General features: G+C 46.0%; 1 protein-coding gene across 4 annotated transcripts; it reads right to left on the bottom strand.

Annotated features, from left to right (window-relative positions):
* Positions 1 to 6,446: 6,446 nt before the first annotated feature.
* LOC125626461 (endogenous retrovirus group K member 9 Gag polyprotein-like) lies at positions 6,447 to 31,500 on the bottom strand. Of its 4 annotated transcripts, none has more exons than XR_012665887.1 (2): positions 31,407 to 31,500; positions 6,447 to 12,162 (listed from the first exon to the last, which is right to left on the bottom strand). XR_012665887.1 is itself a non-coding variant. In XM_048829534.2 (2 exons), exon 2 carries the CDS (start codon positions 11,333 to 11,335, stop codon positions 10,337 to 10,339), a length of 999 nt encoding a protein of 332 aa, XP_048685491.2. In that variant the 5' UTR covers positions 11,336 to 12,162; positions 15,786 to 16,956; the 3' UTR covers positions 6,447 to 10,336. The 4 variants fall into 4 exon arrangements, 1 of the variants encoding a protein (XP_048685491.2); XR_012665885.1 differs by lacking the exon at positions 31,407 to 31,500 and adding an exon at positions 15,786 to 16,968 and having other exon boundaries at positions 6,447 to 14,730; XR_012665886.1 differs by lacking the exon at positions 31,407 to 31,500 and adding an exon at positions 15,711 to 16,968.
* Positions 31,501 to 72,089: the final 40,589 nt, after the last annotated feature.

Below are 72,089 nucleotides of genomic sequence, written 5' to 3' on the forward strand. Positions count from 1 at the left end.
AGGCTTACCAGCCTTTAATTGACAGGATTGCCTTTTAAAAAAATTGGTGTCACCTTAGCTATCCTCCAGTTATCTGATACAGAAGCTGATTTAAATGATTGGTTACATACCACGGTTAGTAGTTCTGCAATTTCACATAAGAGTTCTGAAGGAACTCAAATTTGTCACCTAAAAGGAATGGCTCAGATTTGAGAAGCTCCCTCACATCCTCAACCATGAAGACCAATGAAAATAATTCATTTAGTCTCTCCACAATGGCCTTATCATCCAAGAATGCTCCTTTAGCATCTCAACCATCCAGTGGCCCCACTGGTTGTTTAGCTGGCTTCTTGCTTCTGATGTACTCTTTTTTTGCTGTTTCTTTTTGAGTCTTTGGCTAACTATTCTTCAAATTCTTTTTTGGCCTTCCTAATTATATTTTTACACTTCACTTACCAGAGTTTATGCTCCTTTCTATTTTCCTCACTAGGATTTAACTTACACTTTTTAAAGGATGCCTCTTTGCCTTTAACTGCTTCTTTTACTTTGTTGCTTAGCAACAGTGTATAAAGGAAAAATTGGGTAGGCCTAATCTTTGGTCAAGCTAACTGAGTATGTGGAAAGAGGGCATGAGAAGAGAGTGAGGAAAATTCCATTGTAAGGCAATTGCAACAGCCCAGCTTAAGAAATGTAACCATAACAGCTAGGATTAGGAAAACCATTAACTGTAAAAGAATAACCTGTCAACAACAGGAAAAGCTTGTTTTTGCTATATTCCTAATAAGGTATTAGACTGCTAAGGTTTGAAAAAATACTAATGAGGAAGTATGAGTAATTGAATATTGCCTGTAACATATATAAATTTCTGTGTGTTCCTGTTTGGGAGAGCAGGTAGGCTTTCTGACTCTCCCTGCATGCACATGCTTGAATAAAGTAGCCTCAGGCTGTTGTGATCCAAACACAACGCGTGGTTAATTTTCCACAACAAGTGGCACTTTTTTGGTTCTCTTACTTTTTTAACTTGGGGTATACATTATTATGGTGTCTTTAAAAAGTTTCCATGAAGTTTGCAGGGATTTCAGTTTTGGCATTGTACCTTTTAATTTCTGTTTAACTAATTTCCTCATTTTTGTGTAGCTCCCCTTTGTGAAATTAAATGCTTCCATGGTGGGCTGCTTTGGTGTTCCCCCCATTCTCCCAAGTATGTTAAATTTTATTATGTTATGATCACTATTACCAAGTGGTCCAACTATATTCACCTCTTGGACCAGATCCTGTGCTACACTTCGGACTAAATCAAGAATTGCCTCTCCTCTTGTGGGTTCCAGGACTAGCTGTGCCAAGAAGCGGTCATTTAAGGTGTCAAGAAACTTTATCTCTGAATCCTGTTCTGCGGTGACATGTACCCAGTCAATATGGGGATAGTTGAAATCCCCCGTTATTATTGAGTTTTTTTTTATTTTTATAGCCTCTCTAATCTCCCTGAGCATTTCACAGTCACTGTCACCATCCTGGTCAGATGGTCGGTAGTATATCCCTACTGCTATATTCTTATTATTCAAGCATGGAATTACTAACCATAGAGATTCTCTGGATCTATCCATAAAGATTCTATGGACCCTAAGTGCTTACTATTAAATTTCATGCCATTTCTGTCACTCCTTCCTTCAAGGTCACCTAGATCTTCCTCTATAATATTCCAGTCCTCCTTTATATTGACTATACCTCCCAACTTCATATCATCAAGAAACTTCATTGGCACACTCCAACTTTTTGTTCCAAGGTCATTAATAAAAAATATGGAATGATTGGTCCCAAGACCTATCCTTGAGGAACTCCACCAGTAACCTCCATCTAGTGTGATAGTTCCCCTTTAGCCCATTCCTTGTCCACCTTACAATTCTTGTACTAATCCCCATCTTCTTTAATTTAACTAATAATTTCCCATGTGGCACCATGTTGAAAGCTTTACTGATATTCAAGTATATTAGCTCTACCACATTTCCCTTATCTAAAAAATCAGTTATTTTTTCAAAGAAGGAAATCAAAGAAGGATAATCTGCCATGATCTACCTTTGTTCATTACAAGCCCCTTTGTATTTATCTCATGAAATAATTATTATTATCTTCACAATTTGTTCCAAAGTCTTGCATGGTACTGAGGTTCAACTAATAAATATGTAATTGCCCGGATCACTTTTTCTTCCCTTTCTTAAATATATGTAAGACATTAGCTATGCTTGAGTCATGTGGTTCTACCCCCAAATAGATTTATTAAAAGTCCTTCCTACTGGACTAGCAATCTCATGTACCAGTTCTTTCAGTATTCTGGGATGGAAATTATCCTGTCTCTCTTCCCTCTTGCCTGTCCCCCACCCCCGAAGTCTGAGCTCATTAAGTTTTTCTTCCACCTCAGATGTGATATTTCCATTTCTGTATACTAATTTCCATTATCCACCCTGCCTTCATGCCTATGTTCCATATTATCATTCTTATTGAAAACTGAGGGAAAGTATTCATTTAATTTTTGTGCCATACCTAGATTATCTTTAATTTCCTCCCCATCAACATCGCACAGTGGCCCAACCTCATCCTTCCTTATTCTCTTTTTTCATATAACTAAAAACCATCTTATTTATTTTAATTTCCTTGGCAAGAGTTAATTCAGCTTAACTTTTAGCTATTTTCACTTTATTTCTATGTTTTCTAACCTCCAAGATGTAGCTTTCTTTGTAGGTCCTTTTCCTTTTCCCCATTACCTGTAGGCTCTCTGCTTACTCCTAATAACCTGTCTGAGATAGTTATTTGTCCTGCTGGGTCTGGAGACTTTCCCTTCAAGTATTTTCCTTTTGCTTGGACTGCAACATGCAGTTAGTTTTTATATATTTGATTTAAAGAATTTCCTCTACATTTATAGACTTGAGCTCTTCAGTCCAGCTGAATTCTTTAACGAATTTCCTTCATTTCCCAAGGTTTGCCCATTGGAATAAAAAACCATAGCTGGCAACCTGTTTTTGACTATCCTTCCATTTAATTTAAATGTAAATAACTTGTGATCACTTGATCCCAGATTATTTCCTATGACCAACTCTTCTGTGATAGAATCATAGACATGTAGGGCTGGATGGGCTCTTGAGAAGTCATTAAGTCCAGACCCCTGTGCTGTGGCAGGACACCTAGACCATAGTTGACAGGTGTTTGTCCATCCTGTTTTTAAACACTTCCAATGATGGGGACTCCAGTGATGTCCTTGCTACTTATCAAATCCAAGTCCAAAATTACATCAGCTCTTGTTGGTTCAGTGACAATTTGAGGAAGAAAACTGTCATCTATCACATCCAGAGATAACTTGGCCCTACCAGTATTAGTAGCATTTATTCTCCGATCTGTGTCTGGGAAGGTAAAGTCTCTCATTATGATACAATTCTGAGTAGTATTTATGTCTCTAATAATATTAAACAGATCTTTATCCATATCTGAGTCTGTCCCTAGGGGTCTGTAGCCGGCCTCTAACACTATCCCAGTAGAACCTCTCTTACAATCCTTCCCCAAACTGATTTTGACCCAAACAGATTCTGTTTTGTTCATGCTAGAACTTCTTGTTTCTTTACAGTTTACGGCACCTTTACCTTTATTTCTGTCTCTCCTAAACAGCACATACCCTTCAATATATGTGTTTGGGGTTTCAATTTAATTCAGTAACTAGAAATGTAAAATAGCTAAGCTTAATCAACTTTATTAATCAGTGATTAACACAGCATAACACAGAAAGGAAAAACTGATACACTACCAACCCATCTGGAAGACAGCAGCTGTAGCAGTCAAACTGTCAAAATTGTGTGCTTACTCCTTCTGTATTTATACCTAACTGGGAGGCATTTCACAATTTTCCCTATATCCCTTTACCTAATACATCTTTCTTACCTATTTTCTTTGACATGTTTCTCACAGACAGTAAGGCACCACTAGTTGCTACCCTGGTATGTGGGGCATATATTGTAAGTTTCAACATAGCTTATATTTTACATTTTGACAGTTACACAGACCCCACACATTACACAAAAATAGAGATGCACATACACAAGACAAGATTCTTTTTTCTGAATGTTCCAGGCATAGTATTTCAGAAATCAGCAAAGATTAATGGTATCTTACCTTTTGCTAAGCTTGCATTCTCCAGCACAGATAGAAAGCAGGAGTTCATACAAAGGTCACAGTATTTACCTATTATACAGTTTAGAGAATTTAACATGTATAATAGGACTTCACACATAATATGCTTTACTTATTCACTATTGACTGCTTCCTTATTTTGGCTACACAGCACCCTTTCCATTTATTCTTACCCTTGCTATAATTCCCATATTTTAATCAATACCTTTCAACCTTTTACTTATAAGAACTGATTTCCCAATACATTCTATCCACATAAATTAATATTCCATAGGAAAGCAATTTACATTCCTTGTTAATAGTTCTGATTGTAAGAGTTCAGGCTTGCAGACTTCAGATAGCTCTGTTTGTGAGAGCTCTGTTTTAGTAAAATTCCATTTTCTTGTATATACTCGCTGTCAGTGCAACACCAGTGCTGTGGTTTCACTGGCTGTATTTGTTCACTTTGTCTTTGGCTTAGCTGCAAAGTATATTGATTCAGTTTAATCAATAGCTCAATTGCAAAGCACTCTCGTTCAGTCTGGTCAACCAGTACCATGAAGCATTATGGGTTCTAATTTAATTTGGTCAACGCTTGTATTTCAGTCATGAGTGCTATTCCACCATTTTCCTGCAAGCGCTCGAATATCTGCTTTGACTTCATGCACCAGTAGTTCCAGTTCCTCTCTTTTATTGCCCAGACTCCTTGTATTTGCATACAAACATTTCAGTTGTTTCCCTTGCACCTCATACAGTTTTCTAGCCTGATTAGCTCTAGCCCTTTCACTGATCGTAATACCTACCTGACTACTATTTGAATCAATATTTATACTTTCTTCTTGCTGTCCATACTGTTATCTTCTGGTGTTTCTTTATACATTTCTATTTCTGAATTTAGCTGACTTTCCACCTCCTATGTATTGAAGTTGTTACCCCATGAACAGACTCAGGGACGACAAAGTAGCCCTCCTATTGCTTACTTCTGGGTTCCCATGATGTTGACCTATTAATCTGTTCCTGCAAGGTGAAAGGAGGGGGCCCGCCCTAGTAGAATTGCCAGGGTTTACCAAGGATCTCCCTATGCCCTTCAGGAAATTCCCCAAAACAGACTAGCTCTGTTCACCATTGGGAGGACATGGCTACAGACTTCCGCTCAGAGGATTGACACACAGGCAGTACTTTTTCAAAACAGTAACATTTTTATTATTACTGACAAGAACTGGTTCAGCAATAATTCAACTATTAAATGTAAATCCCAGTTTTGAACACTGAATATAAGTTGCATACGTTATACAAATTATCAGTACTGTACATAATGCAGCACAGGAATACAAGTTGAAGCACCCAATACTGTAATGTCATGCAGTTGGAAAGGCTAAAGTGATTATTGTTAGGAAATAGATATTCAGGCCTGTCTGTAAAGGCCTATACTCGAAGAATTTAGGTGTATTCTTATCACTTGGCTAGTTATAGAGGTATAAAAGAAAGAATCAAAATCACCGTCTGCCGGTGTAAGGGCCTTCTCTTACTGTGACAGTCTGAGGCCCTGTTCTTAGGCTAAGGCCTTTGGCTAAGCAGCAGAGGCAGCCATAAGCTGGGAAGCAACCAGTCACATCCTCACATTCCAACCTAGTCACATTGAAATAAGGTGCTATTGGGCTGTTAGGAATACAATCCTGTCCTGATAATGCCTATCACCTCCAGAGAAAGGGAAGTGCCTAGAAGATGTCAAAGGAAACTTAGTTTGATAGCATACTGTCTGGCAAGAACTCACTTATCAATAGCTGGGATGTAAAATCCTCACTTCTGTATTGTTTTGTCATTATAGTTGCCACTTCGCTATTGTTTGTCTGTGTAATCTTTGTCTGGTTCTGTGATTGTTTCTGTCTGCTGTATAATTAATTTTGCTGGGTGTAAACTAATTAAGGGGGTGGGATATAACTGGTTAAATAATCATAGGTTTCAGAGTAGCAGCCGTGTTAGTCTGTATTTGCAAAAAGAAAAGGAGTACTTGTGGCACATTAGAGACTAACCAATTTATTTGAGCATAAGCTTTTGTGAGCTACAGCTCACTTCATCGGATGCATTCAGTGGAAAATACAGTGAGGGATTTATATACACACAGAACATGAAAAAATGGGTGTTATCATACACATTGTAAGGAGAGTGATCACTTAAGATGAGCTATTACCAGCAGGAGAGCCGGGGGTGGGGGGAAGAAAACCTTTTGTAGTGATAATCGAGGTGGGCCATTTCCAGCAGTTAACAGGAATGTCTGAGGAACTGTGGTGGTTCAATACAAGACAGGACACGGCTTTAGGCAAGCAAGCAGGCTGGTCTGCTGACGGGATTCCTCCTGTCAGCTTTTCCACCTCTCTTTTATTTCTCTCCCCCCTGCGCATTACATACTCCGACCGCAAAAGGCATCAACAAAGGAAATAATATGACTTTGATTAATATTCTTATTTACCACCCTCTATCTACTACAATCTTTGTTCTCAGGCCTTGAGCCCAGGCCAAGGAAGCTTCCCACGGTTGATGTCCTTTAATTGACTTCCCAATGGTCCATGTTCCCATGGTCCATGTCCTTGGACAGAGCAATGTGTGCATCGCTCCTACACAACAGTCAGGGTGTGCCCTGACTGTTTCCAGGTGCATGAATGCTACATGAACTCTTCATCCCCCCTTTTTTTGTTATTTGTGCTCAGCCATCTCATGGTAGCCATCAATTTGCTTTTGCAAGCGATTTAACTCCCGGACAGACAAGGACATAACTTGGGGAGCCTGCCAGGGTGGGTCTCTACAAAGCCTTAGCAAAGAGGGAATACATTGTATACAGCAGCAGCAAAATATAAGCCCAACAATCACAAACACAGCATAACCGAAAAGTTGTCGCAGCCATCCTAGAGAGGGCAGCCAACCTGTAAGCCAATTCCAAAAGCCCTCAAACCCCAGATCTTGGCGTATGTGTGCTGTAAGATTGGCTAATTCGGCCAGTCTAGTTTCTATGGAGCGACTATTATCAGTTAAATTAAAGCAACACATATGCCGAAACGTGGAACAGCCTAGATGGTGTTTCAAGAGCAGAAAATCAATGGCTGCTCTGTTATCTAAAATTGCATCCCTTAATTCGTGTTGCTCTGTGTTAAGTAGGGCAGTCGCCTGGGATGTTGTATTAATTGCCTTTGCCGCAAAACACGCCAGGTTATTCAAAGTTCTGGCTGTATAAGTGGCAAGCCCGGGGACTCCAACAACAGAGGCCGCTAAGGCGGTATACTCAGCGCGGCTAAAAAGATCAACATCTGCAACACAGTCTTCTGAAAGGGGTACACCTCTTTTACTGCGCTTTTGGCCGGCAAAAGGCAGAATGAGTGTCATTCTGCTGAGGCAGCAAAGGGTGTCATCGCTTAAATTTGTGGGAATATAACTAAAGGTGCATGAGCCGCAGGTAAAAAACCACGCTGATGGTAGGATGATATGGCCATAATTGTATGAAACATTCACGGCGTGGGAACAATTTAAAAAGGGTTGAGAAATTTGCCGACAGCCTAAGGGCACCTTTGTACTAGTGCAGTTGACCACACGCGCACAGGTGACATTGTTGGCCCCGGCCGGGTACGGTGTGTGGAGGGATATGGCCATGTGAGGCAAAGTATAATTGGCCGGGCCCCAATTAGCCATGCCAGAGTACTGGGAAGAGAGATTCGCGTAAGCAGCGAGCATTGTCTCATTCCCTATTTCCTCAGGGTGATGACATACTGGAATAAGGCATGTACCTAACAATTCTCCAGCTGCTACAGAATCAGATAAACAAAAGTAGGTAACATTTGCTATTGAAGCCAATCTTTCCCATAGGTTATATGTCATTCGGGCCCGTAACGGAGAAAGCGCTCCCGAGCCAACCCCTACAGGAAATAGCAGGCACAAAAGGCATACAATCAATACAGAATTAGCAGTAATTTGGGCGAGAATTGCCACAAACAAAGTCTCAGGAGTCTCTGGCTGTTGGTTTGCTGCCAGTCTTCGTTGAGCCGCGGCGACCAATGCTTTTACTGCTCCCCATGTCACGGGCTGGCTTGGGACGCTATGTCTCCTCCGTCTCCGTCCCGCTGTTGTCGACCCGGGAGGCACCGCGTTCTCCTCCAAGGTCAGCTGAAACTCCGGTATGGGGTTCGATAGCCCCTGGTGCCATGCCATGCTGCTTCAGTGCCGGTCGCACACACCGGGCCGGAACCCACAACAGTCCTGCAGGGAGAGACACAGCAGCATATCCCCGACCCCAAGTGATTAGAGGTACTGGACCCAGCCATTGCGGATCGGGCAGCTGACGGTAATAGACACGCGGTCTTTCCAGTACCTCGGATTTATGAAAATGCCGATCCGCAGGGGTCTGCTGATCTGCGTTCAGCGTTAAGTTATTTAAAGTGAACAAAAGGATATGCAATTGCTGCTGAATGTCTCCTAAGGTTCGGAGACGCAGCTCCCCTTGTTTTAACTGTTTGTCAAGCAAGGTTTTTAGCGTGCAATTTGCACGTTCAACAATGGCTTGGCCCGTGGAATTGTAAGGGATCCCGTGTGTGAGACGGACGTCCCATTGGGCACAAAAGGTGGAAAGGGCTGTGGAGCAATAGGCTGGGGCATTATCTGTTTTTATCTGGCCCAGGCGACCCATAACAGCAAAACAGGCTAGCAAATGGTGAATAACTTTGGGAGTGGCTTCTCCACGCTGTGGGGTCGCCCAGAGGAATCCCGAATAGGTATCAATGGAAACATGTAAAAACGAATAGGGGCGGAATTGTGGCACGTGAGTGACATCCATTTGCCACAGCTGATTCGCTGCGGTACCTCTGGGGTTAACGGCATAAGAAAAGGTAGGGGCAGCAGCGGCACAGTGGGGGCAGGAACGAACAATAGAACGTGCATGATCAGCAGGAATGTGAAACTGCCGGGGCAAAACAGAGGCAGACTGATGAAAAAAGGCATGGCTTTCAATGGGGTCAGAAAAAAGGGAATTTACCTCACCACGTAACGCGCGATCGGCGCGCGCATTGCCCTCAGTAAGTAGCCCAGGCAGAGGGGTATGACTGCGAATATGAGCAACAAAATAAGGGAAATTACGAGTGATGATGAGATACTGTAAAGACAAAAACAGGCGAAGAAGGTCCGCATCGATGTGAGGGGTGATGAGGGCAAGGGGTAAATGATCAATTACCTGATAAACATAATGCGTGTCCACGATCAGATTAAAGGGACAATCAGCAAAAAGTTGAAAGGCCAAAATAACAGCAGCTAGTTCCAAGGACTAGTGAAGCTCTCCAAGTGCTGTGCATGCAAATATTGTTCTACAAGTGAATGAAGCGCTTTCAGCTTTTCTAGGGGGAGGGGCCACGGGTCAATCCATACGGGCTCTAAGGATTGCCATACCAATGGTAATGCGGATGGCAAGATGGGTGAGGGAGGATTTCGGGCCATTATATATTAATATCGAGGGTGGTGTCCAGCTTTACAAGTAAGTCACGGCCCCAAATATTGAGGTGGACAGGGAGTACAAAAGGGCGGATTGTAGCAAGGGCACGGCCTCCTGGTTTAGAGACCATGACCCAAGACAAACTTTGGCGCTCGGGTTTGCTACCCCCGATCCCCCATAACTCTTTAGAAGGAACTGTTGGCCAACTGACCGGCCACTCTGGATCACAAATCACCGTAACGTCAGCTCCAGTGTCCACCAGTCCTGTAAAAGGAACATTATTTAAGAGAAGTGTTAACTGAGGTTTTGAGGGGCGGACCGACATTGTTAGAGCAACAAGTGGAGAGGACGTGTTGTGAGATGGCGACTGAGCCAGCGTCGATCCAAAGCCGCCTCCGCCCCGGGCTCGATCCTCTGCAGCTGGCACCTGATAGGGGACTAAAATCAATTGCGCAATTGACCGTCCACGCGGGAGCGACTGTGGAAGATGGGTCCATACCTGAACCTTAATAACACCGGTGTAGTCAGCGTCAATGACCCCTGGGATGACAAAAAAACCCTGTTTCCCAGCGTGTGAGCGAGGGAGAACCAGACCCACAAATCCGGCAGGGAGAGGTCCCGTCATCTGGGTAGGTATGGCGCAAACCTGCCCCGGCAACCGAAAGTCAGCGTCCTCCTGCATAATCAAATCAAGCCCTGCACTTCCGGCAGTCGCCGCCTTCATGGAGTCTATGGGTTTTAAAGCAGAGGAACAGTTGTCTGAGTGGGAAACACCCCCGTTTGGCCCTGGGTTCGGGGGGGACCCGTCGCGCGGTTTCCCGACCCGCTACGACACTGATTAGCCCAGTGATAGCCCTTCCGACACTTGGGGCACTTCTTTGAGGGGCAAGCGGGCGCCGTTGATGAGTGGCACTCCCGCTGAAAATGACCCTCCTTACCACAGCGGTAACAACGCTTCCCTTCCTTCCCGCTTTTCCGCAGGGCAGCAGCCAGAACTCCAGCCTTATGGGCTTGGGTTCCGATGTTTTGGCACGCCCGCAGCATGTCCAACAGCTCTAGAATCCCAGGGCTTGTCGCCTGGAGGGCACGGCGGCAATCCTCATTCGCATTTTCAACTGCCATTTTTAACAGGATCTCCTGAGCTGCTGCAGGGCTATCCACCTGTCGGAGGATAGCCTCCTGCAATCTGTTGGTAAAATCCATAAAGGACTCTGACGCACCCTGACGGATACTGGCAAAGCTTTTGGTAGGCTTGCCCGAATCCGGGACCTTCCGGAAAGCATGCTGGGCGCAGGTGGAAATAATGGGGAAGACAGCCTGAGGGAGTTGAGACTGCATCTGAACGGTAGCAAACTGGCCCTCCCCTACCAAGTGCTCATAAATGATACCTTGCTCTCTATATACCTGGGCTTGGCGTTCCGCCATCTGCCGATACTCACTAAGCCAAATAACATACTGACTGGGCATCAGCATCATGCGCAACAGCGCCTTCCAATCTTCAGGGATCAGGGTGTACCCAGTACCTAGCCCTTCAATGAGACCACTTACATATGTGCTAGTGAGGCCGAACTCGCGAATCGCTTTCTTTACGTCTCTGATCACCGAGTAGGGCAAACTGACCCAGTTTGCAACCTGGTTGCCCTGGCCATCATCCTGCCAGGTCACTGGACAGACTGAGACCAGATCAGCCAGCTCCTCTGCTGTAATATCTGAGCGAGTCTTCGCTGCGTGAACCATTTGTTGCACCAGCGAAAGCCCCTGAGCAGACGCGGACGACCCTCTGGGGGGCCCCGGAGCATGGGGCCCCACGAGGGGAGAGCGATCACACACCGGCTCCGGTGGGGAAGGCCAGGGAGGCGGTGGTAATAGAGACACTGGGGGCGAAGCAAGGGGAGGGATGGCTGCAGGAGCGGACGGGGGTGGCGGGATCGGCAGCCCCTCTGTTGGCGCGGGAGAGGGCCTTTCCGAGGCGACACGCTGTGTCGCATCGCCAGGAGGGGGGATGGCTGCAGGAGCGGACGGGAGTGGCGAGAGCACCAGCCTCGCGAGGGAGGGCCTGTCCGAGGCGACACGCTGTATCGCGTTGCGGCAGATGCGCCAGGCATGTAGAGCCTGCACGGGCGCCCGAGGCTCTTTATGCAATGTCTGGCCCAACCACTCCCAGTCCGCTAACTTAAGGGTTCCAGCTTCAGGGTATCACGGGCACTGGGCACTCACCTCCTGTAGCAGGAGAGTGAGTTCTCGAGTGGGGCAGTCATGCTGAGCCTTACACAGCAAATACTGTAGCTCACAGTGGTGTTGCACTTGCAAAGCAGAGAGGGAGCTTCCCATACTTACCACAATGAAAAATACTCACTGGGATCCGCGAAGCGGATGAGTGACGCGTCTGAAACCCTTGCCGGGCGAGGTGAGTGCTGAGGGTCCCACATTTGGGCGCAAGTTGTGGCGGTTCAATACAAGACAGGACACGGCTTTAGGCAAGCAAGCAGGCTGGTCTGCTGACGGGATTCCTCCTGTTGGCTTTTCCACCTCTCTTTTATTTCTCTCCCCCTGCGCATTACATACTTCCACCACAAAAGGCATCAACAAAGGAAATAATATGACTTTGATTAATATTCTTATTTACCACCCTCTATCTACTACAATCTTTGTTCTCAGGCCTTGAGCCCAGGCCAAGGAAGCTTCCCACGGTTGATGTCCTTTAATTGACTTCCCAATGGTCCATGTTCCCATGGTCCATGTCCTTGGACAGAGCAATGTGTGCATCGCTCCTACACAACAGTCAGGGTGTGCCCTGACTGTTTCCAGGTGCATGAACGCTACATGAACCCTTCAAGGAACAGTGGGGGGTAGGGAGGGGAATAAACATGGGGAAATAGTTTTACTTTGTGTAATGACCCATCCACTCCCAGTCTCTATTCAAGCCTAAGTTAATTGTAGCCAGTTTGCAAATTAATTCCAATTCAGCAGTCTCTCCTTGGAGTCTGTTTTTTGAAGTCTTTTTGTTGTAATATTGCGACTTTTAGGTCTGTAATCGAGTGACCAGAGAGATTGAAGTGTTCTCCGACTGGTTTATGAATGTTATAATTCTTGATGTCTGATTTGTGTCTATTTATTCTTTTACGTAGAGACTGTCCAGTTTGACCAATGTACATGGCAGAGGGGCATTGCTGGCACATGATGGCATATATCACATTGGTAGATGTGCAGGTGAACGAGCCTCTGATAGTGTGGCTGATGTGATTAGGCCCTATGATGGTATCCACTGAATAGATATGTGGACACAGTAGGTGACTTCTGGGTACTCTTCTGGCTCTGTCAATTTGTTTCTTCTCTTCAGCAGGTGGGTATTGTAGTTGTAAGAATGCTTGATAGAGATCTTGTAGGTGTTTGTCTCTGTCTGAGGGGTTGGAGCAAATGCGGTTGTATCATAGAGCTTGGCTGTAGACGATGGATCATGTGGTGTGGTCTGGGTGAAAGCTGGAGGCATGTAGGTAGGAATAGTGGTCAGTAGGTTTCCGGTATAGGGTGGTGTTTATGTGACCATTGCTTATTAGCACCGTAGTGTCCAGGAAGTGGATGTCTTGTGTGGACTGGTCCAGGCTGAGGTTGATGGTGGGATGGAAATTGTTGAAATCATGGTGGAATTCCTCAAAGGCTTCTTTTCCATGGGTCCAGATGATGAAGATGTCATCAATGTAGCACAAGTAGAGTAGGGGCATTTGGGGACGAGAGCTGAGGAAGTGTTGTTCTAAGTCAGCCATAAAAATATTGGCATACTGTGGGGCAATGCGGGTACCCATAGCAGTGCCGCTGATTGAAGGTATACATTGTCCCCAAATGTGAAATAGTTATGGGTAAGGACAAAGTCACCGTGACATTATCAGGGATACTGTTCCTGACGGCTTGTAGTCCATCTTTGTGTGGAATATTGGTGTAGAGGGCTTCTACATCCATAGTGGCCAGGATGGTGTTTTCAGGAAGATCACCGATGGATTGTAGTTTCCTCAGGACGTCAGTGGTGTCTCAAAGATAGCTGGGAGTGCTGGTAGCGTAGGGCCTGAGGAGGGAGTCTACATAGCTAGACAATCCTGCTGTCAGGGTGCCAATGCCTGAGATGATGGGGGCCCCCCAGGATTTCCAGGTTTATGGATCTTGGGTAGCAGATAGAATACCGCAGGTTGGGGTTCCAGGGGTGTGTCTGTGCAGATTTGTTCTTGTGCTTTTTCAGGGAGTTTCTTGAGCAAATGCTGTAGTTTCATTTGGTAACCCTCAGTGGGATCAAAGGATAATGGCTTGTAGAAAGTGGTGTTGGAGAGCTGCCGAGTAGCCTCTTGTTCATATTCTGACCTATTCATGATGATGATAGCACCTCCTTTGTCGGCCTTTTTGATTATGATGTCAGAGTTGTTCCTGAGGCTGTGGATGGCATTGTGTTCTGCATGGCTGAGGTTATGGGGAAAGTGATGCTGCTTTTCCACAATTTTAGCACGTGCACGTAGGTGGAAGCACTCTATGTAGAAGTCCAGTCTGTTGTTTCGACCTTCAGGAGGAGTCCACCTAGAATCCTTTTTGTAGTGTTGGTAGGAAGGTCTCTGTGGATTAGTATGTTGTTCAGAGGTGTGTTGGAAATATTCCTTGAGTCGGAGACATCGAAAATAGGATTCTAGGTCACCACAGAACTGTACCATGTTCGTGGGGGTGGAGGGGCAGAAGGAGAGGCCCCGAGATAGGACAGATTCTTCTGCTGGGCTAAGAGTATAGTTGGATAGATTGACAATATTGCTGGGTGGGTTAAGGGAACCATTGTTGTGGCCTCTTGTGGCATGTAGTAGTTTAGATAGTTTAGTGTCCTTTTTCTTTTGTAGAGAAGCAAAGTGTGTGTTGTAAATGGCTTGTCTAGTTTTTGTAAAGTCCAGCCATGAGGAAGTTTGTGTGGAAGATTGTTTTTTTATGAGAGTATCCAGTTTTGAGAGCTCATTCTTAATCTTTCCCTGTTTGCTGTAGAGGATGTTGATCAGGTGGTTCCTCAGTTTCTTTGAGAGTGTGTGGCACAAGCTGTCAGCATAGTCTGTGTGGTATGTAGATTGTAATGGATTTTTTATCTTCAGTCCTTTTGGTATGATGTCCATCTGTTTGCATTTGGAAAGGAAGACGATGTCTGTTTGTATCTGTACGAGTTTTTTCATGAAGTCGATAGATTTCCACTCACATCAGCCACACTATCAGAGGCTTATTCACCAATGTGATATATGCCATCATGGGTCATTTCACAAAGTAAAACTATTGCCCCATGTTTATTCCCCCCCACCACCCCCCACTATTCCTCAGACATTCCTGTTAACTGCTGGAAATGGCCCACCTTGATTATCACTACAAAAGGTTTTCTTCCCTCCCACCCCCTGCTCTCCTGCTGGTAATAGCTCATCTTAAGTGATCACTCTCCTTACAGTGTGTATGATAACACCCATTTTTTCATGTTCTGTGTGTATATAAATCTCCTCACTGTATTTTCCACTGAATGCATATAATGAAGTGAGCTGTAGCTCACGAAAGCTTATGCTCAAATAAATTGGTTAGTCTCTAAGATGCCACAAGTACTTCTTTTCTTAAATAATAATGTTACAATATGTTAGGATTGGTTAGTTAAATTTCAGGAAAATGATTGGTTAAGGTATAGCTAAGCAGAACTCAAGTTTTACTATACAGTCAATACAGGAAGTGGGTGGGTGTGTGGGTGGGGGAAATGGGAACAGGGAATGGGGGTGGGGAAATTGGAATCATGTTTTGCTAAAGGGGGTAATGGGAACAGGGACACAGGTAAGCCTCTGTGGTGTCAGAGCTGGGAAGGGGGACACTAAGGAAGGAAACTGGAATCATGCTTGCTTTGGAAGTTTACCCCAATAAACATTGAATTGTTTGCACCTTTGGACTTCGGGTATTGTTGCTCTCTGTTCATGTGAGAAGGACCAGGGAAGTAAGTGGGTGAAGGAATAAGAACCCTAACAATTATGTTCTGCGCATGGTGATCAGTCATATGCAGGACATTAACAGCAATCTTAAACTCTAAACTTTATACATAGTAACAGACATACACAGCACTGACACCCACCTTAATTATCCCAAATATACACACTCATTAATCCTATTTCTATTCTATATCCTGCCCTATAACTAGCATGCTTACTCTCCATAGGCTTCTCTCCCTCGCTCTGTCGAAGGCTTTTCTGTTCTGTCACTGGTACTGCAGCTGCTGTGGCTACTGCTTCTTCTTTCAGGTCTTCTTCTTTGGTGTTCTTTGCTCTTTTAGGTTTCTTTCTTTCTTCTGATCTGATCTTCTCCTGGCTCCCTATCTTGACTGAGTTTTGCCTGCTGAATGCCTGTCTTTCATTCAGTTTTACCAGCCACTAGATCCTTTCTGATTGGCTTCTTTCCCAATCCTGACATTAGCATCCTCTATCCTCCAATCATCTTTAAACCCTCTCTAATTGGTCCATACTTATAGTCCAATCGCAACTGCTAAATCTGGCTGTCAATCAAAGCTGTTTTACATAATGTCGAGGACTCGAACCCCAGACGGCACGGTTCGTTGTCTGACCGCAGAGAGACAGGCAACACCAGCAAGGTCCAAACACAAGCTCTTTATTGAGGAGTGCACACAACAATAGAGAGCGGCCCGTCTCCAAGGAGAACCAGCTGCCTCTTAGGTAAAACTAGTAGGTTTTTATAGACAGTTCTGTGGCATCACAGATTATTCATTAAGCAGCCCACCCTGCCCCCCATGTTAGTTAAAGTTCTCTTTCTCTATTATGCATGCATACCTATTCCCCTATTGTATATAGCTTTTAGCAAGTCATAATGCCTCACCAAACTTTCTTATCAGTATGGTTGTCAAACAGGAGATTAGGAGTTAAGAACAGACATTGAAAAGAAACAGGGAGTGGAGACAGTGTGTCTCCTTATCTAAACAAACCGTTCTCAGAACATCTGGCACAGGGAATGTAGGTCTCCCCTTATCTCACTCTCTGCAACTTGAACAAGTATTCTTTCATTCTACTTATCTCGTTCAGGGACTTTCCCAGCAACCTTTATTGGCCTGACTTTGGTTCGGTTGGCGTAACTGCTTCATGTTTAATTATTCTCACCTAACAATAACAAGTCTTAGTATTATGGTCTGTTTACTATTATGGTCTGGTGACCTTCCCCTAGCTTTGGACTGAGCATGCCTAACTGACCCCTCCTTGCAGTGTTGGAGTGATCCCTGCTGCTGCTGAGGGGGAGTGTTGGCGGGGCTGGCAGGCTCCCTGCCCGGCTCTATGCAGCTCCCCCGAAGCGGTGACATGTCCCTCATCTCCTAGGTGGAGGCGCGACCAGGGGACTCCACATACTGCTCCCGCCCCAAGTGCCAGCTCCCCAGCTCCCATTGGCCAGGAACTGTGGCCAATGGGAGCTGCAGGAGCAGTGCCTGCAGGCTGAGGCAGTGCACAGAGCCACCTGACTGCACCTCTACCTAGGAGATGAGGGAGGGAAATGTCGCTGCATCTGGGGAGCCCCCCAGAGGTAAGCACTACCCAGAGCCCTCACCCCCTCCTGTGCCCCAATCCTGAGCCCCCTCCCACACTCAAACTCCTGCTGATGCTGAGTGGGGGGTGTGGTGGCCCAAGACTGCCCCTGCAGTGGTCGGTGTAGCTGGCCCAGGGGTCAGCCACACCGGCCGCTGCAGAAGTCACAGAGGTTCTGGAATGTCACAGAATCCATGACCTCTGTGACAGACCTCTGTGCCTTCGGTATGAATAATCAGTTAAGTAGTTTTCTTTAACTTTCTTTAACTTCTTTAAGGTTTGTTTTATACCCTATTTCTTTTACACCATTATCCCTCAAACAACATTGCCCTTGCAGAAGCTACTGCCTTTAGCTGCCAAACCACTTATCTAGCTGTCCAAGTTGCCAGTCCTTTTGTCTCTCTTCACCACCTCTCAGGAATTCTGAAACCCATTACCAATTTGCATAGACCTGATTCTAGATAGGAATTGACCTTCTGGATGATACCAGTGCTCCATCTAATCCAGTATCCTGTCTCTGACAGTGACCAGTGCTAGAGGCTTGTAGTGGGACAGCTGCCCCACTCCTGAAGAACAGGGGTTAAAAGCAGCCCTGGAGAGGGCTGCGGCTGTGAAAGGCTAGGCTGATTGGGGAAGCAGCCACAGCTGTGGCCAGCTCAATCTGGGCCCAGTTGGCCCTTATAAGAGGGCTCTGGTCCAGGAGCTGAAGGAGTCTCTCTCCAGCCCTGGAGGGCGAGGGCTTGGGCAGGGCAGGGCAGGGCAAGGCAAGGCAAGGCAAGGCAAGGCAAGGCAAGGCAAGGCGAGGCGAGGCGAGGCGAGGCGAGCTGGGGAGCTCCAGCCTGGTAAACCCCCAGGCTGCAGGCCTTGTTAAGGGCCCAAAAGGTACTGGGGCTGCAGAGGGACAGCCCAAGGATAGGCAAAGCAGCAGGTCCTAACTCCTTGCCAATGATGAGTGGCCATTAGAGACTGCAGTCTGCCCCAGTGACTGGGGGCAAGATGATGACTGGCAGTAGCCACTGAGGCAAGGTGGGGCTAGAGGGTTGGGGGTTCCCATGGGAGGGAAGACCCAGACAGTGGGTTACTGCTGGGGGCAGAACCCTGAGGTAAAGGACACCGGGGACTAGGGGGGACATGTGGGCCTGATGCAAGCAAGACATCAGCCAGCAGAGGGTGCTCTGGAGCTGGACAGAACTAATTCCCAGGACAACCAGCAGCAGGTGCCACACCGGTGAGTCGTCGCTCCGCTACATGGCTACAGAAGAAGGTGCAAGAAACTTCATCACCACTATGAAATAACCTGTCCATAAGGGAAGTTTTTTCCTTGCCCTGGTCAATTAGTGGTTGATCTACATGACCTGTAGTACAAAGGCTTATTATCTGTTATAAATGTTTATCCTAATATAAATCTGAATTTTTTTTTATCCAGAAAATGTCCAACCTTAGCTAGGTGCGTATGCGTAAAATTATTACGTATTTGAAGAAGGTATAGGTGTACCTCTATATGTAATATAGGTGTGTGCATCTCTATATATGTAATATCTTTTCTGTTTTCAAAAGTTAGCCTGCATAATGAAGTACATATTCAGACTTCCAGAGTAACATGCTTTCTTACCATTTCTCCTTTTAGACCTGTTTAGCCTCAGACCAAATGTGATTTATTTTGATAAAAGCATGAGAAATTCTTTGTTTGAATTAGCTGAGAAAGAAAAACATGCCTTTTCTCATCTTAATCAAGTCATATATCACTTTTAAAAAATATGTTTTGGGCTCTCTACTAACCCCAAAACAGCTGAATAAGTCTTCCATTGGAACAGTCTCCTAGCTCAGGTCCCAGTCCTGTAAACTGCTCTATCAGGTAGACCCTTGCACTCAATGCAGAGCCCCACTGATGTCAGTGAGGAAATGTGTGTGTATAGGGACCTGCCTGCATGGAGTAGCTTGCAGGATTGGGGCATATTACTGGATAATAAAAGTTTAAAAGAGATGTGTTTGTTTTTTTTTTAATTTAAAAATTGTCACTGGACCTCAGGGAGCTCTGTGCATCATGGAAAACCACATCCTTTAAGCTCCAGAGCCATCCCCTAATATCCATTTCCATCCAGGGCCTCTGACCAACCCTCCCTCAATAAAGGAACAGGTACCCCAAAATCTCTGGAATGTCAGAAGGCAAAAATTTGTCTACAGGGAGCGCTACATGTAGCCGAAAAACAAGGAGAACAGAGGCCCCACACCATCTGAACAAGATGGTTGCTGCTCAGGGAACTGTGTCTATGATGGCTGTGCTGCAGAAAGTTGCTGCAGATACAGTAAATATTAATGCCACAATACCTGAAGAAGAGCTCTGTGTAAAGTTTGAAAACCTGTTTCTCTCACCAACAGAGGTTGGTGCAATAGAAGAAACTACTACCTCTCCCACTTTGTCTCCACAATACAATTGACTGTTACCCCAATTAACTCCTCTCTGCTAGTGCTAACAGGACAGGTGAATGATGCAGAAGAGAATATCATTGGTGGAAAATCAGGTACTTGGTCTTTCTGCCCAGGTGCAAAGAAGCCTTACAGACTTACCTACTCTTAAAGCTAAGGTGGCAGACCTGTAGGGAAGGTCTCACCGCAATAATTTGAGACTTATTGTTGTACGTGAAGGAGCACAGAGAAAGGCAACTCCTTAGAATTTGTTCTCCAGCTCCTTTCAGAAGTTCTCTGCCTGCTAGATGATTTTAAATTTGGTTTAGAGAGAGCACATCAATCCCTGGCACCTAAGTGAGCCTCAAATGCCAAACCATGTGCACTGATTGTCAAATTTAGTGTAAAAGAAAAAATAATGCAGCTAGCTTGTGAAAAAAGAAAAGAAAACAAGATGATGTTTTGAGAGTTTGCAAAAGATGTGGTTAAAGAGATCAGCTTTTAGAAGAGCAAGCGAATTTGCCAAGCAGCAGAAACTGAAATATTGTATGTTTCCAGCTGAGTCTCATGTCAGTGTTGGTGAAGAAATGCATCCGTTTGAAAAGCCACAAGAATCACATCATTTTTTAAATAGCCAGCAGTGAATTAAGTTCCTGTTCTGTTTTATATCAAGTTTACTTCCCAGTTATGTCTGCCCTACTTGCATTTATGGACTTATCCAATTACTGTGACGAAGGGCAGGTCCACACTTAGCAGTGTTGATGCCACGCTTTGCTGCTGTAGTGCTTAAATGAAGATGCTCCTATGCTGATGGGAGGGCTTCTCCCATTGGCATAGTTAATTCACTTCTGCAAGAGGCTGTCCCACCAACATAGCGCTGTCTACACTGGGGGTTAGGTCGTTATAACTATGTCGCTCAGGGTTGTGGATTTTTCACATTCCTGAGTGATGTAGTTCTACCACTAAGTCTGTAGTGTAGACCTGGCCTAATTAATTACTTATCTGTGTTATCTCTTCTGCTCCAAGCTTATGCTTTATTGACTTTTGGGACACGTATATCAATTCTCATCAAACAGCTGGATGTGAAGCACCCTAGCAGGGAAGCTAAGGAAACTCCTCATCCCAAATGCCAGTGAACTGACTATGGAAAGGATTTATTTAAATTGTGTATTAGCACTATTAAGTGCTATTGTGCATGTATGTGTTGGGGAAATTAATGAAACATTTGACAACATCCCTAAATCAGCATGAACTGTTTGTTTGTGATTATACAAGGCCTGTGTGTTAGCTCTGCAAAGGAATAGACCGGGGCAAGGACAGCTCCCTGTTTCTCTGTAGAAATGTGAGATCTTTAATACCACTCTTTAAAATTGGTGCCGGGGGAGACCCTGCTGTGTCACTGTACCTTATTGCTGGGGATTTTCAAAGCCCGGCAGCCTGACCTTCCATGTGCTAGAAATGCAAGAGAAGGTTCTTCTCCCTTCAAGGCATCATGGAAAGCTGCACGGGAGCTGAGCAATGTAGTTTTACACCCTATAGTCCAACAGAGCAGAGGAGGTGACCAAGGGTTGCTGATTTACATGCAGTGACTTCTGGCCTCCCTATCACCTTCTACTTTGCCCCTGTTTGCCCCTTTTTTCCATGTCCCCTACCTTGCTCTCCCTGCATGCCCTCCTTTTGTCTCTCTACTTCCCCAGTCTCATTCCACATCCCCACTTGCTCTGAAACCCCCCTCAGCTACTTCAGCCCCTTCCCCCCAACCCCTTCTATAAGCTGAAACACTAAGTGCATGACCATGAAGTATGAAGTTAATATAGAAGTGTCACTTGTTCAATTGGATTGTTTTTTGGTGCAGTAATTTACAGTGTGTGGGAGCAGTTAAATTTCTCCCCCTTGTTAGCTGTATGGTTATTTAGTACAGGGAAGGGAAACTAAATGTGTGGTTGTACACTAAAAGAGGGAGGGGGCATGAGACTCTGGGCAAATAATCCCCACAACATACAATGTCTCACTTAGTGCACCAAGCAGTATTCCCAGTACTCTGGTGTTTGGTTTGGCAAACTGAAAAGATTGCAAATTAGGGGATAATACACAGGCATATCCTTGAGATAACGGGTTAAGAAATATTACATTTGTGGAATGTGTGCTCCCTTTCTATCTCCTTAAAATGTAGCTACTACTTTGTGGTATGGGAAAAGTAGGATGCCTGTTAAAATACAGGAAATAGTAATAATAATTTAAACAATGGATTTTGGCAGAGCTCCCTGCCTGGTTGGTATGTCTGCACGGCCCAGGACCTCAAGAACTTATGCATTGGTTTAGTTTTGTCTACAGTGTTAAGTGTTTGATAATTGCTGCATTTTCATCGTGGTCTATTATGCTTGGTATTAAGTTGTTACATATTTGGTTGTTATGTGTTTTTATGTTTTTGTTTTAACTTGTCTTTTTTGTGCTCTTCCCTCCCCCTTTCCAGAGCCCTCTTCTCCCTGTTCCCTGGAATTCGAAGACTTTCCCTTCCCAAGCAATAGTCTTCCTTGGCAGGTTCCTTCTGTTACCTGCCTGGTTCAAGATATTCAATTCCGGAGTCTTTAAGTATTTAAACAATAGCTTTTTATTTTAGAAATGAAATAATAAACACTGGTCAGGCAGAGTCACGATGGGGCAACCTTGCTAGCACATAACTCACAGCCAGATGATGCCAAAGAAGAACTGGTAACAGTTTACAGAATATATATTAACAATTGACCAATCAATACAGAGCATGAGGGAGTTATTGATAGGTAATCAGATTAACAAATCAGGAACTGTTGCTGGGTAAGCCAGTAACTGTTGCTGGGCAGAGTAAGAACTCTTAGAATATAAGAAGGGCTGTACTGGGTCAGACTAAAGGTCCATCTAGCCCAGTATCCTGTCTTCTGACAGTGACCAATGTCAGGTGCCCCAGAGGGAATGAACAGAACAGGTAACCATCAAGTGATCCATCCCCTGTTGCCCATTCCCAGCTTCTGGCAGACAGATTCTAGGGACGCAATCCCTTCCCATCCTGGCTAATAGCCACTGATGGACCTATCCTCCATGAACTTATCTAGTTCTTTTTTGAACCCAGTTGTAGTCTTGGCCTTCACATCATCCTCCAGCAATGAGTTCCACAGGTTGACTGTGCATTTTGTGAAGAAATACTTCCTTTTGCTTGTTTTAAACCTGCTACCTATTAATTTCATTTGGTGACTCCTAGTTCTTGTGTTACAAGGTGTAAATAACACTATCTTATTTACTTTCTCCACACCGATCATGATTTTATAGACCTGTCATATCCCCCCCTTAGTTGTCTCTTTTCCAAGCTGAAAAATCCCAGTCTTATTAATCTGTCCTCATATGAAAGCGATTCCATACCCCTCATCATTTTTGTTGCCCTGTTGTGAGCCTTAGTATTCAAGATGTGGGCATACCATGGATTTATATAAAGGCAATATATTTTCTGTCTTATCTATCCCTTTCCTAATGATTCCCAATATTCTGTTTGCTTCTTTGACTGCCACTGCACATTGAGTAGATGTTTTCAGAGAACTGTCCACAATGACTCCAAGATCTCTTTCTTGAGTGGTAACAGCTAATTTAGACCCCGTCATTTTATTTGTATAGTTGGGATTGTTTCCCAATGTGCATTATTTTGCATTTATCAACATTGAATTTCATCTGCCGTTTACTTGCCAATCGCCCAGTTTTGTGAGATCCCTTTGTAACTCTTCACAGTCTGGTTTGGACTTAACCATCGTGAGTAATTTTGTACCATCGGCAAATTTTGCCACCTCACTGTTTACCCCTTTTTCCAGGAATATAGCCTCTGTCTCATCTTTCCCTGAGACCAACCCAGGGAAGAGGGGGTATCAGTTACCTAACTGTAGTGGGGACCCAGGGAGAAGAACCTTTCTTCCTTGTTTACCTGCCTTCTTAATGCTGCCATTTGAGCTGGTAATGCCCCTTGTGTCTCCCAGAGGTTTTTTTGAGCAAATCAGGAGATCACAGGTTTTTTACCCCAACTATATCCTCGAATCCTGGTTGAGTGTGGTTAGCCCTAACCTTTGGTTGCCTTTTGCACCTCTTGCCCTAAAAAATACCTGTCCTGAAACCTCAAGACTTCCCTTCACAAACAGACTAGAGCAGATACTAGGAACAGTCATAAAGGTCATGTCTAATGATGAGTTTGGACAGACCAAAATTATATTTATGCTGACTGGGCTGGCTTTTGACCTAGCTTTTGTCTGGCATGTTGCTTTTGTGACTTGTTTTTATGAGATCTTAAGTAATGTTTATAAGTTGCTGTTTGAGACCAGGGTGATATGTTCTGACCACAGAATGCGGGCAAGAAGACAGGAAATAATGCAAAAAGCTCGTTCAGGAAAGATATATCGAGTCCCTATATCAAGTAAATGGTAAAATGACTTGATCAAATATATGCATCATATGAGCAGTGCACAACAACATGAAAAAGTGTGGACCGCAAAAGCTATGCAAACTGAAGCTTGTGCATGCATATTGTATGAATTGCATAAGACATATAATACTTAGGACCCTACCAAATGCACGGTTCATTTTGGTCAATTTCATGGTCATAGGATTTAAAAAATCATAAATTTCATGATTTCAGCTATTTAAATCTGAAATTTCAGGTGTTGTAATTGTCCTGACCCGAAAAGGAGTTGTGGGGGGGTCGCAAGGTTATTGTGGGTGGCGGGGTTGCAGTACTGCTACCCTTACTTCTGCACTGCGACTGGCAGTGGTGCTGCCTTCAGAGCTGGGCAGCTGGAGAGCGGTGGCTGCTGGCTGGGATCCCAATTCTGAAGGCAGAGCTGCTGCCAACAGCAGCGCAGAAGTAAGGATGGCCTGGTGTGGTATTGCCACTCTCACTTCTGAGCTGCTGCCTGCAGAGCTGGGCCCTCAGTCAGCAGCTGACACTCTCCGCCACCCAGCTCTGAAGCCAGCAGTGCAGAAGTAAGGGTGGCATGGCATGGTATTGCCACCCTTACTTCTGTGCTGCTGCTGCTGGTGGGGCGCTGCCTTCAGAGCTGGGTGCCGGCCAACACCCACCACTCTCCAGCCTCACAGCTCTGAAGGCAGCACAGAAGTAAGGGTGGCAATACCACAATCCCTCCTAAAATAACCTTGCGACCCGCCCCCCCGCAACTCCCTTTTGGGTCAGGACCCACAATTTGTGAAATCTGTATAGTATAGGGTAAAAGCACACAAAAGACCAGATTTTACAGGCAGAGACCAGATTTCATGGTCTGACACATTTTTCATGGCCATGAATTTGGTAGGGCCCTAATAATACTTAACGTTAATTGGCAGGTAACAAATGAATATGTAGTTTGGATGTCTATGCTTTTGTTAAAATGTAAGGGTGTAGCTGGAGTACTATAGGAGAAATTCATCATGACTCCCCTACCTCCCAAGAGAAGGTAACTGATCCCTATATTTTTCTATGTCTTTCATTTCTTTCTTCAGTATTTTCATGGGAAGGTATGCCCCTGGTTCAAATAAAATGTTTGAATTAATCAACTCAAGTGTCTCAAACCAAGTGTGGGGGATTCTCACTCCACCCTGAGGAGCAACCTGAGATGGCTACTTACCTAGGTTAACTGTCGGTGGGTCACAGATGGCTTCTCAGGCCGTTAAGGCCTAGCCACTTCCATGGACATGACTGATAACAACGTTGTCTCTTACTGATGCGCACACTCCCTTAATGTTACTTAGGCATTGCAAAGCTCAGCCTCCCTTACAACTTTTAGCCCAGCAATTGGGGCACTCACCTGGGACATGGCGCTGTCTGATGAAGGGAAGGGATTTAAATAAGGAGTCACCACTTCTCAGGTGAATGCCCTGATCACGGGGCTATGGGATATGCTGTTGGGAGTTTCTCTCTTGTTGATGCTGTTCCACTTTAAATAATTGACACATTAAATAATAATTAGGTCGGAGCCTGAGAATCACACTCTAGTTCTTGAAGCCCAGACTTTTTGCCATGAAAGGAGATAGGCTTAGGACATACCCCTCTCAGTGGCATCTTCCATTGGCCTCCTTAGGTGGCTCCCCACCTAGCTTGCTGGTTTTTATGGATCTCATTCTAAGGCACCACTGTCTCCCCATGCATTAAATATCAGGATGGCCCCTGGACCAGAGAAGTGGAGTCACTGCCCACTTAAAAGATGTGAACCATACAGAGTAGGGTTAGAGAATAGAGGACGACTCAGGAACAAGATGGGTCAAGTGCCGTCATACCATTGATGAAATAATTTCTCCAACGTGGACAGGCCGTTCGGCAGCAAAAGAAGTACAAATCTCTGCCACTTCAGGCTTGGCTTAACCAGATGGATAAACAGTTGAGCACTTCCAAATGACTATCTCCCACAGTAAAAAAGCTGCAAGTTCCATCCTATGATGGATAAAGATACCAGTAAATATCACCTGAATTCTAAAACTAAGACCAATCCTATGATTTACAGAGTTTAAGGAGAAGGTATGAAAATCCTTCTGCCTAGTGATTCAGGGACTCTCAAATCACTCCAATGCCCCACTAATGTGAGTGGCTGTCCATATGTGTCCGTTTGTCACAAACCATTCCCCAAAGTAGACCTCTAAGTCCCTATTATGTAACTAGTAAGAGATCTCCGTGTTAAACCAGTGCGATTTTGAAGCAGCTATAAGTGTGACTAAGTCATTCTGTATTTGTGCAAGACTGCCAGAAAAGTACAGGTATTACGTCGAAGTGGGGATGTATGGGACTGGTTTCACTCTCAAAACTTTAATGTAGATAAAGAAACCTACATAGAAGTAAAAGGTGAAACCATTTAAATTGTTCCTGAGTGCATTTTAATGTTTTAATTACCTAAAACAACTCCTTATTTTTGCTACAGCTTTGCTGAATCAGGACATAAATAGCTAGATTACATAGCTATACAGATGAACAGGAAATATAAATCCTAAAGATGAACAATAGGAGTGACAAAATAATTGAGCAATAGGAACCAATAAAATACTGGTCTGTGCTATAGTTCAGATTGTACATAAATTAAATTAGATTTAGGGAATCCGCCTGTATAGTATAGTTCTTCAAAGGAAAAATAAAAAGGGTTTGTGCCCTTTTTTTGCTTCAGTATGATATATAAAGGAGGTCTAATTTTTTTTTAAATATTTGAGTTTTTTGCATTAGATTAGAATTTAAGGTCCTGTCTAGCTGGAAGACTACATGATGACTGGAGAAAAAGTGCAATAACTCCACCAGAAATGTGCTGAAACTAGAATTTAGGAAATTACACAATATCTTCGTCAGGAGACATAAGTACATTGTTGAAGAAGCAGTTAAAAATGTCATTGTAGTCAGGATGTGGTTATAGCAATACACCAGTACAGGATATTTCTTAGGGATTTCCAATAGAAAGGTTTCCACTGAATGTCATGTACTTTGGATCAGACTATTTGGACTATTGCTAGATACCTCAGGTTAAAACAACAAGAAGTACTTGTGGCACCTTAGACTAACAAATTTATTTGGGCATAAGCTTTCGTGGGCTTAAACCCACTTCATCAGATGCATGGAGTGGAAAATACAGTAGGAAGATATATCTAACAGTACATGAAAAGATGACAGTTGCCTTACCAAGTGGGGGGTCGAGACAATTCAATTAAGGTGGGCTATTATCAACAGGACAAAAAATCACTTTTGTAGTGGTAATCAGGGTAGCTCATTTCAAACCGTTGACAAGAAGGTGTGAGTAACAGTAGGGGGAAATTAGCATGGCGAAATTAGTTTTTAGTTCTTGTTGTGACTTAAGAACTAAAAACTAATTTCCCCATTAGATAGAACTGGTGGTCTGAGTTAAGTTAAATGAAGTTAATGGAGCGGAGTGATATTGGGCAATGGCTGGTGGCCTGATTCCAGCATTTTGGGATCTTACTGTTGAATGTATGGCAACAGATGGGTCTGCCAACCATGCTTGTCCCTTTGGCCCCCGATTCTTAAAGTACTGCGTGGAGACCTGTTTTCATAGACCCGCAATCCCTCAAGCTGACCTGGTATAACAGTTAATTGAAAGTCATGGTGTAGCGGCAAGGTTGTGGAAGATTGGCGAGGAGCTAAGTGGTGGACTGAGTACTTGACTGGATGTAAGTGGAGGATGCAGGCAGTTGCAATGAACTTTGTCTGACAGACCCTGCCAAAAGATATTGTAGCATAGCTCAGCATATTTTTGCCTATAAACAAGATAATGTAATAAGCATAAATCATACATATAAGAATGTAACCAGCTGTTGACCCTATGTAACCCTGAGATAAGTGCAGAGAATATAGCGCGGAAGAGGACTCCCCCACGGCAGAGTCCTGCCTGGTCAGCTGTCCCGAATGGCCAGAGTCCTCTACAGCCCCTCCACGCGTCCTCTGGGCTCCCTGCGCAGATTGGAGCATAAGTTCTTCCTTCCTCCCTTCAGTAAAGCGTAGTTTACTATTCTTAGGCCTGAGTGTCCTCCTTTCGCTGATATCCCCCATCTTCCCCCCGTCCTTGCGGGCACAGATGGCCAGTGCTGTTGCCTCACACCTTCTCTGTAATTTGAAGACCAAAACTGGCCAGCTGACTAAACAGAAGGTTCAGAAAAAGCTCTTTCCAAACATCCAACAAGAGTCCTGCTACTTCACTGCTATCATCTCCATATACTGCAGAAGAAATAAACATGGCCCTCATGGCCACTAAAAGCAGGAAAGCTGCTGGCAAGGACAGCATTTATCCCAAATTCTTTAAGAATCTGGGCACAAAGGGACAAGCATGGTTGGCAGACCCATCTGTCGCCATACATTCAACAGTAAGATACCCAAAATGCTGGAATCAGGCCACCAGCTATTGCCCAATATCACTCCACTCCATTAACTTGCAAGTTGTGGAGAGGAGTCTTACCCCTATCTTTGAGGCCAAAGGAACAGGTCAGTTTCAGACCGGGAGGAAGTTCCTGCGACCATGTTCTCGCCATTACTAATCATGTTGAAGTTGGCTTCCAACAGAATTAAAAAAACTGGAGACGCATTGATAGGTTTATCTGCGGTCTATGACACCATATGGAGATATGGGCTATTGCTGAAGGCATTAAAGGTCATCAAATGCCATAGCACTATACAACTCCTGACCACAATGTTGAGCAACCATAGATACCACATCCTTTGACTGGACAGATCAGCAAAGCACACATGCTCGATGGTCTACTTCTAGGATCTGTGCTGGCTCCTTCACCGTTCAACATTCACATGAGTGATTTGTCTGATACAATTTTGCATAAATTCATTTATGCTGATGACATTGCTTTTGTGGTACAAGACAAAGACCTCACTACTGTTGGAGACACCCTTTCCACCAATCTCAGGATAAAGATGGAATGGTTTCAGGACTGGAAGCTGCTCCCAGATGCCTCCAAAACTTTGGTAATAGCCTTTCATCTAAACAACAAAGATGCCAACGAACCATTCAATGTCACCTTCCGTGATCAACAGGTCTGAAAAGAGCCCTATCCTAAATAGTTGGGAACAGAAGCTTGACTTTTAAAGTTCATCTGGAAAAGACACGAGAAAAGGTAAAAGCAAGGATTAGTCTCATCTAAAGACTTGCAGGCACAACATGGGGTGGTGATGCACACAGCTTTGAACTATGATTCTAACATTGATACACTTGAGTACATAATATTGTGCTCCAGTCTAGGCAGGCAGCTCACGTACCAAACTCTGGATGCACAGCTTAATGCCATTATGGTAATCATAACTGGAATATTAAAATCAACAAGTATTCAATGGCACATGCATCCCCACCCAAGTTCTGGAGGGACACACATAGCCTGTGAGTACAATTGAACCATGGACAACTTGAACTTACCAATTCATAAGGACCTCCAGAAACTTCTATCATGGAGTTACAAGGTCTGGCTTATGCCCCAACCTGTAATGAGTGTCTTGAAAGTGACCCCTCAGTGTGCCAAAAACCAGGGTTCCACCAAGTTCCATAAGGGCAGGCCCATGGCCTTCAGGACTCCAAGGTTGGGCCTTCAGGCACCAGCAATCCTTGTCTCTCTCTCCATGACTCCCTGCCAGGTATCCAGGCGAGCCAGATTCCTACAGGAGATTTATACTGTACACCTTCAGGGCCCAGTGCTCTCAGTGATTATTTATAGTGACAACAGGCAGTTGTTTTAGAACAAGGTAGCAATTTATTAGTCTCCTGGCACACAAAATATGAAAGTCCTTAGGTCAATAAAGAGAGGCAGAAGATATGCCATAGTCTACCCTGGCCACGCCAGTGCATTCAGCATTCTGGACTCCATTTCTGGCTCTGATTCCTTCCCTTTGACCTTATTCCTGGGTGGGAACCCTGTGTCTCATCAAAGGACATCCCTTATTCCAGCCACTTGACAACTTTCTCCTCTATCTAAGTTCACATGTTCTAACTGCTGAGGTTTCTTGCTGTTAGGTGTTGATTGTTCAGCAATTAGAGGTCTCATGGTCTGTGCAGATCCTCTGTTGATCTGGGTTGTTTCAACAAGTTCTTTAATGACCCATTCTTTCCACCCGAGACAACTAGCCAATACACACACACACACACACACCCCTCATGTCTCCTGCTGGGCTCAAAGAGCCGCATTAGTCCTTTTGCATGGACTAGGTAGCAATGCTAAGGACATAGGGAAACTGAAGCACACATAGGCTTCATGAAACTATTACAGCAAATTCCTACTTCATCACACCTTCCGAATGCATTCCTGAAATTTTGCAAGCCTTTTTGGATCAGGCTAAAACTTTGAAAGCATCCTCGTTCAATCCTGAGGCACACTGAAAAGAATTCTGGGATAATGCTAATGTTCCAAATAAACACTGGATTGCCAACCCCACAAAGGAACTTCTGCACTGAACCTTTTCAGAATATTGCATGGCAGATGCAGTCACCCCATACATCTCTAGAAGATGGGAGAGAATGCACAAATGTCTGTGGACACCACTTGCTAACTTTCAATGCAATCCATAGTTTGCATCTGTTTCAATAATTTGCCAGTGGCATCTCAGGCTATGTCTATACTACTGCTGGATCGACGCTGCAGCAATCGATGTACCGGTGGTCGATTTTAGCAGTTGTAGTGAAGACCTGCTAAATTGATGGCAGAGTGCTCTCCAGTTGACCCCCATACTCCACCAAGAGTGAGAGGAGTAAAGTAAGTCACTCTCCCGTCAACCCAGCGCCATGTAGACACCACAGTAAATCGACTTAAGCATAGGCGTGGGAAGTATGGGTGCGGGGTTGCTGCAGAACCCCCAGGTTTTGCGCCTAGCATGCTGGCCCCATGCCTCTGCTGCCCACGATCCTGGCTGTGGGGCCCACTGCAGTCCTGGCTGCCTGCCCTGCATGCTGCCGGTCCCAGCTTTAGGGAGCAGTGAGGGGCATGGACAAGGGAAAAGGGGGTGTTTCCAAAAACTGTTCCAGTGCCACTGGACCTAAGCTATATTGACTCCAGCTACATTATTCACATACATTATACACAGGGAGTTGTGTAACTTAGGTCGATTTACCGCAGTAGTGTAGACGTAGCCTCTGTTACCCGGGGTTCTTTCAACCCAAAGATCTTGGTAACTCTTACTCTGTGCGAGGTGGTGTCAGGAAATAAATCAAGGGAGACACGGCCATCTGACTGATAGATGGCTGGCACAAACAGGACAACACAAGAGTGCTTTCACTTTAAAGATAAACTTTACTTACTCTCAAGCACTTAGACATGTCCGCAACAGGCTAGTAAAACACACCCAAACCCTCAATAATTACCAAAGCCGGGTGTGGCTCTAGAGTGGCACAGCGGCAGCCTTCTGGTGGCCAATCTTCCGTCTATCAGCGGGGACCACAGGATGCGTCCAGAGGGAGAGTACCTCCTGAAGAGTCCAACTACCTCAGACTTTTCCCCCTTATTTATACATTAGTAATACAATGACATGTCACTTAAATAAAACTTGTTAAGCAAGCAGTTAAAGGTCAAGCAAGAGGTTTTCTTCTGATCATCAATTAACCAGATGTTTGTTTTTTTCCAGAGTTTGCATGCCTTAAGGTCCTGACAGACACATTCCTGAGGGCACATACAGGCAATCTTCATGTTTTTCTAAAATGCATATATCAGCAATTTCAACACAATTCTTATCAGGAAGGACGTGGGGTCAAGCTGCCCTTTCTGTGGCACCCAAAACCCCCTACACTCCTGCCTTGGTTATGCTAAGGCTGCTGTATGGGCAGTTTACGGCCTGCTGACTTGGGAACTTTTAGCAATAAGCAGTAGTAGTCCAGGCATTTTACTGGTTTGTCAAAATCTCCTCGCACACCTCAGACAATCACCAAGCCATTCCCAAAGCTACTTACTGGCTCACTAATCTGAACTTGTTTGTCTAAATGTTGCTAATCACTTCTCTTGTCATATGAAAGATTATGATAATCTAGGCTGACCTCTTCTGTAACAGAGTCCAGAGAATTTCATATAGTAAATCATTTCCCAAGTCCGATGAAGTAAATGGGATTAGTGGGTGCTCTGCACCTCTGAAAAACAGGCCAACAGGTGTATCAAGCTGGACACCCAAAAATGGGCATCCAAAGTCAGTGTGCACTTCTGAAATTTGTCTTAATATTTTTATAGGGGCACCATCACTTTAGAGCAGGGGTGGGCCACATCAGGGTTGTGAAACGGTATGGAGGGCTGGGTAGGGAAGGCTGTGCCTCCGCAAACAGCCTGCCCGCTATCTGCCCCGTCCCACTTCCCGCCCCCGACTGCCCCCCTCAGAGCCCCTGACCCATCTAATCCCCCCTGCTCCTTGTCCACTGACTGCCCCCTCCTGGGATCCCCTGCCCCTAACTGCCCCCTGGGACTCCACCCCCTATCCAACCTCCCCTGCTCCCTGACTGCCCTGGTCCCTATCCACACCCCTGCCCCTGCCAGGCTCCCTGGGACTCCCTGAACCCCCAGGACTCCACCCCCTATCCAACCCCCCCCGCTCCCTGTCTCCTGACTGCCCCCCTCCCCAAACCTCCATCCCCTCCAACCACCCCGTGTCCTCTGACTGCTCCCTGGGTCCTCCTGCCCCTTATCGAATCCCCCACCCCCTTACCATGCCGCTCAGAGTGGCAGGACAGGCTTATTGGAAAACCTGGGAGGTGGGCGGGTGCAAGTTGCAGCGTGGCTGCAGGGGGGGAGGGGCCGGGGGCTCAGGGGCTGGGCAGGACGGTCCCGCGGGCCGTAGTTTGCCCGCCTCTGCTTTAGAGTCACACTCTGCCTGAAATATGTTTTATATACTGTAGTTATGAACATCTTAGAGTACTATAAATTAAACGAGAAAAAATAATCTCAATTTTTTCAGTTTATTTTACAGCACTTTGAGGACAGTCATTTTCAATGTCTCCTTGGTTAGTTGGTTAGGCTCTGATATTACACTCCGTGCAGTTGTCCGTGACAAGCACTTAGTCAGTTTCTCCTGTTTGTATGGGCCTTTCCCCCCAACAACAGGCAGTTAGTTTTTGAGAACTGTGCTGACTTTGTCTGGTTACTGTATCCCTAACACTGGGATCATTATGGATAGAGAAGTAAAATGAGAGATTTTTCATCTAGGGTCACCTATACCTGGAGAAGGATGAAGACTGAACCCAAGCCTGAAGTAGTGCTAGGTATAACTTTTAAATAGATACTCTCGCTGTGTAAGCTTGATTCCTTGAGGTAGCTGTTTTGTTTTCTTGTTATGCTGGGCAACTTAAAGCTATTGTAGGTCATTTTAAGCATGAGTAATATAAGCAGCCCACACCAATGTTCTCTCATTCATGTGCAGAATGAATTTTGCTATATGCAGCAATATGGAAGTGATGTGTGGGGGGGGGATGGGGCCAAGGGGTTCGGCTTGTGGGAGGGGGCTCAGGGCTGTTGCATGTTGGATACTTCTAGATACTTAGTAGCTGGTGTACACTGGCACATGTAACATTGCTTACACTAGTGCTGGTGCAAGAGTGGGAAATTTCCTTTGTTAGCAAACAGAACAAACTCCCATGAATTTTTGTGTTTAAACTGAACCTAAGTGTGTTGTCAATAATGGATTGCATGCATCCTCACTCTGACCCATTCATCTTTAGGAAATGTGTTCAGATGGCCAGGAAGGGGCAGATGTTTTCAGTGATTGCTAAGATAATAGATTTATTGAGAGATGCTTTTAGCTTATCAAGAACTACTTGTTACAGAAGTTTTCTGTTATAATGACTTGGTTCCAGATATCTTTAGCTTATCAATTATGTAAAAATCAAGATACCATGAAAAGAGTTCTCTAAGTCAATAGGTCATTTTCTCTCTTTTCTGTAAATATACATAGTATATAAAAGGGTGAAATTCTGAGAGCTAGTTGGAAGAGACTAATGCTGCTAAGCTGCTCCCCTAATCAGTTTGGTAATGCATGGACCTTCCTTTGGTATCATGCTGTTTTATCTTTGATTAATAAAGCTTATTGAGCCTGATTAGCTGACCTCTTATTAACAGAATCAGACCTTTAGATAACACCTTGATAGGGAAAAAAACCCAGAAAACGACCCTATAATCATGTAAAGCTACGCTGCTGTCTTTTTTTCTATGCTTATCTGTCCTTTCTACTTTGTTTATGGATAGAAAGAATGTGAACTGTGTGTAACCTGCACTCCCTGCTTTTGGGAAGAGAATTCCTTATACAGATAAGCCTCCATGCTCGTACCTACCCCAGAACTTCAAACAGACTGGGTTAACCGGTTCGAACTGGAAGAGATATCACAATGTATGTTGAACCAAGCTATAAAAGCTCATCCCTGTTCTTTGTTCCGGGCTTCACCATTTTCCTCTGAAAAGGAATTGGTGAGCCCTTCAGCTGTCGTATTTGCTAGCAATAAAGTGCCTCACTTTATCAAAGAGCCAAGACTCTGTGTTTTGTTTGGCTAATACAGAAGTCCAGGGAAGGCTACCCTCCTAACCCTAGACGGGAGGGGAACCCTTTTTCCCTAACAACCTGGAGGTCTTTGCCCCCCCCCACCCCACACATGGTAAGGAATTAGCTTAAGCTAAGTTAACATAAGGCACTCTTCAACTGATCTGAGTAGCCCATAAATTCCTAAATCAATGTAATTAAATTGATAAAGCTTGTTTTGACAAAACCTAAAATTATACATGTTAACCAAGTCTGAAGACTGGCCTAAAGGATCAGCAGCCTCTAAAACAGTGGTCCCCACCTACCCCCCCATAGGGACATAGTGGAATGTTCAGGGGGGCATGGCAGGGATAAGGGGGATGCAACGTGAATAGTTTGGGGACCACTGCTCTAAAAGACTGAGCTCAAAAGAAAACTGCAGAGAGCACAGAGAACTAAAATCAGCTGCATTCCTTACAGTATTGGTGGTGTGTCTGATGAGGTTCTTTTGTGTGATGAGAGGTGATTAGCAAAGTCCAAATAACCAAGACCAGATTAGTGAGCCTGTGGGTAGCTTTAGTGTTATCTGGGTTTTTCTGAACCCAAAGTTCTCAGTAACTTTATTCTTTGCAAGACGATGTCAGGAAATCAATCAATGAATGGAGGACAGAGCTCCTCCATCTGATAAATGATTGGTACAAACAAGAGTTCTTTCACTTAAAGCTTTTACTTTATTCAAAGCATGTCTACACTGACAAAGTTACAGTGCCGCTCAGAGTGCTGAAGTAAAACCGCTGTTGTGTGTTCACAGTGACAGCTGCCTGCACAAGAGCATATTCACACTTGTGGTACTCGCAATGCTATTCGGAGCGGTGCACTCTGGGCAGCATTTGGCTCTATCTTTCAACGGTTTGTGTACTGCGTGCCCTGCCCTGCCTCTTTCTGGCTGCAGGAATGGATCCCGAGCTGTTGACCAGAATGCTGCTCACACTGACCAACACGTCACAAGTGGCAGTGGAGTTATTCCTTAAACTACACAGGCAAGAGGAATGTGACATTGATCTCGCCACATATAGTAGCTATGACACGAGAATCTTGTGGCATTCATGGAGGTACTGACCACAGTGGAATGCTGCTTTTGGGCTTGGGAAACAAGCACTGAGTGGTGGGATCACATCGTCATGCACATCTAGGATGATGAGCCATGGCTGCAGAACTTTCACATAAGGAAAGCCACATTCATGGGACTGTGTGATGAGCTCACCCCAGCCCTGCGACACAAGGACATGAGAATGAGAGCTGTCCTGTTGCTGGAGAAGCGTGTGGCGATTGCACTGTGGAAGCTGGCTGCTCCAGACTGCTACTGATTGGTCGCTAACCAGTTCAGACTGGGAAAGTCAACCACTGGAGTCATGTTGATGGAAGTGTGCAGGGCCATTAATTGCATCCTGCTCCGAAAGACCGTGACTCTGGGCAATGTGCCTGAGATTGTGGATGGCTTTGCACAAAAGGGCTTCCCTAACTGCAGAGGGGTGATCGATGTCACACACACTGCAATTCTGACACCAGACTACCTAGCCACCGAGTATATTAATTGCAAGGGGTATTTCTCAATGGTTCTCCAGGCGTTTGTAGATCACCATGTGCGTTTCACAGACATTAACGCAGGCTGGTCCGGAAAGGTGCATGACACACGCATCTTTCAGAACAGTGGCCTGTTCAAGAAGCTGCAAGCAGGGACTTTCTTCCTGGACCAGTCGATCACCGTAGGGAAAGTTGAAATGCCCATTGTGATCCTGGGAGACCCCGCCTAATGCCATGGCTCATGAAGCCATACATGGGGCAACTTGACAGCAGCAAGGAGTGGTTCAACAACAGACTGAGCAAGTGCAGAATGATTGTGGAGTGTGCATTTGGCCATTTAAAAGCCCGCTGGCGATGCCTGTATGGAAAGCTGGACATGGCCAATGACAATATTCCTATGCTTATAGCTGCGTGCTGTATGCTCCATAATATTTGTGAAGGGAAGGGTGAAAGCTTCACTTAGGACTGGACCGCAGAGGCTCAGCACCTGGAGGCTGAGTTTGAACAGCCAGAGACCAGGGCTATTAGAGGGGCACAGCGTGGGGCCATAAGGATCAGGGATGCTTTGAGGCAGCAATTTGAAGCTGAAAGCCACTAATATTTGTTGCTATGCTCGGGTTTGCAGTGCTTGTAATGCTAGGAGGTGATTGGTGCACATGATGCAAGAAGGGACTGTAGCGGGGTGGTCACCCAGCTCTTGCCCTGAAGGGCTGAAAAGCCAGCCCTTGGGGAGGCCTGGGGCTGTGGGCTAGAAGCTGGGCTGATTGGGGAAGTAGCTACACCTGGGCCACGCCCCAATCAGGGACCAGCTGGCCCTTTATAAAGGCTGGGAGCCAGAAGCTCAGTTAGAGTCTCTCTCTCTCGAGAGAGAGAGGCGGGCGAATGAACGAACGAACGAATGAATGAATGAATGAATGAATGAACGAACGAACGAACTCACACGGGGGACCTAGAGTGAGGCAGGGCTGGGGAAAGGCCTCAGGAGCTGGGAAGCCCTAGGCCAGCAACTCCCCAGACTGCAGGGCCTGGTCCCAGGCCCATATAGGTATTGGGGTTGCAGAGGGGCAGCCTGAGGGTGGGTAAAGGCAGTCAGTCCAAACCCCTTGTTGCCTGTGATGATTGGCTTTTACACTACAGTCTGCCCCAGGGTGCGGGGGCTAGACGGTGACTGGCAGTAGCCACAACTGAGGTGACATGGGGATAGTGGGTGAGGGTTCCCTGGGGTGAGGAGACAGGGGGGCAGCACCCAAGGCAAGGGCACGGGGTATGGGAGGGACATGGTGGGCCAGTGGTAAGGCGGCTCACCAGCCTGTGGAGGGCGCTCTGGGCTGGAAAGTAAGCTAATTCCCAAAAACGATCAGCAGGAGGTGCCGCAGAGGTGAGTCCGAACCTTTACAGGGACCTTAACATAATTGTATATTGCTTTGCAGTGCTCTTTTTGGTTTCACTTAATAGAATAAAGTTTTCTTTCAAACAAACACAATTCTGTTATTGAAAGACAACAACCAGAGGAGAGAGTCAAACGAAAAAATTCTTCAGCAGGGAGGGATATGGGGGGAATGGAAGATCTAAAGAGGAGAAGGGGTCCCAGGACAGCTACAGATTTGTGTATGTCGAGGGATCATACCCAACCTTCTCCTTTGGAGTACAGGACAGTGGGTGCTGGACTTCAGCAGGGCCAAACTGCAGAGGGATGTGTGAGTGCAGTGGGTATTGGGAGCCCACACTGCTGGTCAGGGAGGGGTGGAATGCTATCGGTAGAGAGTGGAGCCATGAGGTTGATAACAATGTGTTGGGGGTGGGGGGTGCATGGGAAAGAGTTTTGTGACAGCGGCTGCAGGGGAGGTCAGGCATGGAGTGCTTGATTTGAAGAGCTAGTATCACCTGGAGCGTGTCCTCTTGGCACTCCATAACTCTTAAGAGCCGCTCTGTGGCTTCTTTCTGGTGTGCCGTGTTCTCCTTTCATTCCCTCTTCTCGCTGTCCCGCCACTCCTTCAATTCCTTTTTCTCGGTGGCGGAGTGCATCATAACCTCATGCATAAAGTCCTCCTTAGTTCTTCTTGGACGCTTCCTAATTCTTCGCAGCCTTTCTGCTGCTAATAACAAAGAGGGAGGCTGTGCTCCCAAGGTCATCTCTGTGAAGTTTAAATGCAACATTTTACAGAAGCAGTATTGTTTGCAACACCAACAACACTGCTTCAGTGCTTTAAAACACAGTCAGTACTCTCACACTGGTCACTAACTGGCTGCCCCCAAGCAAGCACACACAAGCCACAAGACCCCCAAAATGGTGAGTAGCCATATGGGCAGGGTAAATCACTGTTTCTGGACCCTGCTGTACACTGGGCATATGACTCTTGGGCACTTGGGGAGAGCCAGCACTGTAGGGTGGGCCTGATAATCATTCCTGTCCCCACACTTTCCACAGGAGGTGATCATTATGGAAGACTCTCGCTGCTGAGGGTGAGCAGGGAATCAAGGAAGGGTCTTCTCAAAGCTTGTGGCTTCTGCCCTGGCCCCTATGCAGCTAGCCTGTGTGCAGCAATGGTCCCCTCCCTCTCCCACGCCACTGTGCTGTCATGGGGTGGGAGGAGGGAAGTTACCGTTAATGGGGTAAGAAACAAAGCAGCTCTGCTGAGGAACTTGCAGGAGCAGATTGCCCAGTATCTCCATGAGAGTTTCCTGGAGATCTCTGAAGGAGATCCCCGTGAAGTGAGGGAGTGTATCAACAGCCTGTTCCGCTGCTCAAACTAGGCATGTGGTGGGAGACAAGTCTGTTTTCTAACCCTCCTGCCCCCAACGACTTGCTTTAGCAATTCCCAAAAATCAGATCCACTTACCGGGGCCTCCTCTCCTGTTTCCGCTTTGCCAAGATCTGACTGCTGTGACTGGCTAGGTTTCTCCCGGGTAGAAAAGAGCTCCTAACTGTATGCATCTCTGGCCTCCAAGTCATTTTCTGTCTCTGGGTCCCCCACCCCTCTTCATCCAAGATTGCCTCCTCCTGGCTCGGTCCACTCTTGACTGGCACGTAAGCCAATGAAGTATCCACAGGGGCCTTCGCAATGGATGTGAGGTCACCACCAAGTATCGTGTCCAGCTCTTTGTAGAACCAACAGCTCGTGGGCGCAGCACCGGAGTGGCGGTTTGCCTCCCAAGCCTTGTGGTAGGCATTCCGCAGCTCCTTCACTTTGACCCTGCCCTGCAGGGTGTCCTGGTCATGGCCCTTTTCTATCATGCATCTATAAATCTGTCCATAGGTGTCATAATTCCGATGGCTGGAGTGCAGCTGGGACTGCATAGCCTCCTCTCCCCCAATGCCGATGAGGTCCAGCAGCTCGGCACTGCTCCAAGCAGGGGATCGCCTTGTGCGTGGAGCAGGCATGGTCACCTGGAAAGAAGCTCTGAGACCACTGCACGCACATGAAGCAAACAGAAAGGGGACTTTTAAATTTGCAAAAGAATGTATGGAGTGGGTCTGACGGTTGGTCACCTGAGGGCAGGGCAGTAGAGTTCAAACCGATGGCCAGAGAGTTGAGAACAGGCATTGTGGGACACTTCCTGGAAGCCAATTGCAGCGCTGTAATCACCACGGCGTCTACACTGGCATTGTACCCCAGCACAGAAAGCTGTACGCCTCTTGTCAAAGTGGGTGTTTTTAGAGCGTTGCATCTGTGCAGTTTCTGCGCTCTAAGTGGTTTGGCAGCATGTACACCGCGGGAGTTACAGCGCTCAAAGCTGCTTTACTGCGCACAAACTTGCCAATGTAGACGGGGCCTTAGTCTCAAGCACATACACACATGCAACAGGTTAAAGCATGCCAAACCTATAGTTATCCAAAGTCTGGAGTGGTCTTTGAGCGGTCAACAGTAGGTTTCCAGTGACCAGCCTTCCATCTGCTGCTGGGGATCATAAGATGAATCCCAGACCTCTTCCCCTTTTTATGCTTGTTACATAGCTTGTCAATCACCAGTGACCATTAGTTAAGGAAGAAGTTTCAAGCCATTAGTTGTACAGATATGTTTTTGCAGAGCCCACAGTCTTGTGGGCCTTGAAAAACACACACGAGAAGTCAATTATAGACAGACTTCCTGTTTTTTCAAAACCACATACTTCAGTAGTTTAAAAGAAACTTCTATGAGATGGTGCAGAATCATGCTCAATTCTCATGGTCACCTCGTCCCCCCATCTAGCCTAGTTATGCTAAGGTTGCTACAAAGGCCTTATAGCTGCTTTTGGCAATAAGCATGATAATTGATATTCCAGTTACTGGCAGTGGCCTAGGCCTTTCACTGAGCTGTCGCTGTCTCCCCTAACATTAGGAGTGGCTTGGTGCAAGTCTGAGATGCCACTGGCAAATGAGCACTGACCTACAATGTTGTTTATCATTTGTGACTAGTATCTACAAACACATTGTCTCTGATCTTCTAGAGATGTATAAAATGACAGCATCTGCCATCCAATGTTCTGAAATGGTTCAATGGGACAATTATTCCCGGGGTAGATTAAAACCTGGAAGTTCTTGTGTGGCATTGACAATCCAGTGTTTGTTTGGGACACTTGCATTATCCCAGAATTCTTTCTAGTGTGCCTCAGGATTGAATGAGGATCTTTAAGAGCTTTAGCCTAATCCCAAAGAGGCTTGCAAGATTTCAGGCACATTGTGTGTTTGAGTTTAATAACGTTAAGATTGTCAAATAACAGGCTTAAATGGAATTATTTAATCAAAGATTAATTCGGCACTATATAGAATACAGAAAGAAAACATTCCTCCTTGTAACACTCCCTGTAAATGGTGAAGAAAAGGTAATTTGGTCCCTTCCTCTGTACCTGTTGGAATACTGACAGTGTTCATTCCCAGATAACTTTCTAATGCTCTTTTTTTTTTATGGGAGGTGAGACAAAAATTCTTTTTTGGAGGGAAAAATTGCTTTCCCATGATTAATTTTACTGTGTGTGTTCTGGTTTTGATATTTTTGTTTTATCCAGTTACTTATGGAATTTTATGGCATCTTTAGGTTACATGATTGGTAAACTAAAAGGAATTCTAATCCAGTCATTGTTATTAACAGCTGTGACAATCAACAGTTCTTAACGATTTAGTCATCTTTCAATGGATCCTTATTTCATCTATTACAGAAAACAGCTACAACAAGAAGTACCTCTTAGCAATCACTGAACATAATTACATTATAGGCTCACCTTATCACCCCGTCTTGTTTATAACATTCTGGAGTAGACACTGTCAGTTTGATTGGTCTTTTCCCTAGACATCTAGATTCCCAGACTTGGAGGCACCAGGAATAATGAACTACAGCTGAATGCTCAATCACATGAAATTCCTGAATCCAGGTCACTGACAGGTAAAGAGCCAACACTCTTGGCCTTTGAATTCAAATACACTCTTTGCTAATATCCTAAAAGTTCTGGGAGAATAGTTAATAGGCAAATGAATCTAATATACAAGAACAAAAGAAGACTAAAAAGGTTGATATTTACTAACAGGTATGTCTTCAGAAGGTTCTGGAGATCCTCATGAATTGGTAAGTTCAGGTTGGTCATAGTTCGATTGTACTCACAAGCTGTATGTGTGTGTGTCTCTATTTTGTTGGGGATATATGTGCCAGAGTGGGCAACCGTTGAACAGATGTTCATTTTAATGTTCCCGGTTATGATTCTTTTCACAGCATTAAGCTGCAGAGCTTTGGTATGTGAGCTGCCCACACAGGCTGGTGAGTGACATTCAGCCGTTGAGTATACCAATGCTAGAGTTGTTGTTTGAAGTGTATGCGCTTTTACCTTTTCACATATTTTTTTCAGATGAGCTTTAAAAAAACACACCCAAGCTTCTATCCAAGGTTACACCCCAGCATACAAAAAATGTGATCATTTAGGAGTACACAGAACCCTCAACTTTGTGGGACAGTGGAAATTATTTCTAAATATCTAGGATTTTTAAAATGTTTATTTTTCATGTTAAGGCTATCCATATACTGCATCTGCTAGGGCCACATCCTGATCCTAGCATGCAATTGCCTTTTCACTGGGGTGCCAGGGAGGGAAAGCATACTCTTTCCCCATATCCCAGGCTATGGCAGGGAGAGTCCATATAGTTCCAGCTGATATCCAGTAAGCAAAACTGAACCCAGAGCAAGACTATTAAGTCCAATAGTTGCTGAGCAAGAACAGGATTACTTGTTGTCATCATCTTTTAACAATTAAAAAATTGCTGACAACATAGTTTTCTTGTCTATTTTTTCAGTGCCTAGTCCTGCAGCACATTCACATGCAAAATGCTCATCGGCTGCATTGGGACCCATTGCCTGATCCCTAAGGCAGAGATAAATTAGCTGATGAAAGTAATAACAATCAAACTTGCCAACATTTTTGGTAGAGTGTAGCAGAGTTGCCACTGCAACATGCCCCCTCCTGGCTGGATGTGGTGTTGCAAGAGCTGTACTTCAGTTTCCCTCTTCTGTTTGTCAGCCTATTCTGGCCATAGCGGTGGTCTTACCTTCCAGCCAAAATATATTCAGAAGTCTGACCCCTTCTAGGGCCCCAGAGTCCTTTAACATCTCCAATAAAACTACAACTGAATCTTCAGTCTTAACTGGACTCGGTGAGCTGCATCCCGCTCATTGGCACACCTCAACTGCAATAATGTTTTCCCACACCTCATCACAGGCTCCTGTGCCCCAAACAACTCCACTGTCCAGGGGCTGGCAAACTCCTCCCCTTGTCTAGATGTCAGACAGGCTGCTGCTTGCCAGGGTCCCTTCAGGCTTCCAGCTCACCCTTGGAGTAACCAGTCTGCTCTTTTCTCCTCGTCAGTCTTCTTTCAGGCTGCTTTCCGGAAGGAGGGAATGCCTCATCTCCTCTCCATTGGGTATTTTCTGCCAACTGACCCTCTTTCAAGTCCATTCTCTTCACTTGACTATACTCTCCCCAGGTGCAGTCAGTGAGGTGACTAGCATTCTCAGGTTCTCTTAACCTTTTCAGGGGCTGTTCAGGGGTCACATACAGTCACATGTACCATCTCAAGGGAGATGATACATCTACATTGAGATGCTACATCATCGCTAGCCTCTCAATGACTTTTCCATCTCTGTTATTGCATCCTCAGTCTCAATCTCCTTCAACCTATCTGCCACCAGTGCTTTCACGTGGTTCCTCGCCCAATCTCCAGCTTGATAACTGTTATCTCCAGGGGTCAACTGTTATCTCCAGATCCCCTACTTCCATTAGAGGTCATGTCTGTGTACCCCAGTGAATTATTTTTCCTCTGTCTGTATCCCAACTGCTACCCAATTTGTCATGGGAATTATACTCCTTTCAGATACCTTCCTGTTGGGTGCAACCACTGCGTATCTGTGAGGGCCACCATCCCCACTGCCACGTCTCATAGACTTTAAAGTCAGAAGGGACCATCATGATCATCTAGTCTGACCTCCTGCACGTTGCAACCCACAGAATTTCACCCACCCACTCCTGTAATTGATGCATAACCTCTGGCTGAGTTACTGATGTCCTCAAATCTTAATTTAAAGACTTCATGGTATAGAGAACTGACCATTTACTCTAGTTCCAACCAGTAAGTGACCTTTATGCTGCAAAGAATGTCAGAGACCCTGGGGTTTTTTTGCCTATCTGACCTGGGGGGAAATTCCTTCCTGTCACCAAATATGGTAATCAGTTAGACCCTGATCATGTGGGTGAGAGCCACCAGCCAGACACATAGGAAAGAATTCTCTGTAGTAACTCAGAGCCCTCTCCCTCTACTGTCTAATCTCCAGCTGTTGGAGAGATTTGCTAATAGCTGTTGTGGATGGACCGTATGCCATTGTAGGCAATCTCTTCATACTGTCCCCTCCATAAACTTGTCGAGCTCAGTTGTTTTAAAACAAGTTAGGTGTTTTGCCTCCATTGCTTCCCTTGGAAGGCTGTTCCAGAACTTCCCTTAGCCTTCATTTTGTAAGGCAAAACATGCCAAGCTCCTTAAGTCACCTCTTGTAAAGTAGTTCTCCATTCCTCTAATCATCCTAGTAGCTCTTCTCTGCACCTGTTCCAGTCTGCACCTGTTCCAGGTATCTTTCTTAACCATAGGAGACCAGAACTTCACATAGTATTCCAGATGAGGTCTCACCAGAGCTTTGTATAATGGTAATAACACTATATCTACTGGCAATACCTCACATAATGCATCCTAGGATTGCATTAGCCTTTTTCATGGCCTCATTACATTGGCTGCTCGTAGTCATCGTGTGATTGACCAATACACACAGGTATTTCTCCTCCCAAGCTTATAGGAAAAATTCTTGTTGTTAGTCCTTAAGGTCATGTCCTTGCACTATTAAATTTCTTCCCATTTCTATTACTCCAGTTTTCAAGGTCACCCAAACTTGTATGATATTCTGGTCCTCCTCTGTATTGGCAATACCTCCTAACTTTGTGTCATCTGAAAATTTTATTAGCACACTCTCACTTTTTGTGCCATAGTCATTCGTGAAAATGTTGTTTTATAAGATTGGTTCCAAGACACATCCTTGAGGAACTCCACTAGTAACTGATATCAAAGATCTTTAGGCAACTGTTTTTCCTTAAAGCACAGCACCAAAAGCATTACCTTGCACCATTAGCTAAAAATAGGGAAAAAGTTATCTGATATAAATTAAATTGGCAAAGAAATAAGGTGGTAACAGCAGACCATAACACTAAGGGTATGTCTACACTACGGAATAAGGTCGAATTTATAGAAGTCAGTTTTTTAGAAATCCGTTTTATATATTCGAGTGTGTGTGTCCCCACAGAAAATGCTCTAAGTGCATTAAGTGCAATAACTCGGCGGAGCGCTTCCACAGTACCGAGGCTAGAGTCGACTTCCGGAGTGTTGCACTGTGGATAGCTATCCCACAGTTCCCGCAGTCTCCGCTGTCCATTGGAATTCTGGGTTGAGATCCCAATGCTGGATGGGGCTAAAACAGTGTCGCGGGTGGTTCTGGGTACATATTGTCAGGCCCCTGTTCCCTCCCTTCCTCCGTGAAAGCAAGGGCAGACAATCGTTTCGCGCCTTTTTTCCTGAGTTACCTGTGCAGACGCCATACCACGGCAAGCATGGAGCCCGCTCACCCTATGTCTCCTGAGTGCTGGCAGACGCGGTACGGCTTTGCTACACAGTAGCAGCAACCCCTTGCCTTGTGGCAGCAGACGGTACAGTACGACTGGTAGCCGTCATCGTCATGTCTGAGGTGCTCCTGGCCACGTCGGCTGGGAGCGCCTGGGCAGACATGGGCACAGGGACTAAATTTGGAGTGACTTGACCAGGTCATTCTCTTTAGTCCTGCAGTCAGTCCTATTGAACTGTCTTGTGGTGAGCAGGCAGGCGATACGGATTGCTAGCAGTCGTACTGTACCATCTTCTGCCAGGCAGGCAAGAGATGAGGATGGCTAGCAGTCGTACTGTACCATCTTCTGCCAGGCAGCCATGAGATGTGGATGGCATGCAGTCCTTCTGCACCGTCTGCTGCCAGCCAAAGACGTAAAAGATAGATGGAGTGGATCAAAACAAGAAATAGACCAGATTTGTTTTGTACTCATTTGCCTCCTCCCCTGTCTAGGGGACTCATTCCTCTAGGTCACACTGCAGTCACTCACAGAGAAGGTGCAGCGAGGTAAATCTAGCCATGTATCAATCAGAGGCCAGGCTAACCTCCTTGTTCCAATAAGAACAATAACTTAGGTGCACCATTTCTTATTGGAACCCTCCGTGAAGTCCTGCCTGAAATACTCCTTGATGTTAAGACACCCCCTTTGTTGATTTTAGCTCCCTGAAGCCAACCCTGTAAGCCGTGTCGTCAGTCGCCCCTCCCTCCGTCAGAGCAACGGCAGACAATCGTTCAGCGTGCAGACGCCATACCAAGGCAAGCATGGAGGCCGCTCAGCTCACTTTGGCAATTAGGAGCACATTAAACACCACACGCATTATCCAGCAGTATATGCAGCACCGGAACCTGGCAAAGCAATACCGGGCGAGGAGGCGACGTCAGCGCGGTCACGTGAGTGATCAGGACATGGACACAGATTTCTCTGAAAGCATGGGCCCTGCCAATGCATGCATCATGGTGCTAATGGGGCAGGTTCATGCTGTGGAACGCCGATTCTGGGCTCGGGAAACAAGCACAGACTGGTGGGACCGTATAGTGTTGCAGGTCTGGGACGATTCCCAGTGGCTGCGAAACTTTCGCATGCGTAAGGGCACTTTCATGGAACTTTGTGACTTGCTTTTCCCTGCCCTGAGGCGCATGAATACCAAGATGAGAGCAGCCCTCACAGTTGAGAAGCAAGTGGCGATAGCCCTGTGGAAGCTTGCAACGCCAGACAGCTACCGGTCAGTTGGGAATCAATTTGGAGTGGGCAAATCTACTGTTGGGGCTGCTGTGATGCAAGTAGCCCACGCAATCAAAGATCTGCTGATATCCAGGGTAGTGACCCTGGGAAATGTGCAGGTCATAGTGGATGGCTTTGCTGCAATGGGATTCCCTAACTGTGGTGGGGCCATAGACGGAACCCATATCCCTATCTTGGCACCGGAGCACCAAGCCGCCGAGTACATAAACCGCAAGGGGTACTTTTCGATAGTGCTGCAAGCTCTGGTGGATCACAAGGGACGTCCCACCAACATCAACGTGGGATGGCCGGGAAAGGTGCATGACGCTCGCATCTTCAGGAACTCTGGTCTGTTTCAAAAGCTGCAGGAAGGGACTTTATTCCCAGACCAGAAAATAACTGTTGGGGATGTTGAAATGCCTATATGTATCCTTGGGGACCCAGCCTACCCCTTAATGCCATGGCTCATGAAGCCGTACACAGGCAGCCTGGACAGTAGTCAGGAGCTGTTCAACTACAGGCTGAGCAAGTGCAGAATGGTGGTAGAATGTGCATTTGGACGTTTAAAGGCGCGCTGGCGCAGTTTACTGACTTGCTTAGACCTCAGCGAAACCAATATTCCCACTGTTATTACTGCTTGCTGTGTGCTCCACAATATCTGTGAGAGTAAGGGGGAGACGTTTATGGCGGGGTGGGAGGTTGACGAAAATAGCCTGGCTGCTGGTTACGCGCAGCCAGACACCAGGGCGGTTAGAAGAGCACAGGAGGGCGCGGTACGCATCAGAGAAGCTTTGAAAACCAGTTTCATGACTGGCCAGGCTATGGTGTGAAAGTTCTGTTTGTTTCTCCTTGATGAAACCCCCCGCCCCTTGGTTCACTCTACTTCCCTGTAAGCTAACCACCCGCCCCTCCTCCCTTCAATCACCACTTGCAGAGGCAATAAAGTCATTGTTGCTTCACATTCATGCATTCTTTATTAATTCATCACACAAATAACGGGATGACTACCAAGGTAGCCCAGGAGGGGTGATGGAGGAGGGAAGGAAAATGCCACACAGGACTTTAAGCACAGCACTTTAAAAGTTTACAACTTTAAAATTTATTGAATGACAGCCTTCTTTTTTTGGGGCAATCCTCTGTGGCGGAGTGGCTGGTTGACCGGAGGCCCCCCCACTGCGTTCTTGGGCGTCTGGGTGTGGAGGCTATGGAACTTGGGGAGGAGGACGGTTGGTTACACAGGGGCTGTAGTGGCAGTCTGTGCTCCAGCTGCCTTTGCTGCAGCTCAACCATACACTGGAGCATACTGGTTTGGTCCTCCAGCAGCCTCAGCATTGAATCCTGCCTCCTCTCATCACGCTGCCGCCACATTTGAGCTTCAGCCCTCTCTTCAGCCCACCACCTCTCCTCCCGGTCATTTTGTGCTTTCCTGCATTCTGACATTATTTGCCTCCACGCATTCGTCTGTGCTCTGTCAGTGTGGGAGGACAGCATGAGCTTGGAGAACATTTCATCGTGAGTGCGTTTTTTTTTTCTTTCTAAGCTTCACTAGCGTCTGGGAAGGAGAAGATCCTGTGATCATTGAAACACATGCAGCTGGTGGAGAAAAAAAAAAGGGACAGCGGTATTTAAAAAGACACATTTTATAAAACAGTGGCTACACTCTTTCAGGGTAATCCTTGCTGTTAACATTACATACGTAGCACATGTGCTTTCGTTACAAGGTCGCATTTTGCCTCCCCCCACCGCGTGGCTACCCCCTCAACCTTCCCCCCTCCCTGTGGTTAACAGCAGGGAACATTTCTGTTTAGCCACAGGCAAACAGCCCAGCAGGAATGGGCTCCTCTGAGTGTCCCCTGAAGAAAAGCACTCTATTTCAACCAGGTGACCATGAATTATATCTCACTCTCCTGAGGATAACACAGAGAGATAAAGAACGCATGTTGTTTGAATGCCAGCAAACATACACTGCAATGCTTTGTTCTACAATGATTCCCGAGTATGTGTTACTGGCCTGGAGTGGTAAAGTGTCCCACCATGAAAGACGCAATAAGGCTGCCCTCCCCAGAAACCTTTCGGAAAGGCTTTAGGAGTACATCTAGGAGAACCGCAAATGCCAGGGCAAAGTAATCCTTTCACATGCTTGCTTTTAAACCATGTATAGTATTTTAAAAGGTACACTCACCAGAGGTCCCTTCTCCACCTGCTGGGTCCAGGAGGCAGCCTTGGGTGGGTTTGGGGTTACTTAGGGTTCCAATAATTATGATTGGAAGATGGAGAGGATTGAAAGGTAGCCAACAGAATGATTGGAATGATTGGAAAGCGAGCATGTTCAGAAAGGGTCTTGTGTCTGGCAAAACTGTGTAAAAGACAGTCAGCAGGCAAAGACTGAGAAGTCAGGAGCAGGAGAAGAAGCAGGTCTGTAGGAGGGAGGAGGTCATTAGTGTCATAGAAAAATTAACCACGTGTTGTGTTTGGATCAGAACAAACCTGAGGTTCCTTTATTCAAGCTTGCGCATACAAGGAGAGTCAGCCGGAGCCGTTCTCCTGTAAATGGAAATACAGGAGCTTATATTGCTGAAAACCACAATTTGCCAAACCCACTTCCTTCAACAGCATTGTCCTTATTTGGCATATAGTGCAAGCTTCAGCAATAGCTTTGCCTTATTTGGAGTTTAGCAAAAACAAGCGTTTCCTGTTATTGACAGGTGTTTTCCTTTGCGGTTAATTTTTTTTTTTAACTTCTAGTGGTTATGGTTACATTTTTTTTAAGCTGTGCTGTTTTGCAATTGCCCCTCAATGGAATTTTTCTTGCTCTCTTTTTATGCTTTATATACACGGTTAGCGTGACCAAAGTTTTAGGCCTACTTGGGAAGTTTAGGTCTACTTGGGTCAACTGAATTTTTCCTCCACATTAGGGAGTTGAGCAGAGGTTGGGGTCAGATGAAGAAGATAATCCTATGAAACAACTGGCAACACCCAGGACAGAGGCATGTGTGACTGCATCTGCCCGCAAAGAAAAGCGTCAGGACAGGCTTTAAATTGCCATAAAATTGACTTCCCCCAATCAGCTTAACAAAAATGGTGACAGTATCATACTTTGGATTGCATAATATAGTAGTTAGTTCTAGGCTAGATGCTTTAGACAAGTTATAAATAATGGTGGACAAATTGATTTTCTATTTGAAATTCTCAAAATGGAGGACACAGACTAAATTGACGAATAGTAAGTAAGAAACAAAGGTCGAACAAAGTTCAGAAAGTGTGACTCAACTCATTCCAAAATACCTGCCGGGAGGGGTCAGGAGGAGGATTAGCTATGATGCCAGGGCAGAGCGGATTGACTGAATAGTTGCCACCCATGCAGGGAGCATTCAGTTTGAAAGGTCAACCAATCAGAAAAGGCCAGAAACTGAATATAAGGCTGGCCAGAAGCAGGCTTGGTGTGATGGTAGTGTGAGAGAGGAGAAAACTGAGAATAGCAGAGAAGGAAATTTGGCAGCAGCAACAGAAGGAAAAGATGGGAGTGGAGACAGAGCAGAAGGACCTGAGATTAAATAGAGGGATTAGTGAAGGAGTGGAAGTTTGATTTCTTGTCTATTTTAAAAGACTGTTTTGTGGGTGTGTCTGTCAATAAAGCGGGATGTCTGTGTTTGAGTGGGATCCCCATACCCATTCTGTGATTGTCTGGCCAGCACTCAAAGAATGACAATGTTAAAAAGATGTTAACTTTTATTTAAAAATGTTAAAAAAAAAAAACCATGTAATAGTCTCTCATAGACTTTAAGGTCAGAAGGGACCATTATGATCATCTAGTCTGACCTCCTGCACAATGCAGGCCACGGAATCTCACCCACCCAGTCCTGTAATAAACCCCTAACCTATGTCTGAGCTATTGAAGTCCTCAATGCGGAGATAAAGGAAGAAGGAGGCATGCCTCAGGGCCCTATTTCACCCCGTGGTGTTTACATCTGTGTTGGGTGGTGGGAAGTAGCAATGAGGTTAAGTGGTGTCCGTATAAGATAAGTAAGAACTACTAATTATTCCTCAAGAAAGGCTTTTAATGATTTTTTGGCTATAATAACAGCATAAACAAAATAGAAAAAGGAAAACCAAAGACCAGCACTGAATACGGATTAATACAAAAGGCAGATTATATGAAGACAAGTGCAAGTACATGTAATATTGTGGACCGTTTGCGAGTTCCTGAACAGTGACTCTACATATGCTCGTTCTGGCAGGTTCTAATAAAAGTTCCGAAGACAAGCATAAGTAAAGTTATTATTCACCAGCTCTATATTCTTGGTGACAAACTATTTTAAAGGCAACATAAAGCCAATGAATGACAGCACTACATGCATCCACTCGGACTACTTAAAAGACGAGCACAAATGCATGCAAAGCTATTATGCATCAGCTACCTACTATCGACTTTATACTATGGTATCGATACGACTATGATCAATTCGGCTTCAGCAACCAGACTTCTTTTACTCCTTAGACTTACCATTCATTCGTCCGAAAAATACATTACCCTTCAGTCGGCCGCTTTCCACACTGGCCAGGTACAGACAGTCGAAGTGCACGTCTCTTCAGTTCAGGGGGTGTGGGTCAGGTTTCTCTTATGACCGAAAACACACACACACACACACACACACACACAGTCCAGTGTCTTCGTTCTTTTTATCTGATCTGACGGCCTTGTTTTAGAACAGACCAACCAATCAGGGTGGGTCACATTGGTTATGTGGTTGCCCTAGTTGTATAATTGATGCGTATTTAATTTTTATGTCCAATTGTTAGTTGTTCGTATAATTGAGGCCTACTTATTTTCTGTAGCCAATTAGATCTTGAATGTGGGTAATTTGGGGTTGATAAGTATATAGGAGTCAGCATAAATTGTTATCTGGTTGCAGCACTTCCTGACCACAAGTCACAAGCTTAAGCTTTTATTTTTGCAAGGTTTGCATTTTGCAGTATACGGAAGTTTGAGGCCTAACAGTTGCAATACTTTTATTTTGTTCAAGCTTGACAAGACAGTTGTTCAATTTGTTCACACTTAACTCATGGTTTAAAGACTTCAAGGTGCAGAGAATCCTCCAGCAAGTGACCTGTGTCCCACGCTGCAGAGGAAGGTGAAAAACCCCTAGGGCCTCAGCCAATCTGCCCTGGAGGAAAATTCCTTCCCGACCCCAAATATGGCGATCAGCTAAACTCTGAGCATATGGGCAAGATTCACCAGCCAGATACCCAGGAAAGAATTCTCTGTAGTAACTCAGATCCCACCCCATTATAGGCCATTGGGCATATTTACTGCTAATAGTCAAAGATCAATCAATTAATTGCCAAAATTAGGCTACCCCATCATACCATCCCCTCCATAACCTTATCAAGTTTAGTCCTGAAGCCAGATATGTCTTTCCCCCCCGCCCCCACACTGCTCCCCTTGGAAGGCTTTTCAGGAACTTCACTCCTCTGATGGTTAGAAACCTTCACCTAATTTCAAAACTAAAGTTCCTGATGGCCAGTTTATATCCATTTGTTCTTGTGTCCACATTGGTACTGAGCTTAAATAATTCCTCTCCCTCTCTGGTATTTATCCCTCTGATATATTTATAGAGAGCAATCAAGCTCTTTGCGTCTCCTTTCATAAGACAGGTTTTCCATTCCTCGGATCATCCTATTAGCCCTTCTCTGTACCTGTTCCAGTTTGAATTCATCTTTCTTAAACAAGGGAGACCAGAACTGCACACAGTATTCCAGACGAGGTCTCACCAGTGCCTTGTATAACGGTACTAACACCTTCTTATCTCTACTGGAAATACCTTGCCTGATGCATCCCAAGACCACATTAGTTTTTTTTTCACGGCCACATCACATTGGCAGCTCATAGTCATGCTATGATCAACCAATACTCCGAGGTCCTTCTCCTCCTCTGTTACTTCCAACTGATGAGTCCCCAGCTTATAACAAAAATCCCAAAATGCATGACCTTGCACTTTTCACTATTAAATTTCATCCTATTACTCCAGTTCACAAGGTCATCCAGATCTTCCTGTATGATATACATATGTATAGAAGTTCTGCATGTTACATCATTGCAGATTCAATGTTATACTGTAACAACGTCCTAAAAGCTCCATCCATATGTATGAGAGGTCTTTATGTTTTAAGTAGTGCATTGTAACTGCACATGGTCTGTCTCTGATATACACCATTGCACTATGCCGATTATGGTTTTTTAGTGTTATTGTTCTATACATGTGCAGAGAGTATTTGTATGCTATATTGTGATAAATCTAATGTTAAAGGCCTTATGCATATGTATAAAGGGGTCAAAGTGTACCCATACTGCAACACTGTAACCATCATGTAGTCTGTATAGTCTTCTGTGTCAATTGAATATATAATCTTTAAATGTAATGTACTTGTGCTTTACTGCCTATTATATACTGTACTGCTTTCTTTGATATATGCAGTAAAGCGAGAATCACCTAATTTTCTCTCAATAAATAAGACTTTGTTTTCAAAGAATTACTGCTTATGTGACAATCCTTTGAGCGGAGGACTGTATTGGTGTCCTTTCAAGGGTTAGCAGGATTAGCCTGCTCTGGGGAGTCCCCTGCGGGTCGGAGACAAACCCTGGTAATACCTTGGCAATTCCTTTAGGATGCGTCACCACCTTTCTTCCCATTTGGGCAGAACAAATTAACAATCAATTTATAATTATAGGCAGGCCTGTATTGGGGTGTCTTAAAGTCCAAATCTTGGGGAAACACCAGAGCAGAAGGAAAGAAGCCAGCAGAGAGAGTAAGCCTGCACATGTCTGTTTTGAGTTAAAGATGTGTGTACGTGTTATGCATATTATGTTAATGTATCACATGCAGAGTGTATAAAAACTGCTGTCAGCAACTGCAGATGACTGATCACCGTATGCAGCCATTTAGCACTATTCCAACCGTATGACATTATAGTTAAGGAACTTTAATTTGTGATCTGAGGGATTTGTGTTTAGATTATTTGTGTTCAGATTACTATTGTATTAGAAGGTATTATCTGCACTAATAAAGAGGTTTTGTTTTGGAAGAATACTCCATGTGCATCAATCATTTTATCAGAGGGCTGTATCTCTGCCCTCCAGGGGTAACAAGTCCAGGCTGTTCTGGGGAATTAACAACAGGGGAATCTCTGGTAAACCCAAATATTTCACTCAGGGAATGGGCCCTTTTATCTCATAGAAAGATAATGATAGCTAGGTGGGCTAGTTTAAAGGGAACCCTTAATAAACCCAGGATGGGGGCAATAAGTGAGCTATTCTGGGGGTATCTTAGATCGGTTTTTGGGGTAACAACCTTCCTCCAACCTGAGAGGTCACCCTTCAGCATGACCCATTGTAGACTCTCCTTTAAACAATTCCATACCCCCCTCCTCCTTCTCATATTAACCCTCATCTTCTCCAATTCAACTAATTTCCCATCTGGAACTCTCTCTCACATTAGTCTCCATGGCACAGGTGCAATGGGACTCCTGCTTCTTTTCCATCCCATTGTGGGCACCCTGCTCCTTTTTCTGGTTGCAGTTCACTCTCCACTGAGGGCACTGCCATCTTAAATGCCCCACTTCTCTACACATAGCTGTGCCTCAGTTTCTCTTGTGTTCTTTGGTCTATTCTAGCCATAGGAATAGCCTGACCCTCCAGTCAAGCCAATTTCAGGAGTCTGACCCCTTCTGGGGCCCCAGAGTCCTTTAACATCTCCAACAGAAGTACAGCAACAACTACCCAGAAGTTTCTGGAGGGCATAGGGGACAACTTCCTGGTGCACCTAATGGAGGAACCAACCAGGGGCTGTTCTTCTCTTGACCTGCTGCTTACAAACAGGGAAGAATTTGTAGGGGAAGTAGAAGTGGGTGGCAACCTGGGCAGCAGTGACCATGAGATGGTTGAGTTCAGGATCCTCACAAAAGAAAGAAAGGAGAGTAGCAAAATACAGACCCTGGACTTCAGAAAAGCAGACTTTGACTCCCTTAGGGAATTCATGAGCAGGATCCCCTGGGAGGCTAATATGAGGGGGAAAGGAGTCCAGGAAAGCTGGCTGTATTTTAAAGAAGCCTTATTGAGGGCTGTCATAAATATAAAGGGAAGAGGAATCACCTTTAAAATCCCTCCTGGCCAGAGGAAAAATCCTTTCACCTGTAAAGGGTTAAGAAGCTAAAGGTAACCTTGCTGACACCTGACCAAAATGACCAATGAGGAGACAAGATACTTTCAAAAGCTGGGAGGAGGGAGAAAAACAAAGGGTCTGTGTCTGTCTGTGTGATGCTTTTGCTGGGGACAGAACAGGAATGGAGTCTTAGAACTTAGTAAGTAATCTAGCTAGAGATGCGTTAGATTATGATTTCTTGAAATGGCTGAGAAAATAGCTGTGCTGAATAGAATGAATATTTCTGTCTGTTTTGTGACTTAAGGTTTTGCCTAGAGGGATTCTCTATGTTTTGAATCTAATTACCCTGTAAGGAATTTACCATCCTGATTTTACAAAGGTGATTCTTTTTTACTTCTATTAAAAGTCATCTTGTAAGAAAATTGAATGGTTTTTCATTGTTCTAAGATCCAAGGGTTTGGGTCTGTGGTCACCTATGCAAATTGGTGAGGATTTTTACCAAACCTTCCCCAGGAAGTGAGCTGCAAGGGGTGGGAGGATTTTGGGGGGAAAGACGTTTCCAAACAACGTTTTCTCAGGAACCCAGATAAAGTTTGGTGGTGGCAGTGGAAGTCCAAGGGCAAAGGGTAAAATAATTTGTACCTTGGGGAAGTTTTAACCTAAGCTGGTAAAAGTAAGCTTAGGAGGTTTTCATGCAGGTCCCCACATCTGTACCCTAGAGTTCAGAGTGGGGAAGGAACCTTGACAAGGGCACAGGAACAAACCATCCCGATGTGCAGAAAAAATAGCAAATATGGCAGGCGACCAGCTTGGCTTAACAGTGAAATCTTTGGTGAGCGTAAACACAAAAAGGAAGCTTACAAGAAGTGGAAACTTGGACAGATGACTAGGGAGGAGTATAAAAATATTGCTCCAGCATGCAGGGGTGTAATGAGGAAGGCCAAAACACAACTGGAGTTGCAGCTAGCAAGGGATGTGAAGGGTAACAAGAAGGGTTTCTACAGGTATGCTAGCAACAAGAAAAAGGTCAGGGAAAGTGTGGGACCTTTAATGAATGAGGGAGGCAACCTCGTGACAGATGATGTGGAAAAAGCTGAAGTACTTGCGGAGATAAAGGAAGAAGGAGGCACGCCTTGGGGCCCTAATTTACGCTAGGGTGTTTGCTACTTCCCACCACCCAACACAGATGTAATGAGGTTAAGTGATGTTTGTATAAAATAAGTAAGAACGACTAATTATTTCTTAAGGAAGGTTTTTAATGAATTTTGACTATAATAACAGCATAAACAAAACAAAAAAAGGAAAATCAAAGACCAGCACTGAATAAGAATTAATACAAATGGCAGATTATATTGAAGACAAGCGCAAGTACATGTAATATTGTGGATCATTTGTGAGTTTTTGAACAATAACTTTACATATGCTGGCTCTGGCAGGTTATAATAAAAGCCCTGAAGACAAGCATAAGTAAAGCTTTTATTCACCAGTTTTATATTTCTGGTGACAAAATATTTTAAAGAGAAACACAACTATATGTATAAGGAGCTAATGAACGACAGCATTACAGGCATCCACTTGGACTACTTGAAAGACAAGCACAAATACATGCAAAGCTATGTAATGCAAAGGATTGGGCCAAAAGAAATCTGATGAGGTTCAACAAGGACAAGTGGAGACTCCTGCACTTCGGATGGAAGAATCCCATGCACTGCTCCAGGCTGAGGACTAACTGGCTAAGCAGCAGTTCTGCAGAAAAGGACCTAGGGGTTACAGTGGACGAGAAGCTGGATATGAGTCAGCAGTGTGCCCTTCTTGTCAAGAAGGCTAGTGGCATATTGGGCTGCATTAGTAAGAGCATTGCCAGCAGATCAAGGGAAGTAATTATTCACCTCTATTCAACACTGGTGAGGCCACATCTGAAGTATTGCGTCCAGTTTTGGGGCCCCCCCACTACAGAAAGGATGTGGACAAATTGGAGAGAGTCCAGTGGAGGGCAACGAAAATGATCAGGGGGCTAGGGCACATGACTTATGAGGAGAGGCTGAGAGAACTGGGCTTGTTTAGTCTGCAGAAGAGAAGAGTGAGGGGGAATGTGATAGCAGCCTTCAACTACCTGAAGGGGGGTTCCAAAGAGGATGGAGCTAGGCTGTTCTCAGTGGTGGCAGATGACAGAACAAGGAGCAATGGTCTCAAGTTGCAGTGGGGGAGGTATAGGTTGGTGTAGAGAAGTTAGCCGGGGCTCACCTCTCTCTGGGGTGGTAGGGACCCCCACCGCCTCACTCAGTTTGGGAAGAGATCGAGCAGGGAATTAGTCTGGCCACAGGAGTCTTCCTCCACAGCCTTGGTGAGAGCAGAAACACAGTTAGTTGTCAGCCCAGGCTCTGGGTCAGGGTGGAGCAATGGTAAGTCAGGTGCTCAGGCCCCCAGGCAGGGGCTGAGCAATAACAGTAGATAAACAGTGAGCCCAGGCCCTGGGTCTGAAGGCCTGGGAGACGGGGAGACTGCCACCTGCAAGTTGGGTGGCAGGGGGGATGCAGGCCCTCCCACTCCACTGCATCCCAGCCCAGAGCCCTACCAGCAGCAGGAGACCTGCTGCTGCGTCAGTGTGGATCCTGGCCGCAACACACTGATATGGGTTCTGGCAGTGTCGCAGCCAGACTAGGGTCGGCTGTCCTTGGGCTACTTCCAGACTCCCTCTCTTGAGGTGCCTGGGTCAGGGTGGTGTCCTCAGGGGGGTCCAACACCATGAGTTCCTCGGGATTGCTGGTGCACTCCTCTGGGTAGCTGGCCTGGGACAGTCTCGGCAACTCCTCCAGGTAGCTGGCCTGAGGCAGGCCTGGCCAGCCCTTGGATCCACCACAGGTTGCTGGGGCTTCCCTACCTGGAGGTAGGCCAGAGACGTCTGGTCTTCCCGGCAGTTGCTCTCTGAGTGAGCTCTGGCGTCGGGCCTTTATACTTCCTGTGCCATGCCTGACCCTCTGTGGGGTGGGCTCAGAGCTCCCTGGATCTGCCCACTTTGGTGTCCGGAGGGGCTCCTCTCTCTCTGGGGTGGGGGGGACCCACACTGCCTCACTACCCCCCCCCCCAAGTCTGGCTCCCGGTCTTTGGGGACTGGCTCTTCCATACCTCCTAGGTGGGACAGGAAGTCCGTATTGGCGTGGTCTTTGCTGGCTCTATGCTGGACTGTGAAAGCATAGGGCTGTAATGCCAGGTACCAGCGCATTAACCTAGCATTGTTGCTTTTCATTTTGGTTAACCACTGGAGTGGGGCATGGTCCATGACTAGTGTGAATGAGGCCCCAAGGAGGTAGTACTGCAGGGCATCACAGGCCCATTTCACCGCGAGTGCTTCTTTCTCTACTACCGCGAAGTTCTTGCGGAGGAATAATTTCCAGCTGAGATATAAGACTAGATGGTCTTCTCCATCGATTTCCTGGGACAGGACTGCCCCAAGCCCCACCTCCAAGGCGTCCGTGTGGAGGATAAAGTCACAGTCAAAGTCTGGGCTATATAGGACCGGCTCCCAGCAGCGGCGCTCTTCGAGTGTCCGGAAGGTGTCTTCGCATTCTTGAGTCCACAGCATGCACTTGGGGCTGTCCTTAGTCAAAAGTCCCATCAAGGGGGATGCAATGGAAGTGAACTGGGGAATGAATCGCCCATAGTAGCCGGCGAGCCCCAGGAATTGTAGCACTTGATGTTTTTTGGTGGGTGGCGGGCATTCTGCCAGTGCTTGACCCTTCCCAGTGAGGGGCTTCACCCATCCTCCCCCTATGGTGTATCTGAGGTAGGTTGTCTCTTGCCATCCAATGCAGCACTCTTTTGGATTGGCTGTTAGTCCCACCTTTCGCAGGGATCTCAGGACCGCAGCTGCCTGCCCCAGGTGTTCCTCCCACTGGCGGCTGTAGACTACTACATCATCCAAGTATGCTGCTGCATAGTCTCGATGGGGCTGTAGGAGGCGGTACATCAGTCATTGGAACGTCGCCAGGGCCCCATGGAGGCCGAAGGGCATCCAGGTAAATTGGTAAAGTCCTGTTGGAGTGGCAAACGCTGTCTTCTCCTTAGAGATGGGGTCGAGCGGGATCTGCCAGTACCCCTTACTGAGGTTGAGGGTTGTGATGAAATGGGGCTCCCCTAGGCAGCTGAGCAGTTCATCCATGCAGGGCATAGGATATGCATCGAACCTTGAGATTGCATTGACTCACCGGAAGTCTATACAGAAGTGCTATGTTCCGTCGGGCTTGGGTATCAGTACCACAAGATTGTGCCACTCACTCTGCGACAGCTCAATGACTTATAAGGCTAGCATGGCCTGTACTTCCACCTCGACCTCCTGCTGCATTCGGTGAGTCAGGGGCCTGGTTGTCTCCCGGATTACCCTTCCTGACTCGTCTGGATGGCATGATGGACCAGGGTCATGTAACCAGGTAGGGCTGTAAAGGTTCCCCTGAAAGCCTGCAGGAGACATTGGGCCTGCTTTCGCTGCTCCTCTGTGAGCATGTCCCCAAGCTGGGGTCCTGCGGGGTCCTCCATTAGGGGCTCGTGGGGACCCAACTCTAATTCTGGCGGGTATGGGTTAATTAAGAGGCCCTCCCACTCCCGCCAAGGTTTCAAGAGAGTCACGTGATATCACTGGTTCTTCTTACACCAGTTGGGCTGGTGGACCTCATAAGTGATGGGCCCGACCTTTTGGACAACCTAATACGGTCCCTGCCACACAGCTAGCAGCTTCAATTCGCTTGATGGCAGGAGGAGCAGGACCTGATCACCTGGGTCAAAGGCATGGACCCACGCTTCCTGGTTATAGGTTCATGCCTGGGCTTTCTGCGTGGCTTTTACATTTTCACACGCTAGGGCTCCAGCCTGAGCAAGGTGCTCCTGGAGCTGGAGAACGTATTTCAGGAGGCCCTGGGTCAGAGACGGTGACTGCTCTCATGTCTCTCGCATTAAGTCTAATAAGACCTGTGGGCGGCGGCCATATAGTAGCTCAAACATGGAAAATTTCTTGTTGATGGCCAGCAGTAAAGGTGGGAGTAGCTGATCCCACTGGCATAGCTCCTCTGGAGGGAACTTGAGGAGCATCCCCTTCAGGGTCCAATTGAATCGTTCTACCAACCCGTCAGTCGGTGGGTGGTAGACCGAGGTGCGCAACTGTTTAACTCCCAGGAGCTCATATACCTGTCGCAACAGCCAGGAAGTAAAATTGGTGCCCTGGTCCATTAGGCTCCACCGGGGCAGCCCCACTCGAGCAAAAACCTTCACTAATTCGCCGGCGATGGTTCTGGCAGTGGTGCTCCGCAATGTCACGGCCTCGGGAAAACGTGTGGCATAATCAACGATGACCAACACATACTGGAATCCCACTTCACTTTTTGGGAGCAGGCCCACCAGGTCCACAGCCACCCGCTCAAATGGCATCTCCACTATGGGCATGGGAACCAAAGGGGCCTTGGGTACCCATGGGGGAAGACACTAACTGGCACTCCAGGCTGGAGCTACAATAATTCCTCACCTCCTGGTGAACACCAGGCCAGAAGAACCGGATCAAAATCTGGGCGAGGGTCTTTTCATGGCCCAAGTGCCCTGCAGCTGGGATGTCATGTGCGAGCTTCAGCAGCTGGGTTCGTGGTTCCTTCATACGGGGATCCCGTTCCACCTTGTAAAGACAGTCATGGTGTAGCTCAAAATGGGGCCACTGATTTGCACGACGCAGGTCGATCACAGCCCTATCGATGGCAGCAAGTTGTCCATAGGCCTGACTAAGGGTGGGGTCTACTCTTTGATCATGGCAAAAGTCTGTGTCAAGTAGGGATTCAACAGCCGATTCAGGTTGGGGGTCCTCAGGTTCCTCGGTCCCTCACTCGGGGTCTGGGGCCTCCTCTGATTGGGCCTCGGGGCAATCCCCTTCCAGTGCAGGGGTCACGCAAAAGACCTCCTCAAATGCTGGCCAGTCATGCCCCAGAATCACCGGATAGGCTAGTTGAGGAGCCACGCTGACAACCATCTGGTGTGTGATCCCGGCCATGGTGAGCGGGACCCAGGCACTGGGGTATGGCCGCACGTCACCGTGGATGCATTGCAGTCAGATCATCCCCAGGTAGGGGTTGACCTGGGGCCCCAGGGCCTGCCAGAATAGCATCTGGCCACAGCCCGAATTGATCAGGGCCAGGGTTGGGTGGTCCCCGACAACTACTGGAACCGTGATCTTGGGGACCTGTGGCAGCCGGGCCCTGGTCTCTCCTGCACAGACGTGGCCAAAGCTGCAGTCAATTTCCATGTAATCATGCTGCAAGTGCCCATATTTCCCACATAAAAAACAGGGCACGAGTTCCGGGCGACCACCCCAGTTGGGGACTACTGTCAGGCCCTTGGGGGGACTCAGATTAGTCCTCGGGACCCCTGCAGGGGGGGGCACAGTTCCTTGTCGACGTGGGAGTTCGGGGTGTCTGGCCCAAAGCCCTGAGCGAGCTTCTTGCACATGTGGGAGGCTCCGTGCCTTGGTCTCAGCACCCTGTTTCTTTTCAGGGTTAGGGCACTCTGGCTCTAGAGGGTGGGCTCAGGTAGCTGGTCCCACCAGCACTTTGGTTGTGAGAAAGTCTTCCATCAGTGTGACAGTGGCAGGGAGAGTCACTGGCCAATGGCAAAGCACCCAGGCCCTTCCCCGCGACGGGAGGATGTGGATGAACTGTTGTAAAATAATTTACTCGGTGACCTCATCTGCGATCTGCCTCTCCACCTGTGGCCACCGCTTGCCTGCTTTCCTCAGCTCTTGGGCCATCAACAGGGGTTTGGCGCCTGTGGGGTAGGTCTGGTTTGGGAACCGCTGCCGAAAGGTTTCTGGGCTGACGTCCAAGGCGTCCAGGATCGCGGCCTTTACCTGGCTATAGTCCTTTGCATCCTCTATGGACAACACTCTGTACACTGTTTGGGCTGTCCCAGTCAAGTACTTGGCCAAGAGGGTGGCCCATTGGTCAGGGAGCCATCCCACGACCAGTGCCACCCTTTCAAAAGTTACCAAAAAAGCTTCGGGGTTGTCGTCGGGTCCCATCTTGGTTAGCCGCATCAGCGCGGTGGTGCAGGGTGACTCGGGCACGTCTCCTGGCTGGGGCTCCGCAGGGCGAGGCAGTAGCGTCATCAGCTGCTGCAGGTATTGCTGCTGGTGTTCCTGTTTCTGAACCACCAGTTCCCGAACCTGCTGCTGCTGCTGTGCTCCTAGCTGCTGGATGAGCTGCTGCTGCTGCTGAAGCTGGGCCGCCAGCTGCTGCTCCTGGCTCTCAGTCAGGAACTTGATAAGTTTGTCCATATCCCTGGCTCTTTCTGGGGTATGGTCCCCCCAGACCCCTTCTCACAGGGGTTGAGGGATCATGACCGCATTCTCCACCATGTGTAGAGAGGTTAGCTGGGTCTCGCCTCTCTCTGGAGTGGCGGGGACCCACACCACCTCACTCAGTTTGGGAAGAGGTCTAGCAGGGAATTAGTCCAGCTGCAGGAGTCTTCCTCTGTGGCCTTTGTGAGGGCAGAAACAACAGTTAGTCGTCAGGGCGGGGCAATGGTGAGTCAGGTTCTCAGGCCCTCAGGCAGGGGCTGAGCAAAAACAGTAGATAAACAGTAGGTCCAGGCCCTGGATCCGAAGGCCTGGGAGAGGGGAGACTGCCACCCATGAGTTGGGTGGCAGTGGGGATGCAGGCCCTCCCACTCCACTGCATCCCTGCCTAGGGTCCTCGCAGCAGCAGAAGACCCGCTGTTGCGTCAATGGGGATCCTGGCCACAACACACTGATATGGGTTCTGGCAGTGTCGCAGCCAGACTAGGGTCGGCTGTCCTTGGGCTACTTCCAGACTCCCCCTCTTGAGGTACCTGGGTGAGGGTGATGTCCTCAGGGGGGTCCAGCACCATGGGTTCCTCAGGATTGCTGGTGCAGGGCAAGCTTGGTCACTCCTCAGGATAGCTGGCACAGGGCAGGCTCGGCAACTCCTCCGGGTAGCTGGCCTGGCGCAGGCCCGGCCAGCCCTTGGGTCCACCGCAGGTTACTGGGGCTTCCCTACTGGGAGGTAGGCCAGAGGCCTCTGGTCTCCCAGGTGGCTGCTCTCCCAGTGAGCTCTGGGGTCGGGCCTTTATATTTCCTGTGCCACACCTGACCCTCTGTGGGGTGGGCTCAGAGCTCCCTGGATCTGCCCACTCTGGTGTCTGGAGGGGCTCGTTTCTCTTTGGGGCAGCGGGGACCCACACTGCCTCACTACAGTTGGATATTAGGAAACACTATTTCACGAGGAGGGTGGTGAGGCACTGGAATGGGTTACCTAGGGAGGTGGTGGAATCTCCATCCTTAGAGGTTTTTAAGGCCCGGCTTGACAAAGTCCTGGCTGGGATGATTTAGTTGGTGTTGGTGCTGCTTTGAACAGGGGGTTGGACTAGATGACCTCCTGAGATCTTTTCCAACCCTAATCTTCTATGATTCTAACTGAAACTTCCACTGAGTCCATTGGGGCTGGCCACCTCATACTCACAGGCATGCCTCAGCTGTGAGTCTTCCCCCTCCCCACATCACAGACTCCTCTGCCTCAAACAATCCCACTGCCCAGACGCTGGTACGTTCCTATCTTTGCTCATGTATCAGGCAGTGCCACTCATCAGGGTTCCTGCCTCCAGCTCACTCTGGGAGTAGCCAGTCTATTCTTCTCCAATCTGCTTCTCAGCCTTCATTCAGGCTGCTTTTCAGAGAGAGGGAACTCCCCATATTTTTCTCCCAGTTGACCTATCTCCTCTTTTAAGTCCACCCTTTTCACCTTGACCACACCCTTGTAGGCCTGAGAGTCTAACAGAGAAAATTGTTTTAAATGCTAATATGAGAATTGTTTTACGTAGCAATATTTGTATTTTGTTAGTAGGATGTGTTTTGAATTGGTAAGAAGAAATGGTTCTATTCTGTTGTGGTGTTAGTGAGAAGAGATTGTTCCATTTTGTTTTTAGTATGGTTAGGAGGTTAGGATTGTGGATTGTTGTTCTGTAAAAAGTAGGGCTGTCAAGTGATTAAAAAAATTAATTGAGATTAATCACATGATTAAACAACAATAGAATATAATTTATTTTAAATATTTTTGGAGTTTTCTACATTTTTCAAATATATATATTTCAATTACAAACAGAATACAAAGCGTACAGTGCTCACTTTATATTTATTTTTATTACAAATATTTGCACTGTAAAAAACAAAAAAATTGTATTTTTCAATTAATCTCATACAAGTACTATAGTGCAATCTCTTTATCGTGAAAGTGTAACTTGCAAATGTGGATTTTTTTTTGGTTACATAACTGCACTCAAAAACAAAACAGTGTAAAATTTTAAAGCCAACAAGTCCACTCAGTCCTACTTTTTGGTCAGCCAATCACACAGACAAACAAGGTTGGTTACATTGAGGGGAGATACTGCTGCCTGCTTCTTATTTACAATGTCACCTGAAAGTGAGAACAGGTGTTCACATGGCACTGTTGTAGCTGGCATTGCAAGATATGTATGTGCCAGATGTGCTAAAGATTCATATGTCCCTTCATGCTTCAACCACTATTCCAGAGGACATGCTTCCTTCAGCCCATCAGCTTCCTTGCTGATGATGGGCTGACACCGATGCTCCCCACATAGCTAGACCCCGGCGTCCCACCGCAGGGCTGAAGCCCTGAGCCCCAGCATCCCCTTGTGGGGCTGCAGCACCCACCCCGGAGCTCCACCTGGCTCTAAAGCCCTGAGCCCTGGTGCTCCTGAGAGTAAGAAGCCCTGAGCCCCCCATCCCACCTGGAGCCCTGACCCCCCACCCTGCAGCTGCAGCCCCAACCCCTCCTACCCCCATGACTGAAGTCTGGAGACCCCCTGCGGCTGAAGCCCCGAGCCCTGCAGGGCCAAAGCCCTGAAGCCCCCCTGCTGGGCCCTGGAATTTTTATAGTATGTTGGAGGGGGGGGCCCAGAAAGAGAGAGGTTGAAAATCCCTGAAGTACAGCATTTCCTGGTTTGGTTTTTTGATCTGTGCTGCTGCCTGATTGCTTACTTCCAGTTCCACATGCTGTCCAGTTGGTCAGTCCGTAACTGTGGTGTTGGTATCTTTGAAGTTCTACTAGCTCAGTGGTTCTCAACTGTGGTCCACAGCTTGTGCAGGGAAAGCCCCTGGTGGGCCAGGCCAGTTTGTTTACCTGCCGCGTCCGCAGGTTCGGCCGATTGCAGCTCCCACTGGCTGCGGTTTGCTGCTCCAGGCCAATGGGGCTGCAGGAAGGGCGGCCAGCACATCCCTCGGCCCACGCCGCTTCCTGCAGCCCCCATTGGCCTGGAGCGGCGAACCGCGGCCAGTGGGAGCCACAATCGGCCAAACCTACGGATGCGGCAGGTAAACAAACCGGCCCGGCACGCCAGGGGACACTACAGTGCTAATAAACAATGGCCACATAAACACCACCCTATACCGGAAACCTACTGACCGCTATTCCTACCTGCATGCCTCCAGCTTTCACCCTGACCACACCACACGATCCATCGTCTACAGCCAAGCTCTGCGATACAACCGCATTTGCTCCAACCCCTCAGACAGAGACAAACACCTACAAGATCTCTATCAAGCATTCTTACAACTACAATACCCACCTGCAGAAGCGAAGAAACAGATTGATAGAGCCAGAAGAGTTCCCAGAAGTTACCTACTACAGGACAGGCCTAACAAAGAAAATAACAGAACGCCACTAGCGGTCACCTTCAGCCCCCAACTAAAACCCCTCCAACACATTATTAAGGATCTACAACCTATCCTAAAGGATGACCCAACACTCTCACAAGTCTTGGGAGACAGGCCAGTCCTTGCCTACAGACAGCCCCGCAACCTGAAGCAAATACTCACCAACAACCACATACCACACAACAGAACCACTAACCCAGGAACTTATCCTTGCAACAAAGCCCGTTGCCAATTGTGCCCACATATCTATTCAGGGGACACCATCACAGGGCCTAATCACATCAGCCACACTATCAGAGGCTCGTTCACCTGCACATCCACCAATGTGATATATGCCATCATGTGCCAGCAATGCCCCTCTGCCATGTACATTGGTCAAACTGGACAGTCTCTACGTAAAAGAATAAATGGACATAAATCAGATGTCAAGAATTATAACATTCATAAACCAGTCGGAGAACACTTCAATCTCTCTGGTCACGCAATCACAGACATGAAGGTCGCTATCTTAAAACAAAAAAACTTCAAATCCAGACTCCAGCGAGAAACTGCTGAATTGGAATTCATTTGCAAATTGGATACTATTAATTTAGGCTTAAATAGAGACTGAGTGGCTAAGTCATTATGCAAGGTAGCCTGTTTCCTCTTGTTTTTTCCTACCCCCCCCCCCCCAGGATGTTCTGGTTTAACTTGGATTTAAACTTGGAGAGTGGTCAGTTTAGATGAGCTATTACCAGCAGGAGAGTGAGTTTGTGTGTGTATGGGGGTGGGGGGGATGTGAGAAAACCTGGATTTATGCAGGAAATAGCCCGACTTGATTATGTAAAGAGTTGTCACTTTGGATGGGCTAGCACCAGCAGGAGAGTGAATTTGTGTGGGGGGGTGGAGGGTGAGAAAACCTGGATTTGTGCTGGAAATGGCCCACCTGATGATCACTTTAGATAAGCTATTACCAGCAGGACAGTGGGGTGGGAGGAGGTATTGTTTCATGATCTCTGTGTGTATATAAAGTCTGCTGCAGTTTCCACGGTATGCATCTGATGAAGTGAGCTGTAGCTCACGAAAGCTCATGCTCAAATAAATTGGTTAGTCTCTAAGGTGCTACAAGTACTCCTTTTTTTTTTTTCTTGAACAAGCAGTGGACCACAGTTGAGAACCCCTGTACTAGCTGATATATTGTCTGTGCTGCCTGAAATAGCTTTTGCAGGCAATGAAGATAACATCTTGTTGTATGGGTGGGATGGGGGTAGAGTGCATACATTTGCTCCTACTATTGTCTGGCTGGAGACAAATTTCCGAAAGGCTGAAGGTGGCAAATTGTTCTCTTTGAAATGCAACTAGTCCTGCAAAGGAAACTGGCAGATTAATTGTTTTCAGTGTTAACTACATTTGTTTAGGAGATATGCTCCACAACAGGTACTGAATATTGGGTAATCAATTAGCCTGTTTCTACCTACCCTTCTTAATCTACCCTACTCAAATGCTATGTCCAGCTTCTTCTTTCCTAGTATAGTAGAAAACTCATATTTTTCCCCCTTCAAATCAGGTTTCCATTTTTATCTCTTTGATAATCTAATCTAATTCATTAGTTATAACGTAGCAATCACTCTAGTATCTAGGTGTGGTATACAATGAAATGAGGATCACACTGATTCTGCTCTAAAAGCAAAAACATTCTTTATCCTTCTTTCATTGTTATCCCAAATGATTATAGTACCTAATGGTTGCCTACTCAGAGGACATTGTTGACCTATAGTTCAGGTAAAGGGAAGATCTACACACAGATGTATCTGGTGCTGAGTCTCGTGAAACTGGGGCTCATCCTGATCTGTGATGGAAAGAAGTTCCATAGTTTTAGGTCTTTGGTAAGTATGCTCAGCCTCTGAAAGATTTTTTACTCTAGTCTCTTATCAGGAAACATACTTTTTTTGATCAAAGCTGGGGCAATGTTGGTAAGCAATTAAGCCTGGTCACCCTATAAGCTATTTCTGATCATAGTAAGATTGATCATTTTCTTTACATTGGAAAGTTTTTATTTGTGTGTGATTTGAATGTAATATTCAGCAAATGTGTCAGTTTGCCAGCTCTGAAGACTGTAGTTCTCTGTCCAAAGAACAGATACAGGATAGGTAGCAGACTTGTAAACTTTCCCACAATTTGCCTCAACCGTTGTAGCAACCACCTCAATTGAGCAAGGACAGTGAATTCTCCATGCCAATTCAATCCTTGCTTTATCTGCTTAGGCTACAAGTACCAACAAAATTCCAAATTATGCTACACTAATTCCTGTGACTGGACTTAGACCACCAAAACTCATTGCACACAGTCTGCCAAACATAAGGTGATATCAACCTTCTCTAACTAGAACCCTGGGTTATATGTTAATTGGTAAACTAGAGATGAAAGGCTCTGAGTCATCAGTCCCCTGAATTGATAAATTAGACTAGAGACAATCATTTCCTTCACTCTCCAAACTGATATTTTCTCCGATTGTAATTGTTTTCTTCTTTTAATTTTACTTTCTATGGTTATAATTCTGTTTTCTCCTAGACTTCCTTAGATCACTCCTTCTTCAGAAACTGACTACACTGAGCCTTTGAGTTAGCTGAAAATGTTTTAACTGTTTAAATATTTAAAAGTTTAAATTGGGTTTAGAGAGGATAAGGTGCTAGCCAGAAACTTGGATGCAAGTCCCTGCTCCACCACAGACTTCCTCTGTAACTTTGGGCAATTCACTTGAGCTCTGTGCCTCAGTTTCCCCTCTGTAAAAATAGTACTTACATACCTCACAGGGGTATTGTGAGGATAAATACATTAACAATTGTGAGGTATTCAGATACTGCAGTGATGGGGACCAGATAAATACCTTAGATAGATACATTCAGTCTAGCCCAGGCTACACTGGTCAGTCAATCCATGTTAAAACTAACCAATTTATTTGAGCATAAGCTTTTGTGAGCTACAGCTCACTTCATCGGATGCATGAACTGTAGCTCATGAAAGCTTATGCTCAAATAAATTGGTTAGTCTCTAAGGTGCCACAAGTACTCCTTTTCTTTTTCCGAATACAGACTAACACGGCTGTTACTCTGGGACCATGTTAAAACTATTAACCTCTTTTAAGCCATTTAAAATCAGTTCAGCTAATTTGATTAAATGCCCATTTTAGGTGAGGCAAAAGTGTCCTGTTTTTCTTTGGCTGATTTGCATTACATTGCATTTTAATGGCAGTGCCTTTCCCATATGTATTCAGTCATCATATGTATTGAAGAGGGTGTGGGGGTTTTAGTACTTTGTTTCCATGAGATACATATAAAACAATGACAGGTTTCAGAGGAACAGCCGTGTTAGTCTGTATTCGCAAAAAGAAAAGGAGTACTTGTGGCACCTTAGAGACTAACCAATTTATTTGAGCATGAGCTTTCGTGAGCCACAGCTCACTTCATCAGATGTGTACCGTGAGGTACCACTTCCCATCCCAGAAAGTTCCCCACCTACAAGGCAGGTGATGATACTGAGGCCTTCTTAGAAAACTTTGAAAGGGCCTGCCTTGGGTACAACATCTCTACTGACCAATACATGGTAGAGCTGAGGCTGCAGCTCAGTGGACCCTTAGCTGAGGTGGCAGCTGAAATGCCTAAAGAACACATGAACAAGTATGAACTGTTTAAATCTGATGAAGTGAGCTGTGGCTCACGAAAGCTCATGCTCAAATAAATTGGTTAGTCTCTAAGGTGCCACAAGTACTCCTTTTCTTTATATAAAACAATGGCTTTGCTTAATGGCCTTGCCACTCTGCTATTTTTTATCATTAGGGAAGTAATTTATTCTGTGCTCTGAGGTAACATATGAAAGGATGTGTTCAACTAGATGGCCTCTGCTGAGATAGTTTACATTCCTGCACAAGAATCTTTGTTCACTCCCAGGATGTCATGGCCAGCATAATAGCTTTCTCTGGCCCTTTATAAAAATAAGATGCTAGTAATCCAGATAACCTCTGATACAGATGTCTCAGCTGAATTCCCAGAGCTCTTCTTTCTTCATCCAGGACATAAACAACAATCAGAGCAGAGACAACTGTTTCCATCTTGTTTTTCTCTCTTTCAGCAGATGCTGCTCAGAGAGACAGAATACAAACTTAGTCGTTGGGTTTGAAATCACTTATTTTAACTGCTGATGTGTATTAGCTTTGAACACACCTTTATAGGCCATGTCTTCACAAAGAAAAAGGTGTGTTAGCTAACATGTTAACATGTTAATACCCTAGCATAGATTTGTATTAACTCTTTAGCCCTAGTGAGGATCCTCAGGTTTAACTCACCACCTCATATGTGTTAAAAATACTTGTCTTGTCTACACTAGGATTTTAACATGTTAACAAACATTTTTTCTAGTGAAGACCAGGTCCATGTGTCTCTTCATCTCTATCTGCTTTTAAAGGTGACTCTGAAAATGGGGGTGAAAAAGGTCTTTCACACATTTCTGCTTGTTTATGATGAAAGGTATTTGCAGAAGAAAGTTTTGTTTATATTAAAAATTCAGTTCCTGCCTAGACTGGAAGACATTATGATTGGAGAATTAGTGAGATAAGGATATTATTAAAGGGAAGAGAGTTTAGGGTTTTTGCTGTTTTGAAATGAATATATCTGTGAGACTGAGAGTATTATTGTGGGAAAGCCTAGCTGAAGTGAATGAGAGGTTTTATATTAAGATCTGAATGCAACATGGTTCCATATTTCTGGTTCAGTTCCTAACTCCCACAGGCCTAACCCAATTTGTCAACAGTAACATTGTTACAGTGGAATGCGGCTGATGTGGGAGGTTATGGTTACAGGAGGAGAGATGGACCCATTCCAAACTTTCTTCTGAAAACTAGGAGAGCAACCTTGAACTGGATTTTGTGTTCAATTTGTACAGAAAGAAAAGGAGTACTTGTGGCACTTTAGAGACTAACCAATTTATTTTATCTGTAGCTCACGAAAGCTTATGCTCAAATAAATTGGTTCGTCTCTAAGGTGCTACAAGTACTCCTTTTCTTTTTGCGAATACAGACTAACACGGCTGTTACTCTGAATTTGTACAGAGAGTACAAAAAATGGGACAATCCATTTACAACGCACACTTCACTTCTCTACAGAGGAATAAGGACAGTAAACTATCTAAACTCCTACATGCCACAGAGGGCTACAACAGTGGTACCCTCAACTCTCCTAACAATATTGTTAATCTATCCAACCACACGCTTAGCCCGGTGGAAGCGTCTGTCGTATCTCAGGGACTCTCTTAGTGCCCCACCACCCCCATGAACATGGTAGAGTTCTGCAATGATCTGGAAGCCTGCTTTCGTTGTCTCCGACTTAAGGAATATTTTCAACACACCACTGAACAGTGCACTGACCCACAGGAACCCTCCTACCGACACTACAGGAAGAAGAATTCTGCGTGGACTCCTCCTGACGCTCGAAATGGCAGACTGGACTTCTACACAGAGTGCTTCCGCCGATGTGCACAGGCTGAAATTGTGAACAAACAGCATCACTTGCCCCATAACCTCAGCCGTACAGAACGCAATGCCATCCACAGCCTCAGGAACCACTCTGACATTATAATCAAAGGGGCTGACAAAGGAGGTGCTGTCGTCATAATGAACAGGTTGGATTATGAACAGGAGGCTGCCAGGCAGCTCTCTAACTCCACATTCTACAGGCCATTATACTCTGACCCCACTGAGGAGTACCAAAAGAAACTACACCATCTGCTCAAGAAACTCCCTGCTACAGCACGGGAACAAATCTACATGGACACACCCCCAGAGCCCTGACCAGGGGTATTCTATCTGCTACCCAAGATCCATAAACCTGGAAATGCTGGACGCCCCATCATCTCAGGCATCGGCACTCTTGCAGCAAGATTTATCTGGCTATTTGGACTCTCTCCTCAGACCCTACGCTACCAGCACTCCTAGCTATCTTCGAGACACCTCCGACTTTCTGAGGAAACTACAGTCCATTGGTGATCTTCCAGAAAACACCATCCTGGCCACCAGGGATGTAGAAGCTCTTTATACCAATATTCCACATGAGGATGGACTACAAGTTGTCAAGAACAGTATCCCTGATGAGACCACGACACACCTGGTGGCTGAGCTTTGTGACTTTGTCCTCACCCACAATCATTTCAGATTTGGGGACAACTTATACAATCAAGTCAGGGGTATTGCTATGTGTACCCGCATGGCCCCACAGTATGCCATTATTTTTACGGCTGATTTAGAACGCTTCCTCAGCTCTCGTCCCCTAGTACCCCTCCTCTACTTGCACTACATTGATGACATCTTCATCATATGGACCAATGATGAGCTGCCAAAATCTTAACAACAGGTTCCCTCCTTACCCCACAAGGGGGTCGTTGCCCACCCCCACTCCCCGGGACTCCTGCACCATCCAACCCCCCGCGTTCCTTGATGGCCCCCCCCAGGACCCCTACCCCATCTACTCCCCTCCCCAGAACCGGGCAGGAGGGACTCATGGGCCACCGTAGTGGGTGCCCACCCCACCACTAAGAGCCAGAGGCACCTGCGGGGGGGCGAAGAGGGGGAGTCCCTGAGGTGCTTACCTGGGGCAGCTCCCAGGAAGCATCTGGCAGGTCCCTCTGGCTCCTAGGGGCAGGGGAGCGTAGGTAGGAGAGGAGTGGCTGCTCCCCCACTGATCACATCAAAAGT

The sequence above is a fragment of the Caretta caretta genome, chromosome 1 (genome assembly GCF_965140235.1).
Source record: "Caretta caretta isolate rCarCar2 chromosome 1, rCarCar1.hap1, whole genome shotgun sequence".
Lineage (NCBI taxonomy): Eukaryota > Metazoa > Chordata > Testudines > Cheloniidae > Caretta > Caretta caretta.

Bases quoted from the DNA above. Each gene is read 5' to 3' on its own strand.
- LOC125626461 (XM_048829534.2), bottom strand. From the start codon at position 11,335: ATGGTTCACGCAGCGAAGACTCGCTCAGATATTACAGCAGAGGAGCTG.